Source organism: Helianthus annuus, chromosome 17 (assembly GCF_002127325.2).
Source record: "Helianthus annuus cultivar XRQ/B chromosome 17, HanXRQr2.0-SUNRISE, whole genome shotgun sequence".
In the NCBI taxonomy this organism is placed as follows: Eukaryota; Viridiplantae; Streptophyta; class Magnoliopsida; order Asterales; family Asteraceae; genus Helianthus; species Helianthus annuus.
This window is the reverse complement of record NC_035449.2, coordinates 29,758,253-29,830,341: the sequence shown is the minus strand read 5'-3', so window position 1 is coordinate 29,830,341 and position 72,089 is coordinate 29,758,253. Positions and strand designations below refer to the sequence as shown.

Below are 72,089 nucleotides of genomic sequence, written 5' to 3'. Positions count from 1 at the left end.
TAAAGAATTCGGATTCTAAACGTTTGAAAGAAATATAGATAATTATATTTATAATATATGACTCCCGAATATTAAACGTTTGAAAAGTGAATCCCAAATTCCGAAGTTTGGAATAAATATAACATTATATTCATTGTATAAAAGTATTCGGAAATATCGGTGTTCGAAATAAAATAAATGATTATATTTATTTGTAAAAGTGTATCGGGTTTCGATCTTTCTAAACGTCGGAAATAAATATAAAAACTATATTTAGTTCGTAAGAAAGTTTACAGTCGACGTGTAAAATTAATATAAGCGATTATATTCATTTTATAAAATACACGAAGTAAAGATGTTTGAAATAGATATAAACTATATTTATCTAAATAAGTGTCGGGTTTCGTTAAGTTGTAACTCGCGTGTTGTCGAAATATTATAATTTAAAATTTTAAGCTATAAAACGACACTAAAGTACATATGCTTTCATATTAAGTTTTATAAGAAACTAGAGTTTCGATCGGTGCCGTTTTTAAGATATAAACTCGTTTTGTAATTCGGGTTTTAACGAAAATCGGGCAGAGTTCCCTCTAATTTTTTAATAACCCGACAATAGAAGTTGTCGTATAATTTCAAAATTCAACAATTTTTCAATAATATAAACAGTCTGAAGGGGTATGGTCCCAAAAAGTCGCGCAAACCTCAGATCAGGTTGCGCGTGAGACCATACTCCTTAACACAACAACTTGTTAACAACAACCTCGCGCGACCTACATCGCACTACGATTATCCCGCGCGAAGGAATGCACACAACAAACCCAGATATCAGCACTTAGCATAAAACAATGGAAGAAATGAGCCACTCGGTAGGGAAGCGCGCGGCTACCTACAGTGGTACATAAGGTACAAGTGGCAGTAAAAGGAGCCAATTAGCGTCTAGCAGGCTCTGGTCAATCGTGCGCCACGATTGCCTGACGAGAAGTACACAAGGACGCTTACGTGGCACCAATCAGAGGACGGAGACAACTGTCCCACGATCTCCACTCGTCTGCTGATGACAGAAGGACAACAAGGCCGACAATAATGACACGTGGCTCCAATCAAGGTGCGCCAGCACCGACGAGCATCTAGAAGCCACTAAGCGGTCGACGCCAGTGAGACAAAGAGCATATCCGTTTTGTTGTCCGCTTCTGGCCCAAGGCCCATCAGCCCATAACCCCTCACACCTCTCCGGCTATAAATAGAGACCTTATTCCACAGGTTAAACATTCTATTCCCTTGGCTCTCACTCTTTACACTTAATTACTCTCAAAGCAGTCGCTTATTCTCACGCCGGAGCCTGGTTAAGAGGGAAACCCCCACATTCCCCTCTTAACGAGTAACGGTGTTCTGTTTTGCAGGTTAGATCACCAAGTCGGAGCTTAAATATCTTTAAGAAGATTAACCAACATGAAAGGAACATAAACCAATCTAATTAACTCTCTAATTAGATCACTGTTTCTTCATTGGCGCCCACCGATTTTTTCTATAACCACCCTCATCTTCTTTTATTTGAGCTTTTGACATCTTTTCCTTCCTTCGACTATGACTGGTCAAGGAATCATCCCAGAGTTCGGTTTCGGAACCAACTCTAACACGGCGTTGGGTGAAGGAGTCCAAACCTTCCAAGCCCAACAAATCGAAGAAATCGGCGAAGTTGAAATCAACAATACTGGGGGTCCGCGCGGGAGCTTTACCCGCATCACCCAAGTGGTCACCCCAGGGAACAACGGTGAGGGACCGTCGAACACAGCGCCACCTCAAAATGTATCTGCATTACTTGGCTTACCAGAGGGCGAAACCCCAGCCTCATGGTATGCCAAGAACATCGCCACTATCAATGCAGCATACCAATCGCTCATCGCGCAGCAGGTAGTTTTGACGGCAGAACCGTCCTTGGTCACCCCTCAGAGTCAGGGGGTGCGCCAAATGCCACCACCAGCCAATATACAAGGCAGAACCAACAGGCCTCCCCCTACAAGACGTCTAAGCGTACAAGACACGCGCGATACAAGAGGGGAAACGGATAGTTACTATGAATATCCGTCGAACCTTCAACGAGGCCCTGTTCACAGCCGGCTCACGCCGCGCAACATGAACAATGAATGGGAAGAAACCGACCCATACGATCCCACATGGGAAGGTGACGAAGAATCATCAGTCTTTAATCGTTTACCAAAAAACCACGAGTACTACAAGCCAAGGCAACACATTGGCTACACAGAAGAAGCTGAACGAGATTTCCGCCTGGCATACAGACCAGCGGAAGCTGCGGAACACTCCAAGTTTATCCCGAAAATTGCACTCGCACCGCTCTCACGAGAGAAGCTACCCCCAACTGTTGGGAAATTCAATGGGTTGACTGACCCAGACGATCACGTCAGAACATTCACGAGTGTGGGCTGCATGGGAGGTTGGAACATGCCCATGTGGTGCCACCTGTTCATTCAAACTCTTATCGGAGCGGCTCGCGCCTGGTTTGACAGCCTTCCGCCCGGGAAGATTAAGTCATGGACAGATTTCAAGACGCAATTCTTAAGCTACTTTAGCCAACAGCGTCGCTACCAACGTGACACAGCCGAAGTAGAAGATATTTGGAGAAGAGATGGTGAAGGTCTGGAGGACTTCATCACGCGTTTTAACAAAGAGTGTCTGGAAATAGGCGGCGTCAGTGAGCAACTCATGCGCTGTCACTTCAAAAAGGCTATACGATGCGATAGTCTCATTAGAACCATCACAGGCAAAGATGGTATGCCGAAGGAGTGGGATAAACTGATGGAAGCCGCAAAAATCGTCGCGCAAACTGAGGAGTCCCTTGCTGGTGGAAAGGGCTACTACCCAGAAGATCGATTTTCAGGAGGATGTACGCGCGACAACAACAACAAGCGCAACAAATACAAGAGTCATGACTGGAAGTCTGAGAGACCAAGAGGCCGTGACGACAGGCCATGTTACAGAGAAGATGCGCGAGAAACGATTGACCGAATCGGTTACAAGAAGGCAGTCAGAGACGACAATCGTGACAAACACTGGACTCCGCTCACAAAAACTCCAAAGGAGGTATTGATGACGGAGAATGTCGATTTCAAGGCGCCAAGGCCAATGACAAACAAGAAAGGGCAAGACCCTAACTTGTACTGCGATTTTCACAAATATTCAGGGCACCTGACCGACGACTGTTACAGCTTGCGCCAAGAAATCGAGAGAGCGCTCAAAAGCGGCAAGCTAAGCCATTTAGTGAAGAATGTACGCAAGGAAACCCGTCAACTCCAGCGCCATGATGAAGGGAACCACAAAAAGGTCCGACGACTAGAGACTCACATGGTCAACGGACCCAGGTACAGCGCGAAAGAGAAAGGCAAACGCCCTTATGAACCTTCTTGGCAAGAGCAGCAAGTCATATTTCCAGTAGTGCGCGGCGGACCTCGCGCCACACGTCCTGTGGTCATCACCGGCATAATCGGGCATTATGAAACTGACTACATATTCATAGACCCGGGAAGTACTGCCGACATTATTTACGAACAGTGTTTCAATCAGTTGGATGAGGAGGATAAAGCGCGACTCGAACCTGTCGATTATCCTTTGTCTGGATTTTGCAACGAGATGGTTTTTCCTCTCGGACAGATCAGTTTCCCCGTCACGCTCTCTGACGGGAAACACTCAAGAACAACAAATGTGAACTTTATGGTAATGCCAGTGAAATCGAGGCATGATGTGCTTCTTGGGAGGGAAACACAAGGCGAGATAAACATGGTGACGTCAACGCCTCATTCTGCGATAGGTTTCCCAACCAAAACAGGAGTAGCAATCATATACGCCAGGAAAGAAGTAATGTCAACTGAAGAGCTGCGCCCAACAAAGGCGGCGAAGGTCTCCACGACCGAGCCGGAGAAATGGGTTTTAAACCGAAAATACCCTGAGCAGACTGTGACAATTGGCCACGCCATTTCGTCAGACATCAGAACACGTCTAAAGCAACTGCTGTTTCGAAACATGGATATATTTGCCTGGACACCGGCAGACATGACCGGTGTCCCGCGCAACATCACCGAGCATTGCTTAAACACGTACCCATCTGTCGAGCCAAAGGTCCAAAGAAGGCGCAGCCTAGGGGCAGACAAGACAAAAGCAATGAACGAGCAGGTATGTGAGCTGCTCAAAGCCGGGATCCTGCGAGAGGTAAGATATCAGAGTTGGGTGGCGAACCCCGTGATGGTCGAAAAATCAAATGGCGGATGGCGCATGTGCGTAGACTACACTGATCTCAACAAGGCGTGCCCAAAGGATTGCTATTCCTTGCCTGAGATCGATAAAAAAATAGATTCTCTCGCGCCATACCGATGGAAGTGCTTTTTGGATTGCTATAAAGGATACCATCAAGTGCAGATGAAGCTAGAAGATGAAGACAAGACAGCATTCAGAACAGATCTTGGAATCTTCTGCTACACAAAGATGCCTTTTGGTCTGAAGAACGCAGGCGCGACATATCAACGCTTGATGGACAAAACCTTCGCAGGTGACATCGGAAAGCATATTGAGGTTTATATCGATGATCTAGTGGTGAAAAGTCCCGAGGAGGACCAAATGTTAAAAGACATTGAAAAAACGTTCAACTCATTGCGCAGCGTAAATATGAAGCTAAATCCAGCCAAGTGTTCCTTTGGCATGGAAGAAGGGAAGTTTCTGGGCTTCATTGTCACAAACGGCGGTTTCAAGGTGAATCCAGAGAAGGTACAAGCTATAGAACGAATGCCCTCACCGAGAAACATCAAGGAAATGCAACGACTAGCCGGCCGGCTGGCCGCGCTAAATCGTTTTCTCTCCAATCACGCCGCAAAGTCGTATCCCTTCATTAGCACGTTGCGCAATTGCGTAAAGAAGCAAGAGTTCAAATGGACCCCGGAAGCCGAAACAGCTTTTCAACAAATGAAAGCGTGTCTGATCGAACTCCCTACCCTGACGGCACCATTTGAAAAAGAGCCCCTTGTGCTGTACTTGTCCTCCTCGGATAAGGCAGTAGGGTCAGTATTGTTGGTAGACAGGAACGGAGTGCAAACCCCGATCTATTACGTCAGCAGGGTACTCACAGACCCAGAAACAAGATATTCCACAATGGAAAAGCTGGTTCTTGCGCTATTACACGCCTCCCGAAGGCTGCGCCGATACTTCACAGGCCATGTGATAACTGTGCTTACAAATTTCCACATTGGCACTATACTACAGAAGCCTGAGACATCAGGCAGGTTGGCGAAATGGGCCATTGAACTGGGCGGCCATAACATCTTGTACAGGCCGCGCCCGGCCATTAAGGGGCAGGTCCTCGCCGACTTCATCACAGAAGTGCCGGCCGATAAAATCAAGGAGTGCGAGCTGGTAGAGACTCCCGAGGAAGATACAACAGATGAAACTTGGATGCTTTACACCGACGGGGCATCAAATGAAGATGGCGCTGGAGCGGGATTGCGCCTGGTGAGCCCAGAGAATCACGAGTTTACTTACGCCATTAAGTTGGACTTCAAAAACACCAACAACGAGGCTGAGTACGAAGCATTTCTGGCAGGCTTACGCCTCGCCATCAAGATGGGAGCAAAAAACTTGCGCGCACATGTTGACTCACTCCTGATCGCCAGTCAAGTAAATGGCATATACGACGCGAAGGGAGAAGTCATGGCTTTATATCTGGAACAAGCGAAAGAATTGCTCCAACAATTCAAATCCCACAAAGTTATACATATCAATCGCTCAGAAAACAAGCCCGCAGATGCCCTGAGCAAACTCGCCTCGACTTCCTTTCAACATCTCGCCAAGGATGTGAGGATAGAGGTACTCAAGAACCCGTCAGTATTGCTACGACAGGTGAATGTGATCGAAACAGGGCAAACATCGTGGATGACCCCGATCATCCAATACCTGCAAGAGGGGCTGCTCCCCGAAAACAAAGCGGAAGCAAGGAAGATCCAAAACAAAGCCCTGCAATACGAAATGAACGGCGGTATCTTGTACCGAAAATCCTTCCTAGGGCCACTACTGCGCTGTGTGGACCCCCAGGATGCGAATTATCTGATAAGGGAAATCCACGAAGGGATTTGCGGCATCCACTCCGGACCACGGATGGTTGTCGCGAAGATCATGAGCGCCGGTTACTACTGGCCTGGTATGCATGTTGACGCAATGAAGGAGATCCGCAAATGCGACTCTCGCCAGAGGCACTCTCCAAAAACGCTGCGCCCTAAAAATGATCTTATCCCCGTATCCACCGCATGGCCCTTTCAGCAATGGAGAATTGACATGGTGGGACCCTTCCCGGATGCTCCCGGCGCCGTAAAGTTCATCATAGTAGCGGTCGACTACTTCACAAAGTGGGTAGAAGCCAAAGCCCTTGCATCCACCACAGCTATGATTGTGCGCAAATTCATATGGGAGCACATCATATGCAGATTTGGCCTCCCGCTCAAGATCGTGACTGACAATGGCACCAACTTTGCTTCGGACGATCTTAAGAAATGGATGAAGGAGATGAACATCGAACACACTTTCACATCCGTTGCGCACCCACAAGGCAACGGACAAGTGGAAAGTGTGAACAAATGCATCGTCGAAGGGATAAAGGCCAGATTAGGAACAAGGCGGCGCGGATGGGTTGATGAGCTCCCAAGCATTTTATGGGCTCATCGGACCATGCCAAAGACGAGTACCGGCGAGACCCCTTTCAGCCTGGTCTATGGCTCAGAAGCGGTCATTCCGGCAGAGATTGGCCTGCCCTCGCCACGCATGACAACGATCAACGCAGTTGACAATGAAGCGGAAAGGCGCCTAGACTTGGACCTGTTAGAAGAAAGACGCGAAATCGCGAGAATCAGAGAGGCCAAATACAAAACCCAGCTGGAAAGGTACTATAACACAAGGGTTCGCATTTGTACCTTCAACCCAGGGGAATACGTCTTTCGCGACAATGAAGCATCAAATGCGGAACGACCAGGGAAATTGGCACCTAAATGGGAAGGCCCATATCTGATTCATGAGGTCCTGGGCAAAGGGGCCTACAGATTGCGCACCCTAGATGGTCACTTCTTACCAAGAACTTGGAATGCGCAACAATTGCGCAAATGTTACATGTAATCTATTTCGGCCTTGCGCCATCTTTCAATTCAATACGCCGGCTACAAGCCATTAGCAATTATGTACGAAGGCCTAAGCGCCCTTTTCTGACTTGAATGACAACATACGACATGTTTCTCTATTACATTTTTTCGTTACAAATGCATGCTAAACTTTTGATTAGCGCGAAAACACTCCAGCATTTCAGGGTTGTTCAAACCACCTCCAAGGTCCTCCGCGAACAAAGCGCGAGACCGGGTGGATACCTTAGATACTTAAAAAACGCTTCCATTTATTCGAGCTAATTTAACATAAAGTTTTTATAGCAATGCAATAATTGCAACGGAAAAAACCAAAATGTTTCATTTCATTTAAAACTTGCGCAAATGCGCAGCATTGTACATAGTGTGAAGAAATTACAAAGGCACAAATGCCTATCAACCACCTATTCAACAAACTATCATCATCGTTGCCGTCATCTTCACCATCATCATCGTTGCCATCATCATCACCATCACCGCCATCATCACCAGCTGGCTCTTCGTCGGACAACTCAACGGTAACTGGTGGATCGAGGACCGCCTTAAGACGCTGGCACCAGTCGTCTTTCTTCAACGATTCGACAACCAACTCCATAATAGGCAAGGAAAGGTTGTCATAGGAGTTTTCAGCACTTGCCAGTGCAGCATCAGCATGTTCCGTCACTGAGCAATGACTTATGTCAAATTCCTGCCCAAGCATTTGCTCAACGTGATCGGCACACTCCAGATAGCCTCCCCGATGACCCACCGCACGCGCCGCATCTGTCAGAGCCGCTACGGCGCGGTCTAGCTCGCTCGCATTCAGGATGGAGTTGGCAACCTTCAACAAAAGAAAAAACGTTAAATATAACCCTTAACAAGATCAAAGCTTAAAAAGTACTCACCAGCACTACGCCGCGCGTGCGCATCCATTCAGCCTCCGAGACAAGCGTATCAACGATGCCTTGGGCCTCGGAGTAGTTTGTCTGGGCCACATTAAGCGCAGCAGTGCTGACAGCACGCGCCTCCTCAGCATCAGCAGCCTTGACCTTCTCAGCCTCAAGGTCAATCTCCAAAGACTCGCATCTGTCGATTTGCTCATTCAAGCGACGTTTGAGTTCCGCAATCTCAACGTCCTTGGCTTGGAGATCGTTGTCCTTGCTGGACAATTGCACCTTGGCTTCAGTCAGATCAACCTGAAAATTGGCAAATGCCTTGAGAATTGACTTAAGAAATTTCATAAACAACAAAGGGAAGAGCGAAAGTCAATAGAACTAACCTCCATCTGCTGCTTGGCAGCTTTTTCACCCTGCGCTTCCTCCACCTTTGAGGTCAAGTCTGCAACTTTAGCCTCAAGATCAACGATCTTCTGTCGTAGCGCATAAGCACGATCGTTGTCTTGGGCGCATATACGCTTAAACTCGGCCTTCTCCTTGGCCAGTTGCTCCTCAACATTGTGGAGTTTTTTCTGCAGCCCCTCGCGGCCCCACTCTTCAGCCTTCTTGTCAGCCTCAAACTTGGCTCTCTCCTCACCAAACGCGGTTTTAGATTTTTCGAATTCAGCAATACGTTTCAGCATACGCTCGCGATAAGCCTCCCAGTCGGCGCGCTCCCTAACCATCGTTCGCCATTCGCGAACTATTTGATGGTTGGAAGCACGAGCGTTGGCCTCACCAAGGATATAAGTACGATACAACATTTCGTGAGGTTTCGCCCTTTGCCGATGGACTTCAGCAGGTGTAAAGGAGTTCAGGAACCACTCGCGCGCAGGGCTGAACTCGATGAAAGTATCTTTCTGTTTTAAACTCCAGGGGGCTTGATGAGGAGCGTCCCCACGCTCTTCTTCAGTGTAAGTCTTGTAGTAAATATCCCCAACGGTGTCCTTCGCACCTATCACATTGGGGTTATAACCCCCAGCTCCACCAGAGCTCGCGCCGCTTGAGGAGAAGCGGCTGGAACCCTTGGAAGTAATAACAGGACCGGTGTTGGTTGGTTTGGTGACCTCAGGACCTGGAGATTTAAGAGGCTGATCCATAGCCTTTTTCGCCGATAGCTCCTTCTCCAAGGCCTGCTTCCTCGCCACTTCAGCCAACCTATCCTGCTCCGCCCTCTGCTTCCTCTCCTCCTCCTCTTTTTTCTTTCTCTCCTCCTCTATCTTCTTCCTCTCTTCTTCTTTCTTTCTCTTCTCCTCCGCAACTCTCTTCTTCTCCTCCTCTCTCTTCCGGTCCTCCTCCACCTTTCGCTGCGCCTCAGCAGCCTTCGCGGCATCCTGAGCCGCAGTGTCAGTGGACTTGACGGTAATCTTGGGCCTCTTTACCCCAGCCTCACTGAACGTGACACCCTTCTCAGGGGTCTTCTTCTTGATTTCTGAAAAATAAAGCAAGTGCATTTGAGTAAAGAGAAAAGTATTAAGAAGAGCAGCGAAGAACTTACCAGGAGAAAATTTGTATAACGAGCGCAGCTTGCTCGTTTTCCCAACAACGGGAATCACAGCAGATGTAGGGGCGGAAGCCACACCAGTCGTGGCTTCGCTCCTACCCCTCTTTCGCCCAATAAGCTGGGCACCAGCATCTTCTTCTTCAGCTTCCTCATCTTCAGGGAAAGATGGAGTCGCGCCAGCTTCAGGGTTACGAGAACCCGCGCTCCCAGAACTCTTCGACCCACCAGCAACAGTCTTCCCCTTAGCTGCATGTGATAAACCTTCATATGAGTCACTGATTATCACATAGTCGTCTAAATCACGTTGACGAAGGCGAAGAGTACCTTTGACAGCAGCAGATGTTGCGCGACTAGGGCCAGTGCCCTTACTGGTCACCTCAGGCTCCACCTTCTTTTTCTTCTTCACCGGTTTCTTCTTCTTCTCCTCGGGGTCAATCCCCAGGTCGCGCAACACACCTGCAAAGATTTCAGACCAAGAGCTTAGCTCGCCGTTGGAAGAACCTACGGACTCCTCGCTGGAAAGATAGAAAGTCTCTTTCCCAGCGAGAGTCACAGAGCGCAATGGTCGAGGTTTAGGGTATTGCGCACCTTCAGTAGCAGTCGGCGGTGAAGCGAAAGCATCAGCAGCAGGAAACATGAAGTTTCCTTTAATCTGGTCATACCAGCTCTCCTCGTCATCGCGCAATGGGCGACCGCCCATGGAACCACCAAAGGTAGAGAAGGCAGCTTGGTAGAGTTGCGCTTCTACAAACGGAGATAAGTAAGTGACAATTACAGAAATCCTACTCAGAAAAAGAATAAAGAAGACACTAACCTTGATCGCCGATCTTCAAAACCGGAACCTCCCTGCTGCTAGGTGACCACTGGTCACTCATCTTAGCAGCAACCAACACATTTTCTCCAAACACCCGATTCGGGGTTGGGGTTAGCTGCTGGTACCACCGAGCAGTTTTTGGGATGGGAAGATCTTCCTTCGGTATGACCTCGGTCCAGTCCCTAAAGGGCATGGCAATCGGCAAGATTTCTTCCCTGATGAAGAAGAACTTGGGCTTCCAGTCGTGGAAACTCTTAGGGGGATTCAACAAGATCTTCTTTGCCGAACCCCGGCTTGCAAACGAGAAGAACCCCATCGTTCTCTGCAACTGGTAGAAAGCACGAAACTTATCTACAGATGGCTCAATGCCATGAGAATGGCACAAGAACTCGAAGTGCCTCACCCTCACCATCCCGGGTGGGCTCATCTGCGATATATGAAAGTTGTAGTGGTGAAGGATACTGCCCATGAAGTTGGTCGCCGGCAGTCGGAAATTGCCCTGAAGGAAGAAGTCTTCGTATAAAGTGATGTAACCGGGTGGTGCATCAGCCGCGGTCTGGCCCTGAGCCGGATACCGGGCATCCCACTCCGGTGGGAATCGGAAACTACGAACGATTTGTTCAAAAAGCCCTAAATCCCATCTGAGGACAGGAACTGGTCCTTCCTCACTAACAGGAGCCTCTTGGTGTTCTTCACTCATCTTTGAAGAAGGATCTGGAAAAAAGGCTTGAAGAAAGTTTGAAGATTTAAAGAAATCTTGAAGAGACGAAGAACACTTCGAAGATTCAAAGAGTTTTTGAGAGAAAAGTGGAGAAGCAACGAAGAGAAGTGAGAATCTCTCACCTTCTCTTCGGATATATATACCCATCGCATTTAATGCGATGGGTAACCGTGTCGCATTCGCCGCTAGGCTAACCAACAGGAGGTTGCCACGTCAAGCGGAAAACCAGGGGTGACGGTTACCACGCGCGCGTGGGCCTCACTCTCCTGACATGAAGTGCAACCGCCGCAGGCGGCATGATGACACCCGTGCCAGGGGTCAACTCAAACGTCGCCCTCAGCGACTTATCTCACCAACCTGTCAGAAGTTCAAATTTCGAAGTTTCCCGCCATAAAACGTGCAAGTAACTTCATGCAGAAGTCACATGAGTCGCGCCAGATATACGTAAACTACTATAACCTCGCGCGCCTAAAAGGCCAAACAAGAAATCACTCGACACCTGCCTAGTACCTGCGCATTGAAAACGACAGTTTTCAACGCCCGCCATACAAGTCAGGATCAAAAGAACCATTTCCCCTTCTCTTATTTTTTATTAAGTCCAGAGCTCCAACCACTTGCGTTGCGCATGGTGCAGCACTGGACTGGGGGGACTTGAAGGGGTATGGTCCCAAAAAGTCGCGCAAACCTCAGATCAGGTTGCGCGTGAGACCATACTCCTTAACACAACAACTTGTTAACAACAACCTCGCGCGACCTACATCGCACTACGATTATCCCGCGCGAAGGAATGCACACAACAAACCCAGATATCAGCACTTAGCATAAAACAATGGAAGAAATGAGCCACTCGGTAGGGAAGCGCGCGGCTACCTACAGTGGTACATAAGGTACAAGTGGCAGTAAAAGGAGCCAATTAGCGTCTAGCAGGCTCTGGTCAATCGTGCGCCACGATTGCCTGACGAGAAGTACACAAGGACGCTTACGTGGCACCAATCAGAGGACGGAGACAACTGTCCCACGATCTCCACTCGTCTGCTGATGACAGAAGGACAACAAGGCCGACAATAATGACACGTGGCTCCAATCAAGGTGCGCCAGCACCGACGAGCATCTAGAAGCCACTAAGCGGTCAACGCCAGTGAGACAAAGAGCATATCCGTTTTGTTGTCCGCTTCTGGCCCAAGGCCCATCAGCCCATAACCCCTCACACCTCTCCGGCTATAAATAGAGACCTTATTCCACAGGTTAAACATTCTATTCCCTTGGCTCTCACTCTTTACACTTAATTACTCTCAAAGCAGTCGCTTATTCTCACGCCGGAGCCTGGTTAAGAGGGAAACCCCCACATTCCCCTCTTAACGAGTAACGGTGTTCTGTTTTGCAGGTTAGATCACCAAGTCGGAGCTTAAATATCTTTAAGAAGATTAACCAACATGAAAGGAACATAAACCAATCTAATTAACTCTCTAATTAGATCACTGTTTCTTCACAGTCTATATAAAGTTTTCGTCAAAGTATATCGAAATGCAAACTAATACTTAGTCGAGTAGGGTCGAGCTCGGTCGCGTAAACTAAATAAAATCTAACGTAGACTAACTCGCTACGCTAACAACTTTACCGGGTCTTTCGTTGACTCCTGTTGACCGCCCATTGACTGGGGTTTGACCAGTTGACTTTCGTTGACCATCTTTGACTAAACCAAGCATAACCCGAAACACCACCAAATCTGAAGCTGAGCCGAGTTCACCTCTTGAACCGAAACGAGACTTGACCCGACACTTGAATGACCTTGAACTGAAATCCAGTGTGCTCTGACACCGAACCAAAACTCGAACCGGCTGAGCCACGAAATCTGAACCGAAACAGATCATCATCTTCAGCTTAACATCACCGTCATCATCAATCATCTTCAACCCTCGGTAAACAAAACGACATCATCTTCACAAAAAAAAAAAAAAAAAAAGAGAGAGAGAATAAAAGATATAAACAGAGGGGAGAGGTTTACCGAAAGGATCATCGGAAAACTTGGTCCGAAATGCTACAACCGCCGCCTCTCACGGCGGCGCCACCACCTCCACCGTCGTCATCATCATCCTCGATCCACATTGCCACCACCGCCGCAGGGGCGTCGACTCTGGTCGTCGAAATCAGAGATCGAGAGAGAGGGAATAGGGGTGTCGGCCATGGGAGGGTGTCGCTGGGTTGTGTTTGCGTGTCGGATAATGGTAACAAGCAGGTGGCCGGAGCTCGACCGGAGCTTTTTCGTTGGTTGGTTCGCAGAAGAGAAGGAACACGAAAAGCAGACATGATATCTATGTTGTGTTTGAGTAGAGGAGTTAGAAAAATTAGGGTTTCTTCAACTTGTAGGAGAAAGAGAGCAGATTGTGTGCGTGTTTTGGTTTTGTGGTTTTCAAATAAAAGATAAGGTTATAACTACAAATATATACTAGGGTTTTTGGGTAGTGGGCTTTGGGCTTGGGCCCAAGGCCCACAAGCCCAATCCCCGTGTTTATGTGACCCGTAATTCCCACGAGACCCGTTATCAAAACCCGAATTCACCGTAACATTGTGACTAAAATTTTAGATTTAAAACATGTAAAATAGTGCCGGTAGATGCCGTTTGCGCGTTCGCTCGTCGTTAACGGTAAAATCACGAAAAATTGCGTCGTTCGCCGTTTCAATCCGTTTTTTGATTCGATTTAAACTACGAACACTAAAATTTAATTACGAAGCTAAATATATCGTAAAACTTCGTTTTTGAAAGTAATACACGCGTCTGATGCTTCCGTTTCATCGTTGATTGCCGGTGCGTTACTGTTTCCGCGTTTTCGTTTACGTTTGCGTTTTGTGACATTCGAAAGCATGAAAATTTAACAAAACGAAATCTATAGGTTTAAATTATATGTATAAATTTCATATTTGTCGATGCTGTCAGTATTTTGTACGGTGTCAGTTCGTTTTCGTTTAACGCTTAGAAGATTTCCCGAAAATCATCATATACGTACTGTAAAGTCAGTTAAGCGTTCATAGGCATTCCAAGAGCCTAATTAAGTTAATTTATGCCTTAAACACTACTTATTATCGCCTTAAACGTTTGTTAATCGTGTAATTAAAAGCCGTTAATTACCGGTTGTCACAGTCCGGACCTCACTCAAGAGGCCGGACCATAACAAAAGGAACGTACATCTTAAGGGCCGTCCTCCTTACCACAATAATGGACGCACATCCAAAAGCTACTCTGCCGAATGACGTCATCAAAGTCAACTAGTATAAATACCTCCACCAAGTACACTACAAGTACGATTTTCTGAACCTTCGTCCTTACTCCCTCTCTCTACTTTCTCCCTCTAGCAAATACTTATCCTCACGCCGGGGCCCTTACACCCTCTCTCTACTTTCTCCCTCTAGCAAATACTTATCCTCACGCCGGGAGTGGTCGCAGAGTGGCTCTTTCACCTCTGCGACGAACCTAACGGTTTGTTTAGTGTGCATGTTCAGATCTCCAAGTTGTTCAAAGGCCTAATCGTGGTTACTTAGAGTCCGGCCACTTTTTGAATATTTAGTTTGTATAGTGGTAGAGAGTCGCCTATTATATTTTTGGGTTAGTATGACATCATTCAAGTTTTGACGAGCATATACTAAAAAACTTCTCCCGATATATTTTTATTTTATCTATAATATAGAAACATGAGAGTGCAACTTTAGGCTTCCAACTTTTTTCATTGACAACTACCGAATTGGAGCTTTCAACTTTGGTTGGAACAGTCCTTTAATTTGTATTTTTAAAAGCTCTTTCTATAAAAACATCCATATAATTATTAGGAAAAGAAATTATGATTGACCCGATACAAATATCAATATCAATATCTTGACAAGGCTATCATTAAACATACCAATTAACTAACGAAATAATAACCACAAAAGGTTTTCCCTTGTAAACTAGTTAATGTTGGGATTCTATAAGCGTATGAGTACGGACGAATTCGTTTGATTGTATTTTAGGGCATCTCAAAACTCTACGCATAACCTTTGATTAACATATTGAAGCAAAATTGCTTTAAAGATACAAAGCACACGACTTGAAGAATAGTATTAGACTATGATTTAGACATTAATTTACATCCCAAAAACATCAACTATTTATTTAAAGGGAATATGTCACAGAATAGTAACCAGATTTCAAAAGTGTTCTGATTAGGTCACTCGTATCGTTTTTGTCTCAATTAGATAACTTAACATTCAAATTGAGCCATGTCTTTTTTTCCATGTGTCAAAAGAAAAATGGAGCATAAGATGCTAGGGTCGGATTATTATAATATAAGAAATTATATTTATTAAAAATAAAAACACTTTCATTACATTAAAAATTAAAAAAACAAGTTAAAATCCACGTTATTGCTCGATGTTACCATCAAATAAAAGAGAAAAAAGAAACAAAAATCCACATCACCACGGTTACCTATGAATCGGATGAAAAAACCCTTAATTTTAATAAAAAAATGGATGTTGAGTGACCTGATTGAAACACTTTTGAAACTTGAGTGACCTAATTGGAACACTTTTAAAACTTGGTTACTATTCTACAAAGTTACCCCTTATTTAAATATCTGAAAAGAGCAACGGTAAATATCAACTTATCAAGTTAAATGGCTACATAGGTTTCCAATGCTTATTTTTCAATTAGATCATAAGAACAACCAAGAATGGTAATTTTTCTCAATTGGAGTGTAGGTAAGTTGATCTGAGTTATAATAATGATAGGGTATGATTAAAGTTTGATTGAAAACGAAATGAGCAAAAAAAAAAAAAAAAAAAAAAAAATCACACCGTATTTAGATGGTTCAATCTATAATCATTTTACTACGAAATAAGTTATAATTGCAGTAGTATAGTTTTTACTAATGATAATGGTAATATGTTGTAATTATTTATAAAATAAGAGAATAACTATTAACTGACATTGTTTAACAAGTTCTAGCAAACACAAGATTACAACACAGGTTGACAATTTCCTACATTACACCCTACTTATCATAACACAAACAAGGAAAGAGTTTAAAGATTCTTACCTCATACAAGAAGAAATGGCATTCATTTCTACTCTTCATTTCCAGCTTCCACATCATCATCCACATCGTTATCATTGTCGTTATCATCATCATCATCGTCAGTCATGTTTTCATCTTCTTGAAATATCCATTGCTCGAGTTCATCAACTTCCTCGTAATCATGCATGTAGATATCATCCAAGTTATCCCATTTATCAGTTCCGAGCTCTTCCCCACGAGTCATCAAGTTCAAAAACGGTCTATTTATCGCTAATGAGTCAACTAACTCATGATGTAGAGAAGCTGCTACTCCCAACCACCTCAACCCAGGGAAATACGGTTTCTTTAACCATTGAAAAGCAAGTTTAGAGATCCCACCACAGTTGTATAAATCCAATGATCTCAAACTACTACCATGCCACCTGTCACCATCAGCCATCGTCATTGACGCTAACGCCATCACCGACGTGTCACCGATAAGAGGGCATTGTCTCATTCGAAGATCAACAAGCGGAATTCGATTCTTTGCAAGAAAAAGCACACCGCCATTTGTGAGATTAGGTAGATTAGACAAATCCAATTCTCTTAGTTCTCGATTTGACCCACCGTTAAAAATAGAAGAAACACACTTGCATGTTAACCTCTTACACCCCCTAATGGATAACTTTACAAGACTGCTTTCCGCACCCCTCTGTAAATATGACAAACCCAAATCGGTTACATCGGTTCCATCTAACAGCAAAGTCCTCAGTTTTGGAAGTTTGCTAACAGCTTGAAGTGCTTTATCACCGATATTTCTCGAATCTCTAAAATCAAGCACGGTGAGATCCATATTTAGTGCTAATTGTAGGACAGCGGAGTTTGTTAACAGGTTGCAGCATCTTAAGCTTACAAAAGTTAAAGCAAGTGAAGTAGCATACATGTCATGGAATACGAGATCGGTCATTCGGGTCCCGTTAAAAATGTTCAATTTATATAAGTTAGTGCAGGCATGAAGAAGAGTTTTGAAACCAGTATCTGTGACCTGGCAAAATCCGGCAAGACATATGCTTTCCATATTTGTACATCGGTCAGCCATAAAAAGAATGCCCTGATCCGTAACTCTTCTGAAGAACGTTGGATTAAACTCTTGGCTACGAATAAGGGAAAGGTGTTTTAATCTTCCATGTTGGTTAATCAACTGAAGACCTTCGTCTGTAAGGTCAAATGCAAGCCCGGGTTCAATGACGGGCTGATCTCGAAGGTCTAAATGGGTTAAATGGATGAGTGTGTTTGAGATTATGTTGACCATGGTGTTGGAAATGTAGTCTACTGAAAGGCAAAGTTTGTGAATATTTGGAAATACATGTGGCAGGATGTGATTGGGTGATTGATTTGGTGCTACGGTTGGGCTAAGCAGCTCTATGACCATTAGTTGGGTTATGTACCCGATTTGAAGATAAATGAGTTTAGTAGAAGCCAATGTCCAGACACGAGCAAAATCGGGGCGACGGAATATTGAGGCATCAAACATTAAGACAAGTTCCTGAGTAACAAAATAAGGTTTTAAAAAAATTATTAAATTAAAGGGTAGTGAATAAGTGTCAGTATTCACAAATTCTGATGAACTCGTTAATAATATATAAAACGACAAGTAAAACTCTCTTGTGTTCTCTTCTACTTATAAAATCAAGTACGCATGCATAAATAGATATAGGGAGCCTGTCTGTATATAGTGTGTCCCGATGAAGTAATCCTACATTATATACACCACCAGTATCTGTTGTGACGATGCTAACTTACACGCTATGGGAAACGTTTACCGCATAAAAAGATGAAACGCGAGTTGACTAAACTATCCTTATTATCTACACTTGTTTAGCTTCAATTTTTCCCCTAACAGATAATTTGTGACGTGTCAGTGCTCAACAAAAGGTTTTCTTTCTTTTTTTGAAACATAATTATCATATAGGATTTTTCAAAATTAAAAGCTAGAAATGGTCAATTTAGAATTATTTTTCTGATTCCATTATAAGCAGCAATTACTTAAAAGACAAATCTGCATATGATGCTCTGCAGCTCTACTCTATGCTCTAGTGGTTATGTAGTTGATGTCAGTGTGTGGTGCAACGGAGAGGCCACCACATGGCTTTATCAACACAGATTATCACCTTCTAGTGCTGTGTCACACAAGGTACTAGCAAGTAGTAGTTTAAACACCAAACACTACCTCTAATGAAAAAAAAGAAAAAAGAGACCCCTTATTAACTTAGTAAAAAGCAAACACTTATTAAGGCCCGTTATGTTATCACGAAATGCAACCATTCTAACAAGTAATGAGTAATGAAACCTTACTTCCAATTGAGTGCAACCCCGGAGTAACTCCTCAAGGTCACAGACATCATGTATATGTGCTCGATTATCAGCTACAGAACTCACATAGAGAGACCTGGAGAAATGTAATTAATGCTGCTAATTAATTGTGTATACTTAACAGATTCATCATTACACATGTTCGGATTCTCGAGGATCTAGCATATGGTATAAAAATGAAAGCTTAGAGACTGTGAAACCAAAAGCATAAGAAAACAGGTAATTGTCAGCCTGCCCTGTGCACGAATATAATAGATTAATTTCATTAAAAGGTGCCACAATAAAAGTCAGGCTCGTAAAGAAGCGACATAGCAATTAGCTAGTAACACATCTAATCACCTAACAGCGCAGTTAACCTTATGATAAAAGATATAATTCCATCAGTAACATATTTTTCTCATTTTAAACTCTCTCTCCAGAAACACTTATGGAACCATACTCCAAGTAACAGTAGAGGTGGAAATTACTTTAAAAGCCAAACAGATTAATTTTACAGTTCTAAATTAATTTTGGATTTTTTTACAAACTGATCTATTAAAAATAAATTATACAAAGTTCATTTGTCAACTGAAAAATGAAAACAAGTTTACTGATCCTCCTTAAAAGTTAGAACTTCTCTTTCTGTCATGGATTAACCTCTTTAGGACCCCGTTTTCATATTTAAACTAGAAATCAACAGAAACAAGCCATAATAGAAAGTCAAAATTTCTAACATCAACAAAGTGGAAAACCTAATCACTACCTATTCAGGTTACATGTAAAGGAATCAACCAAAAATGAGAGGACCAATAGTTCAATACCGAACCATTGGCCCGAAAACACGCCTAACCAAATTCTTCTAGAATTTTCACAAAAAATGTCTCAAACAATATTTATCCTCTTCCACAAAGGAAAGATATAACACAATTATAGATACTTGAACATGCCTAAAAACATGTAACCTTGAATGCAAAAACCCTAATTTCTATACAATCAGAATTATCTACACACAAAAGACAAGCCATAATATCATAACAAAATAGACAACAACCTTAGGTCTTTGCACCGTGCTCCAACTTCAGAAAGCAGCTTCCCGCTAAACTTATAACAATTCCGTAGCGTCAGTTCAACCAATCCAGGCTGAAGAATACAATCAATCGAAGATTCATTCAACCTCCTGCAATCAAGCTTCAAACTCCGCAACGAAGCGTTCGGTAACAACAATCGCCGTAACCGATCAATCGGAGCAGCAATTTCCTGTACAGTCACATTAATAACAACATTAATGCTGTAAATTCCTTTTATATAGACGGTTAACAGCAGTTATTTCACAAATTAATGCAACTGAAGATGCATTGAAGTATTGAATCGTCGAAACGTATAAATTGATTACCAGAAGGTGAAAATTAGGGATGAATTTGAAGATGTCTTGAGCGCATATGCGAAAACTTTTGCAAGTTAGAGTTATGGCGCAGATCGAAGAGACATCGAGTTTTGTCATGATTGTGGCGAGGACTTCTGAGGACAGGCGGTCGAGAGTCATTTCTCCGGTGATTTCGTCGGCCGGTGGTGAATTGTGGTTGAATTTGTGCCTCCGATTTGAGGATTCCGCCATTTTCTCCGGCTGGTTCGGCGGAGAATCAGGTGGTTTAGGGCGGTAACTGCATCAATTTGAGATCTGAAAAATGGATTTGTGTAACTTTGAGAAAGGAAGCGGATATGTTGCGTCTTTGTTTGGATTTTGGATCAAAGACTTTGGTTGTTTTCGTTTGTAGTGCATTGATTTCGTGTTAATTTACATCAATTTTTGTTACGAAGTTAAATTGTTTATTATAAGAAAATATCTAGTGTTAATATTATATGATTAAATTTACTAAAGTTTAAATAAATAATATTGTGTGATTATGATTTAGTTGATATATAAATTTAATGGGAAAGAGATGTCGGTCTCCGATATTGTCCAAGAGGTGAAGGTTTTAGGCTTTTTGTGGTATCGAAATAGGTCTAAGAATAGGAACTTAGATTGGAGCGATTGATGCTCTTTCGAAATTCGAAATTATGTAAGTTGTCTCGTTGTGGTTTGTTGTTTCAGCCTCTCTCGTCGTTGAGGGTTGGTTTGTGAATAAAAGTATACTTTCAAAAAAAAAATTGATTTTGTTATGAATTATGAATTATATATTATGTCGCCAGTAGATGAACTCTTTGTCAAACTTATGGATAAATGTATTGTACTCTACTGCTTGTATACCAAATAGTTAAAGTTGTCTACCATAGTTACGTTTTTTGTAGTCTAAATACCACCTTAATGTATATGAGAACATGTATCTTTGTATACACTTTCATATTTATAGATTTCTCTACTTCCTTTTACAATCTTATTTAAGTATTTAAGTTATAACATTCATTTTATCTTTTGTGCATATTTATACATTTCTCTACTTCCTTTAACAATCTCTTTTAAGTATTTAAGTTATAACTTTCATCTTATCTTGTGTTGATTGTTGTTATATTATAGCACGTAAATGTTACTAGTACAAGTGCTCTTATATGTTAATCAGTAAAGCACAAAGACATCCATCATAGTAATATATATCTTGTTATTATTATTTCTAATAATGCTAAACATCATAAAATCGAATTTATAGCTCTTAGCATTCATGAGAAAATATATATCATTGACGATAGATGTCAAAAGGCATCTCAAATCAATGGGTGTTTTAGAAACAATATAAGAGGCGTATGAATGCTCCGAGCAAGAAAAGGCGAAGGCGAAAGTTGATGTCTTCTACACAAACACATCGATGAGATGTATACTCGAATTGTGATGATCCATACATTTTGTGGAAAGATTTACAAAACAGATTTGATCATCAAAGGAAAGTTTGTATAACATCTTACATATATAGTAGTGCATCTGTAAGAAGCATGTTACTTAAGTGTTTGTGGAAGCAAGAACATGCGCATTGAAGATGGTCTTGTAATTCTATATTTTTTTTAGTAAAGACCCACCAATAGTTAGGTCTAGATAAATTTCAATGTGTTAAAGATATCGAACAAAGTATGAGAGCATCACAACCTAAAGGTAACATACTTTACGCCAACTCTTCCAAAAACACTAACGGACACCCCCCCCCCCCACCCCACCCCCAAACATAATTCCTCTTCGCTGTCTAGGAAGGTTCTTGCGCACGAACCTTTTTCTTGAAACCAATGATATTTGTAGTTAAACTACCACAAGAGTGCCACATCAACCCCTCACGAACCACAATTGCACTCTCATCATACATATGGTATATTTCATATTTTATGTAGAATGTTAAAATTTTATGTTTTGTTTTTTCAAATGACAAATTTCTTTTATTCTCTATTGTCTATGAGAATTGAACCCAAGACCTCCCCCTCCCAAACCCAGGTGTTTAAAGGTTTTACTTTTGTCAATAAACCACTATCACATTAGTTGTTAAAATATTATAGGACCTCTTGATCATCTAGGACATACCCCGAGACCTACAAACAAAGGTAGTTATAACAACCTCCATATCATATTACTAAAATCATCCAAATAAAGTTTAGACAAAATGACTTTAAAACCCATTAAATGATTTACGAACTCGAATCAAAGATATAAGGGTGAAGGGGGTGCACACCTAATAGGTGAGTGCCCTCTCTTACGCCAAACCAATCCCCGTGTGCCACGTCAACTCCCCTCTTAAACTCCCCTAACACCCCCATTTGATGGCGCCACTCCCCTCTTAACTCCCCTTATTTTTTTATTCAAAAAAAAAAAACAAAGAAAATCTATGACTGGATGGATCCAAGGCTGGCCCACCAAACTTCCCCCCTCCTCCATCGGTGAGTCCATGCCCATCTTCACCCCCGATTCGGGACCCCGCGGGGATGGCGGCGGTGTTCCCGATCGGGGAAATGGTTCACCGATCACCTCACCGATTGCGCCCCGTTCACCCTAACTTCACAAATGTTTTTCTTTTTGTTTCAAAAGAAAATACAAGAATTTATATCCAAAAGAGGTTTAATAACAATCTGATCTTGTTTTACTTGTTTGTTCATCAGCATTCATTACAATATAATCAAGGGAAATTGGCCTGTAATAATCTCACCTAGACCTTATTGGCCATTAATAATCCCACCTCAGAATATTCCCCCCACCAGTCCCACATTTCACCTATTTTTCCTACAATGGTCCCCCGTTAAAAAACCTTAACGGAGTTAAGTGTTTTTCCAAATTACAAACAGATTTTTTAGGGCTTTTGATTAGAACGACGATACGAGTCCATTGATGTAAAACTTGCCTTGAAACGATGCTCCAAACGATGAAAACGACGCTTCAATTCGGGTGTTTAAATTTCTAATTAACCAAAATCAAGTCAACTGGAGCACCGTTTCGAGGCAAGTTTTATATCAATGGACTCGTATCGTCGTTCTGATCAAAAGCCCTAAAAAATCTGTTTGTAATTTGGAAAAAAGCTTAACTCCGTTAAGTTTTTTTAACGGGGGACCATTGTAGGAAAAATAGGTGAAAGGTGGGACTGGTGGGGGGAATATTCTGAGGTGGGATTATTAATGGCCAATAAGGTCTAGGTGGGATTATTACAGGTCAATTCCCCTATAATCAAACCCCTGGTAAACCATCACAGATTACTTTCATCCAGCATGATGATCAAGAATCCATGGTTCTAGTATTCTTGTAAAATTTCCAGAAATCATTTGAACCTTAAACATCCAAACATTTCCCAGTTTCAACATCATCTTTAGCAAGTTCCATAACTAAATCTACATGCAATAATTCATTGACAAAACTATTTTTCTTTCAGGATAACCTTCTTGAGCTTTTCAACTACACTCAAAAGTGTGGAATTCCCTTCACAGGCTTCACTCAATACTATAAGCCTCCTTGCAATTTCCGAATCCTGTAGTGACCCGTCTTCTGCTTGGTCAAGTTTCTGATAACTTGCTGGCTTCTCATATTGTATAAGTTTCACCATCATCGCCTATCATAACAAGCATATAACATTATAACTTATAAACATGGGTATAAGAAAATGAAGGCTGTAAAAAAAACATGAATGCGATTAACGTGTTCTATAGACCAGACCGATTCTAGTTCAAAACTTTGTGTGCGTGTGTCCATTGTGCATATGATGTATCTTAAAAACTCTGTAAAGCAAAATAAAAGAACTTGGATATAGAAAACATACCTCATGGTCTGCTTTTCGGGAGTAATCACGAAGGATTGATTTGGCCAATTTATTTCGTAATGAATTTTTGTCGCCAGAATGATTACCAAATATGAAATACGATAAATGGTGGATGACCAATGTGAATGCAACTGACTTTCTAGTTGGCGATCTGTCGAGAGAACCAGAAACCCATGATTTTACATATGCTTCCAGAATCATTTCATCATCCTGAAAATTAACAAATCTCCCAATCAGTAAACAGGAACAAGAGTTTTAACTTCTTAGAAATCAACTCAGTAACAAAATTTAAATAGTTTGCTTTCGAACGTTGATTCAAGGGCATGAAATTGAAAATGGACCAAGAATCAGTTAAAAAAGATAAAGGAAAATCAGTTAGATTCCAAACCTCAATTTCCGAATTCGTAAATTAGAGGTAGCCAATTTGGACCCATTTACTTATAAATGGGCAATTCCAGTTATGTTTGTTAATCTTTACCAAGTCAAATGCGTAGAATTATTTTATTAAAAAAAGCCTACAAGAAAATAGGTCAAAATCATATAGGTCCGAATATTTCTTACTTCCAGAGGTTCAAGATATCCTTCCGCTCGAGCTAAGCATTTTTCCAGCGGTGGCAAAAGCTCAAGAGCCCTAATATTTGATAACGCATTCCAAACAGCAAGTCGAACTGGAGCTCCAACGCAACGATGCAAATACATCGAAATTTGCCTACCAAATAACAAATCGCCATACGATGCACCAGCAAAATTCTCCACTAAAGTTTCTACAAATGTGGAGTAACTGTCGTGTATCTCCTTGTCAAACTTCAAAAAGTCAACACTATTATTCCATCCAACTTCCAACAGATTTTTATCAAGAATCTTCCCATAAAACTCCTGTAAATTACTGTAAATATCTCTAGTCTTCTCGTCTTGAAGAATATCCATCCCAGGAAATAAGCTTACAGATAAAGCATGCAGTTTCCAAATGACCGGCACGCGCTGAATTGAGTAGGAATTAGAAGAAACGTGACTGGATATTGCTTCAAGACCTAAAATAAAGAAAAGCCCACTTTTGGGAATTTCCAGGAAGTTAGGTTTGACCGGAAGGTTGACCAATTTGGTATAGTCAACGGTTGAGATTGGACTGAGAAACCAATGATTAGGAAGTGGTAGCCTTTGATGAGCCCATTCTGTTACCAAAGAAGTGTTTGCCGATGTGTCAACGTCTTCTTGAATGGTATTGAGAGAAAACTTGCTCTTTTTTGAGGTTCCATGTTGACCATCTATAGTTTTGACTTTTGATTTCGACATCTTTACATGCAACCATCTGTTCTTAAAATGAGAAATTAGATTCTCACTAAAGTTTACGTACTCTGCTTCTGTATACCGCCACACACATGTAAAAGACCGACGAATTCCAAAATCAAGATACATGAGATTTTGTGGTTGTAACAAGATATCTAGCACTTTTTCCATTAAAAATCCATCCATGGGACCCACAAGTAAACATAACCCAAAAGCACAATTTAATCTTTCCATTGTCACGTTTATTTCTTCATCAGTGGGGTTTTCTTTTTCTTTATCGGGCTCAACCAGAAAGATCTCAAGCAACTGAAGAACCAATCTTGCATCCATTTGGGCCACCAAAACGTTTAACGAACAAAATCCACCACCAGCAGCCCCCCATCCAACACCGACACCTGGTGCGGGACCACCTCTACCAAACATCTCAATAGATTGCACGAGTTGACCTGAAGAAGAAGTCAACTTCATGAAAGTTGTCAGTAACATTGTCATTTCAGATATAGAACACTTGAGTATGCCATCAGTAAGAATCTTATCAGCGTTTTCCAAACTCTGGTGGTCGATCGATGAACTGGCGGCCTCAGTTTTGGCTAGCTTAATCAGTTTATCAACAGTAATAACAGTCTCTAACAACCCGTTAAGGCAACAGACAGAGGCTAATGATGTTTCTTGATCACTATGATGTCTATATTGACACAGAGACTCAAGAAATGAGCCAGCATGATTATTATCATTATCACTTCTGTTAAAGCTCAAAATCCGATTCTTGATTATGTGTAATCCAATCTTTGGGATAATATCAGGTAGCCATGGAAGATTCCCACTTAAAATAGAGTTATCATCTGGAATCACACTTTTGAGAACACCAGAAAGAAAGCGCAAAACTGTGGATATTACCCATAAAACGGAAGTCAAAGTCAATCCTTCGTTTTTTTCTCGTCCGGACAACAACAATAAGCTAGATAAATAAGGATCGGTTTCCAATGATACCCACTTAAGTGCTAGATCTATCATGGGGCCAACATGTGTCCAACGCCAAGTCTCTGTGTCATTCATGGGATCGTCTGTTGACCGATCAACCTTCTGTGAGTAAGCGTAAAAATTTGGGAGTGTTCTGGTCAAAGCCTCGAGGACCAGATATGATTCCTTAGTGATGGCAGTGAATTCTTGAATTATATTATTTTCGATTAATTTTTCAAATGTGGGAATGTCTAACATGACGCAAAGAGCTGGGAACAGGTCTGAAAAGTAAGATACGCAATACCCGTATTGAATGCAGACCTTCCAAAACCGTAACTGTTCGACCAGTAAAGCTGATAAAAGTTTGAACTTTTCTGTTTCAAGATTCATCCAGTGATTAAGAGAAAATGCACAACGGTACAAATGCCACATCAGCTTCTGGAAAACCCCATCGTTTACAAACTGTGTACATCTTTTTCTATCTGATTGAGCCAGTACCTTTTTCAAGATAACACAATTTAAAAACATTGTTGGGTTTATAGCTAGTTCAAATTATTTAGATGAAGATTGTGTAGATGGGTGCATACCTTCATTAAGATAACAGTTTTGATCTTTGAAAAGTCAACTCCGGTTTGGTCTTTCGTAGTGAACCTACGGACGACAACTTGAACTAGCCTCTCACACTTCATGATTGCATCTGCACATGTAGGGGAATGTCTTGCTATTGCAACCAGAATTGAAATTAGACGTTCTTCCAAAGCTGCCGATGGATCAGACTAAGAACATGCAGAGCAATGTGTCAGTCATATAACATTTGACCAAAAAGTCAAACTAGTTAGTATAATCACTTACCTCCAACAGATAACGAATTCTTGGAAGGATTCCCATTCTAACTAAGCCTGCTGCAATATCTTGTGTTGCAACCACCATGTCATCTTTTATTGTGTGTTGTTCATCTTCAGCATCTTCATCTTTGATAATCTTATCAAAAGGAAATATATTCAAGGGTTTAGTGTTGTATTTCCAAAAGCCACCATGAAGAAAACCAACATCAATGTTTGGTCGACTTCTAAATATGGGAGCTGTACAGACTGTCTTCTCAAAGATTCCTGTTTTCTGGGATTAAAAAGTGTATCTTGTGAGTAATTATGACCAAGAAAGACAAAAGATAAGCTGAGTTGAGTAAGCAACTACACCTCAGAGATATCAAATAACCGTTCGTTGAAGTCATAGCTCAGGACACACTGAATGACTCTTACACAAGCGAGAACCACAGAATTATGGTTATCATCAAGACACATCCTATGAGTCAAAAAACATAGGTTAAACATGCAATATATTATTCTCTATGAAAATAAGAAAATGAGAATCTGAAAGTAATAAAAAATGAATTTCACTTTCAATATAATGACAACGAACAATAATCTACTAATTCAAACAAACATATCAATCACCAACTCAAAACTATGAAACGTTCTTTATACAATTATGTTAGACGGTATAACAAATGACAAAAATATCTATTTTTGGATCGAAATATATAAGGTCATGGGTTGAATCCTTCGAAGAAATCTTGAACTTACCTGAGTGATAAAGCAAGTTCAGGTTCTGGGCCTAATGCAAAAGCCCAAAGAGCCTCCCAGTCAACAATTTTGTTATGATTACCAACTTTCAACGTTGACCCTGCCGGGTTTTTGATAATATTATCTTGTGCTTTATGGAGAACAGATGACAGAATATGCAAAGCAAGAGACCTTTGTCCAGGAACCTAATATACAAATCAACACGAGACCAAGTAAGAATATTATGTTGGAAAATCAGTTTTTGATCACACACACAAACACGAGATTGAACGAACTTGTTTGACTCTTTTATTATTTATCAATGAAAGCACACCAAATTACAATAACCCTAGCCATATATTTATACTAAACTAAACCCAAAGTCCCAAACCTACTATGACAGTATGACTCAAACACAAATTAAATAATTATTAAACCCAAACTAGATAAATATATCCCATAAATAAAATACTAATAATTATCTAGATCTAACAACTAAATAATAATATATAAACCAAACTTTATCTTTAACCCTTTTGAATTATCTTTAACCCACTTCAACTCCTATTAGGATTAACCCTTTATATTATGGGTTCATATAAAGCACAAGATAATATTATCAAATAAACAGCTTTTCAAATACAAATACTGCACAAGTATTTTGCAAGTATTTGAGAAACAACTTATAACTACATTAAAGTTTATTATGGTAGGGCACACAGAAAAACATTAAAAGATAATATAATAGAAATACCCGTATAATTTTATAATTTCAAAAGTAGTCTGCTTGACGGTATCAGTGAAAAGATTGAAACAATTTTTAGTGCGTGTGTTAAAAGAGAGAGTAAAATGAATAAATAACCAACCACACTTCTAGTGAGAGCAAGTGCTTCTTTGATGGTGTAACCGAGAGCACCAGGGTCACCCTCAGTTCGAAGGAAGTCACGTTCAGAAGCATTTTCAACACTATAACTACCCACGGCTGATGAATTACCTGGAACAATCTTAGTTGTATAAATATTAAATATATTTTGACGATAAACAATAACCTCATAAGAAAAAGCGAAAATAGCATAGGTACCCGGCACGTGACCATAATCATTTATAACATCTCCATTTAAAGAAAATCGTAAATCCCTAACAGACTCAACATTTGTGCTCCACGCATCCCACAAACTGGTAGCAGGTGACTTAATTTCTGGCACGTCTTTATTCTCTAACCCTTTCTGTATTTGATCCGGGCTTGTTATTATCATGCTATGAGCATTATCAGTCGTTGATTCTTTCTTATTATCTTCATTAAATGCTTCAGCCATGGAGCCAATAGCAGCAGAGCTGATAAAACTTTTCTTTTTCAATTTATTTTGCCCCCTTTTTTGTAATATCTTTATTAATTCAGGACTCATCTTCTTCATTATCTCAGCCTGAGCCTCTGCAATCTCATCAGTCGACATATTTTCCAACCGAGCACGATTCTCAGCATCAATCTCACTCTCAACACTTGTAGAAGCCTGTTCAATACCTGCAGCCACATGAACAGGCTTGGAAGTTATGTTCTTCGACTTGATGGTTGACGGTACACCATTGCCAAAATCACTTTGAACATCATCAACACCAACATCCCCTATTTTATCCTCATGGCTCTTCACTACTTCCAATTTCATGTTCTTCGATCCTTTTTCGATATCACGCGATTTTGCATTACCACCAGATTTGTGTTCTTTCTTGTTTTGAAAACCAACACTGTCATCATCATCCGCAAGCTCTTTCGACCGCCTAAAATCCAAACCTTTTTTCTGTTTCCTTTTTATAGGCTTAGCCTCAGCTGCAACCGAAACAAAGTTCGTAAAATCCTCATCTTCTCCATCATCTTCTTCATCATCTTTATCACGGGTGCTCAAACCACTATTTCTCGGAGCCCAATGCTTTCAAACACCAAACAAACATAAGCATCAGAGAACCATAAGCAATGCTAGTGGCTAAACATCAAAAGATTCCTCAAATTAAAATCGATAAAATAATCGCGTTAACATAGTCTATGTAGTTAATATCCCGATATATCAACCAATATATCAGTGATATATCGGTTATCGGTCTCTTCCCAAGATATCGGTACAAAATATCAGTCAGAATATCGGTACCGGTAATATCAGCGATATTGACCGATATTGGACCAAGATTTGACCAATATATCACTGATTTTCCCGATATCAGTACCTTTCTTCTTAGTTCTACTATCCGTCTTTTTTCTTATTGTTGCTATTAGTGTTTTAAGTCTTAATTGTTAGTTGTTATTGTTAAATGTTAGTGTTTTAAGTCTTAGTAAGTTCCTACTTACTACAATTGTTAATGTTTTGCAAGTTGCAAAAGGTTAATTTGTTAATGGTAGGAGAGTATACTGAATTGTTAGTGTTAAATTGCTATATATATAAATTTAGCATGATATTAAAATTACCGATATCCCACCTATATCCTACCGCGATAACCGATATCTTAAATATTGGTCCTTGACCGATATCCGATATATTACCGCATTAACTACTTAGAACATAGTGTTCATTGCAAGTCTATACACAGTCAATAACACATCAAAATTACTTTAATTGCTTATAAACATAAATTCAAAAACAAAACATTTTTTTTATCAATTTCAACTTAAATATCAAAATAGATATTACAAAATTAACTGTGAGAATAAAAGCGAGAAGCAATAATAATCTTACGGGTCCGTGAGAGCGGTGTCGAGCAACCGGAAACGGAACAACAGTGACCTGAGGCTGTGAAACCGGCTGATTGAAACTTTTTTCAACTATAGCACCCAATACGCTTGACGCAACGTCGAGTTGCGGGCCAAAGGTCGTTTTCTTCGGTCTAGAAGACGAATTGTCACCGTTTCTGTCTGCTTTCTTCATGTTTTTGTTAGAACAGAGTGGTTATGATGTGTTATTGGGGGTAGGTTTGAGGTTTTAGTAGGTGATTGTGGAGAAGATGATCGGCGGGGGCGAAGAGGAGGACTGAAGTTGGGGTCGAGGGTTTTGACTAAAGAGAGAATACAAGGTTCTTTTATACCTTTTCTTTTAGTTAATTACAGATATTGTACCTATACTTGTTTCTAGCTTACACTTTTTTCCCTTGAGTAAATATTTTTGCCTTGTTCCTTCTAAATCACCGTTAGACTCGTCATCAGAAGAAGTGGTTGGCAGTTTTTCTTATAACCACCCTCCAACACTAGAATAAGTTATCTCTTTTAGAAATATAAGTGAGAGTAATGAGAATGGAATGAATTTATAGTTGGGATGGTGAGTAAGAACTGGACGAGACGTTACTTTCAAAGTATCCCTTTTGTCCCTACTCTGTTGACCATAGGTGACAGCAGAAGAGAGTGTGCATTTGTGGAAAGTCATTGACTAGACATCGATGTTGGGACGTCCTTGTGGTCTCTTATGCGATGACTGTTAGTGGAGGTCAGGAGGACCAGGAATCAACGAAACGTCATTGGTTAGATGTCGCTATCGACTATCCTTTTTGTCACTCCTACGATAGCTGCTAGTGTAGATCAAGGAGGCAGTGATCCACAAAACCTCGTTGGTCAGACGTCACTTTTAGGATGTCATTTTTCTCTCCTCTATTCTGGTGTATCTAACGTGACGGGTGGTTCCTGCAGGTCATTTGTCTTTGGCAGTTACTTGGATTGTGGGTCGAGTTCGGGTTGTTCCGGACCCGTAGAGGATCAATTGAGCTATTTTTTATTACTCTAACACAACTTGAGCTTCTTTTTAGGATGGTTTTCTGTAAACTTTTTTAATAACCTATTATATATCGGATGTTTAGCGTTTTTTTATTCTTGTGTTAACTCTATATAATTTTTTAGTTCTGTTTTTAATTTTAATTTTAGTGCAAGCTAAAAATAAGATAGATACGTTCAAACTTATTCAATAAAGAACAAATTGCCAGTTTTGGTTCCTATTTAACACATAAAGTCACACACCAACCCAACACCATTGAAATATTATTGAACCTAATACAAATTGTTTAAAGACATGTGAAGTCATAATCAACCAACATCAACATACAATTGAAAAGAAAATACAAGACGAACCGAGCTGGCTAGTTTAACTTCGAACCTGAGCCCGACTTGAAACTGGCCCGGCATGCTCAATAAGCAACCCTAATATCCACCAAACACAAAACTTCATCAGCCCTCCTAATCTCCACCAATCAACCTTCAGCAATGTCTTTCTAAATCTAGTCATTTACCATTACAGACCCAGCCGGTACCACGGAGACATAGAACTCCCCATTGCAGAATACAAACTTCATCTTAAGGTTACTTAGTAGTATCGAACTGTCAATTAACTTACCCTACAAGAACATACCCTTAATAAAAGTACGCCGTTAATCTACTACTCTTAATACTAACAAGATAGCATATGATGAGAACATCAAATAGTGGTGCAAAGTAAACCAACATGCACAGACACTAAAAAAACACTTGTCTTATATGTCATTAATTTAATGACGCTCTGGAGCATTAGCGGATACTTTCCCGGCAGCATATGTCCACGGCATACCCAGGTCAGCAGCCTTAAAATGACTGTCATTCTTTATGAGGCCCGGTGGAGATAAACAGCGTGTTGGAGTGGCAAATGGAGATGAAAAGGGTGAATGTTGGATTGAAAACGGACTAGGGGCCATCCGCTTTTGAATGGGAAGGCCGCCTCTGTTGAAAATTGACACGGATTCTGAAGCAACACACCGTTTGGTAGCATCATCTACAAAGATGACATCATCAATTCTTGCCATTATGTTAAACGCCAAGCTCTCCATCACCCTTGAGTAGCTTTCAAGAATCGCCTGCCCAACATCCTACAACCAACATCATCAAAAGAGAGAAATTGCATCAGGGATATGTCAACCAACTCAATACAGGTGGCATAATTGGGTGCAGAAAATGCATTTAAATATAAATAGTCTAGTTAGGCCTGTAAACGAACCGAACGTTCATGAACTGTTCGTAATCTTGGCGGGAAGTTCGTTTACGTTCGTTCATTTGTGTACATTTATGTTCGTGAACGTCCGTTAATTAAACGAACGAACATGACCACACGTGTTGTTCGTTCATTTATGTTCGTGAACGTCCGTTTATGTCCGTTCATTTGTGTACATTTATTTCTGTTCGTTTATGTTTGTTAATATTTTAATTTAATAAATACATATGTGGTTATATTTATATTTATATAAATATATAAACATAGAAGTGGTTTTTTAACTACTTATATACTACATATAACTAATCGATAATTGGGCTTTCCAGTAATAAAAATTGGCTTTCCAATATAACTTATCGTAATTAATCAATAACTTATATAAAAGAGCTACTTTATGTCCATTTGTGTTGTTTTATGTTTGTTAAATTATGTATGTTTCTTTATGTTTGCTTACGTTCATCAGCTGTTCGTTTAGGTTTTAAATGCACGAACATACCCATTTTAATGAACGAACACGAACAAAAAAAAATGTGTTCGATTATATGTTCGTGTTTGTGTTCAGTTAAAGTTAAATGAACAAACACGAACATGCATCTGTTCGTGTTCGTTCGGTTCGTTTACAGGCCTAAGTCTAGTAAACATACCTTGTTATGTTGAATTTTGCTCATATCCAATGAAGTTTGTGGAAGACCAGGAAAACGAAGTCTCAAGCTACATAACAAGGTCTCTGCTCTTTGTGATAAGCAACTGTTCTTATCACCATCAGAGACTAAGCCTTTGACCTTGGAACTCAACGATGAATGCTTACTTTTTGGATGCTTTTTATGCTCTTTTATCCTCCATGCATGGACTGCTGCTTCAATCCTATTGACTACTTCCAGAGTACGGTGTTCTGATGACAAATCTAGGCAATCGAGAAGACATTCTGGGGAGAACTTTTCTGCAGTTATGTAACGGTACATGATTTCACCTAAACACTCTTTTCCATTCTGCATTAGTATTGGATGAAGGATTAGAAAAGGATGGCAAATCCAGTTCTCGCACTACATAGATGTAATGAACAATATGGAAAAATATTTACTCAAAACAGTTTTGACTTGTACTAATATTTAATCTAACTTATAATAAACGATTCCAATTAATGTCACGTGTCACTCCTTCAACCTCACAATTTATACTTTTATTTTAAATTTTTTTTTAATCCTTATCCCTGCTATTATAATAAATTTAATTTAAATATGTTAATAACCAGATTAGGATGCACTATTTGTTTAATATTATTAGATAAATACAATGTATTTTATTAAATATCATCGTACAATACAAAAATACAATAATTGTTCTTTTACTAAACCATCCTTATATTAACACTAATCAGAAAAAAACAATAATTAGATAATAATGTTATTACACTTTTTATTATATTATTACACTTTTTAACCGTGGATAAGGATTATATAGGAACTTTATGATTTATAGCTTTTTCGATCTTTAACGCGTGTAATACACGGGTTTGTAACACCTATAAATTAAAATATTATCCGATCTAAGTTTTTTTTATATTTAACCTGTGTAATATATGGGTTTGTAAGCTAGTATTAGACAGAATTATATATTATGTTATATTAGAGGGTTTTATGTGTAAAATTATTATCTATTTATAGTCTTGTTATCTTTCATTGTAAACACATATTTATTCAATACAATCACAAGTTTTATAGCTAGTGACCAGAATATAAATATCTTTTACAGCCTCACAGCACTAATTTTCAGAATTTTAACCAATAGGTATCTAAGAAATCTACTATCTTGATATTGTATACCCATTCAAACAGATCTGTATGACTTATAAGTTATAACTCACTAGAAGGCAAAATTTGGGAAAAAATTAACAACTTGAAACCATACCTTGGGCAATGTTTCCAAGTAAGCGTTTGGAATCTCCATTTCAGCAAGTACGTTGCTATTTATCGCTAATGCTGCCTTGAGTATCTGATTGGTGCAGTCTCTGTACTGCTGCAGCTTCTTTCTATCATCCTCTGATAACCCTTTTGTAGGAACCTTAGGATAAGGTAACCACCACTTGTCTTCCTGCCTAACTGAAGGTCTTCCAGATGAAACATTTGATGAATACGCATCACAACTCTCACCTTGAGCTAAAACGATCCCACGATCAACATAACAGAACTCCTTATCGCAAAATCCATCTAGCATACTAATTAACATAGCGTCAAGCTTCTTCAAAGCAGGAAGATTCATCTGCATATCTGACCGTGGATGCGGGACCATTACTTCATAAGTGCCTCCACCTGGAAACTGTTGTATGGAAGGCACAAGATCTACGATGGAATCACCTACGGATAAAAGCCATTCCATTTCCCTTTGCCACATTACCTTCTTCTGCAGCGCCAACGGCTCCAACCTCCACAGTTCTCCAAACACAGAGGCTAACATTTTTCAATCACAAACAAATTCCGATCAGAAAAAGATAGCATGTTAGCACAGCATGCATTTGACCATATACATGTAGGTAACAAAACGTTTTAGCACGGTAGAACCGAAAATTTACGAACCGGATAAATTTGTTATCGCGTTTGAGATCGCTAGGGCTGAACAAACTCCTTTCCCTCCTCCAGACATGTCTTCACCAAGAAGAAGCTTAGCAAATCGTTCCTTCATCATGTCAATCTCTGCAAATGAACACAACATTCACATAGTTTTCGAGTCTAATCATGCCCTAAATAGGAGTAAATACGAATAATTGATGTAGAAATTCATCTCAAGCTATACATAACCCCTAATCACTAATTAAACCAATGTATATTAATCAGTGTTCAATTTAATTGTCCCGAAAAGGCATAGAACATCAACACATTTATTCATTTCTATATATACACAAAAACTAGCATCATGTATTCATATAAACATACAGAAAGAGATAAATACAAACCAGATATATCAGCATCAGGTTGTTTTTTATTCTGCTTCTTTTCCCAAACCATCACGTCATCATCCTTCCCGCCAAACAGCGGGAAGGTGAACGGAAACACGCAACCGGTGACGGAAACAGAACGGCGACCGGAGATACTGGTGGAGCTTTCAGACTCGCTGACGTCAGCACTGAGACTGTAGCTCTGATCGCAACATCTGTCACTACTACTACTCCTGCTGTCGTTTTCTCCTTTTGAAGAAGATTCACTCTCAGCCATATCATAGATTCCAGATCGATTGATTGAGTAATAGATCGTGTAACTTAATTGGAGCACATTTTCCGGAAAATTAGGGATGTGAGTTGTAAATCATGTGATTTGAGATTGGTTAATTTGAAACAGGTGAAAGATTTGTGAGATTATAGATCGGAGTTGGTGGTTTGATGTGTTGTTGGTGGTAGATGTGGATGCAGTGGTGGTGGTTGTGGCGGAGAATGGTGAAGGTGAAAGTTGTAAAGATGATGTGAAGTGGAAAGCTGTAAAAGTAGAAAGAACGGGTGGTAACGCTGACAGCAACATGTTATGTTCAGAATTACCATTACTGAAAGCTTCATGTGGTGCCCCTGGGTTATGTATGAACGACGTAATAGACCTCAATGTTACATTATAAGCATGTTTACCTCTAGAGTTAAATATTTGGTTGGTCCTGTAGTTTGTAAATATTGCAGATTTGGTTCTAGTGGTTCAATAATTACACAGTTGCTCCCGATTGTTTGAAAAATGTTACACGATGTAAGACCCTTTACTTAATTTATACGATTTTCATAAAGATTTCGTCTATAATAGTGTATTTACGATTATACATACACTTGAAAATACGAGTTTGTTAAAACCTTTTTAAGATTTACAACTTCTCAATATCATATAGTGATATCGTCATTTAAAACGTGACGAAGAAACATAACGCGGAAGCTTGATTCTTAATCGTGTTCGATTCTTCCTTGAGCTTGATCGTCATCCGGTACTGTATCGTATACCTACATTTCATAAAGACATGAAATGAGTTAGTCATCTGGCGTTAAAACATGTCCAAACAAGTTCGCGAGTCGAAACGAGCAACAACTATAAGCTTTATCAGCCTTTGTTGACTTTAACACCCGTCGCGTGCCGCGACGGGATTTGATGTAAATGGTCGCGTGGCGCGACGCCTGTTGCGGGCCGCGACACCAATTGGGGTTCTCCGTCACGTGACGCAAGGACCCTATTTCGACAGAAAGTTTTGTTTTCAAACCTGCACATTCCCAGCCAAGTTAATCTTTACAGTAACGAACATAACTCGCTCATTTTTAATCTGTTTTATGTCACGTTTCTTCCTACGTGATCGTAATTTGATTCTCCATTACATGGAGTTAAAATCCGACATTCGGATTAATAAAATTCTTGATTTTTAAGCCCCCGGCTTATTATTTTTCTACAAAATAAAGACCCGTTCATGATTTTTATCAAACAAACTTGTTTGTCGCATTCAATTTCTCAAGAACATATTATTATAATTGTTTCCTATTATACAAGGTTCAATTCACGGGTTTTTACACATCCTTAACCCGTTTTTGCTTATAATCTTATTTTGACCCGTTAAGGGTAATTAAGCACTTTTAAGCTTAAATTGCGCTCATTCCTTGTTTGCATCATAATTCCACATTTCCATATTGATTAGTCTTCCACCACAACTATAATTGTGGTGGATTTAATATGATAGACTATTTATTCCGAGTTCTACCCCTCGGATATGTCATTTACGACAAAGACGCATTTTAAAACATTTGACTCACAAGGATCATGCCTTTCACTTTTATACTTATCGTAAGGATTTACTTGATCGGAATGCTTATTTCTAAACAACCCGTAAGGGTCGCTTGTTTGATTTATCGATCAAGGGCGTTTTGGTCCATTTTAGCCTTTCATTTACGATGAAGGACTTTTAAAGGCATGTTTGACTAAAATCCCACTTTTTAACTATGATCATGTTTGAAAAGTCATTATGTTTTCATAACACAATGACTATAATTTGAATCATTCGGTTTACCTAGTAAAGTAACCAAATGTCTATTTTTGACTTTGTCTAACTCTCATAGAACCTCAGGTTCTAAATGAGGAGTTGACCTATTATACATACCTGGCTTGGATCAACATATTAACCCGTTTAGTATTTCCTCAATTAAGTTGCTAGTTAATAACAACGCATATTCCACATGCTATTTATTCCTGTAATCATTATACTTGACAAACAATGATTAGTCGTTATCGTCAAATGGTGACATCTTCACCTTTTGACCCGTTTGGTCTAAATGACCATTTTATCCTTGTGAGATGATATTAATTGTCATCTCATCTATGTAACCCGTTCTGGTTTAGACCGTACGGTCACATTACTTATAACTCGTTTCTTAAATCTTTTGACCTATCATGGCTTACGCCGTGAAGTGTTTTTCGAAAACTAACGTTTATCGTCAACGCGTGCCCAAATTACTGTTTTGCCCTTATTATTCATTTTGGCTTACTCTATAAGGTAACCATTAAAATTCGTTTTTGTATTCGTCATAGTATGACCGAATAATCAATTTACTCCTTTTTAACCATCGATATGGCTTCTTATCATTTTCGCTTATCTTGTTCCGTACGACTACACGTTGAAACATCACTTTTCAAATGTTTAATTATCCTTTTCATAATCAATACGATAAAGGAATATTTTACACATTTAAAAGGAGTGTAGGCTTTACTTACCTAGCATCCAAATATGGCTTTTCCTTCATACTCGATTTGTTTGATCTGCTTCCTTCACAAGCTTCCACCTAGCTTGTCAAACGTCAAACTATCATTGTAATTTGTAAGATGGTTAGATTAGTCATAATCAATCACGACTATTCCATCTTACGGTTTTTATGTCGAAATTATCGTTCGATCATATCATTGGTCAATTTGACTTTTTAAAGTCAACTGCCTATTAACGTAAGTAATTACACGATGTAGCTTAACTACTCGTTTAATTACTTGGTCAATTATCCGATAAGCATCATTCTTATGCTATCGTTTTAACCACTTACTAACTAAGTTCTTGTAATCGTAATTCATTCAATTAACACATGATGATATCAAACATCCTTTCAATATGAATATATCATCATTTTCATTTTTATCATACAAACCCCATTTTATAGCAAGTATGATCATGTACTCAAACACACAATTTATTCAAGTATTTCCTTATTACTATCATGTATGATGATTCTAAACATAATTATATCATTAATTTCATCATATGATTAAAACCCACTTATCCTAGTGTGGTAAATCATCTAAACATTCAATTCATAGCATCATATGTATAATTTTCACTAAGGGTTTTGTTCCTAAGCAAGTATACATCACTAATTCAGCCATAGCTTCTATAATTCATACATAATTCGCGATTATGATGTTCCTTCAAATTTCACAACTTCACAAATCATCAAAATTTTACATACCTTATGATCCCCTAGCTTGGGTGATCATTAATTCATGTTCAGTTGTGAATTTGAGCTTTGTTTAGACCTTCAATTTAATGATTTTTTATAGAACTAGGGTTTTGCTCCATGGGAGCTTCCCCTTAAACGTCCAGACATACACACACTTAATGTGTGTGTGTGTTATTTTGTTTAAAGTTTTTATAATTAAACTTTCAAGTTATCCAACTTTGGCCCCTTTTGTTTGGTTAGTTATTAAGTAGGCCACAACCTATTTATTTCTAACAATATTCTCACTTATTAACTAGGTTAAACATTCCTAGTTAATTTATGAGTTCGGGGAGATTACGACTAAGTTTATTTTAAGTCCCGTTAACTGAGCCTTTTATAAACTTTATTTCCTCAAAAGTATTTATTCACTTTTTATTTCATATTAGGTTTATGTATTTAAATCCTAATGTTTACTGGGTTAATTTTACCACTAACGGTACTTCACCCGTCTTTTAGTATTAACGTGGTTTGATTACCAAACCCGTTTTTGGGGTGTTACACACGAGTGGCCCGATGTTTGCATTTTCGTAACATGGATGGTCCTTAGTAGCTAACCTTGTTAAAATTTTCAATTAAATTCATATAAAATGTCCATTTTACCCTTATATTATAAATAATAATAACTAAAAATACATATTTCATTCTGTAATTAAAAACAGAAATAACACCTTCTTCTCCTTATACCCAACGCCACCACCAGAACACCATTAACCATCGCTACCACCTCCACACTCCAAAACACCATTAACCACTGCTGCCACCTCCAAACTCCATTCCTCCGCATCGTCGTCCTAGATTCTCTAATACCAATCGCCGCCAACGATCTCAACCCCAAAATTGCCGCTATGATTGTCTCGGAGCACAAGGAAACCGACCGGAACTTCTGCACCAAAAGCGACCATTTTCAACTATTATACAACTTCTCTAATATCTTTGGATTAGTTATTGCTTTGCATCCGAAATTGTGTTTTAAACAAATGGTGTGCCGAAAACCCTATTTTGACGTATGAAGATAACGTGTTGCTACGTATAGTTGTAAAAAGATTGGCTAGTCCTTTTGTTGGTGAGTTTCTTGTTGAAGATGTTCCACTGGAAAGTAAAGAGTTTAGATGTAGGGTGAGGTTTTAAAGAATGCCTAATTTTAATTCAATCACAGGTGTGGGTGTGCGGTGGTTGAGGGGAGACGGTGGTGGTTGAGGGGAGACGGTGGTGGTCTGTGGATGATGGTGGAGGGAAGACGGCGGTGGTTGGTGTATGGTGGTGGAGGGGAGACAGTGGTGATGGGTGTATGATGGTGGAGGGGAGATAGTGGTTGGTGTTCAGTGGTGGTTTGGGGTAGAAGAAGAAGTGGTGGTTATGGGTGGTGGAGTGGGGAAGAAGAAGGGTAGGATGGGACCACTTATTTTTATTTGTTTTTTTTTTTAATTTTCAGGGCTAAACTAGACATTTCACACATACTTAACTGAGATATTTAACTTAGGTTAGTGATAAGGATCACCCGTGTTTAAAAATTGCAACTACTAGGACTAAGTCTGCAAAATGGCAAACCAGAGGGACCAACCAGGCATTTAACTCTTACCTCTATAAAAATAACTTATTATCTCAAAAATCTTTTAGACCCTCTCTAGCTAGTCTCTTATTTTCTATAAAAAAAATGGACCCAAATAACCCGAAAAACTACAGGTCGTGGTCATGTTGTCTCTGTCTCCATAGGATCCAAACCAACAATACTATCACAACCATAAATGTCACCGTAAGGTTTTTGGAACTACCAAGCTCAGTCGCAACCCGACACCAAACTACACCCCAAACCCGAGACACAACCCAAACCGTCCAAACTCAACCGTAAACGCATAAAGAAAGTCGGATTAGTTAAAAAAGTAGTATTATATAATGTTCTTAATTATTATCATGCGATGTTATAACTATAATAATGTATTTTTTTATTTTGTTTACAGACCGTTAAAATAAAATTACTATTTGTATTTAAAAATAATATAACGTGGCTATAAAAACTGTATATGTGTTTAGGAAATTGTATAGGTATTGAGACAGTGGTTACTGGTTAGTGCTTCTTTTTCCATCTCTTTGCTATTTTATCTATAGCTATTATAGTTAACTTATCACTGTATATTAGCGATAGTTTGCAACTTTCATATTGGTATTTGTGTATGCTTGTTTGCTCTGATTCTCATGGTTGTAAAAGTCTCGCCTAGGCTTCGAGTACTGTTCGCCCAGGCCAATTACTCCCCGAGTAATTTTCGTCTAGGCGAAGTACTCCCGAATTCGACTAGGGAGCGCCTAACGACTTTTGCAACAGTGCTAATTCGTAGTTAAATTTTATGTTTACAGTACACGCAAAAACAAGGGTTTGGAAATAGGGCCTTTACCGGATAAGCTCTCTATCCCATTTAGATAAAGTTAAGGTTTGCCTAATTACACCTTCCTCATACCATATCGATAGCTCATGATATGAGTGAGATTATATTGGTGAAGTTTGTTATACTTAATTGGCATCACATGTAAACTTACATGGGTTAATTCATGATTCAACTTTGAAGGATGAAACCCAATAAATTGTGTCACCGTCCCAAAAGATATATCATGCATGTAACACCCTGCGTTTTGAATCTTTTATTAATTGACAAGTCTAGTCCCTGTAATACTTAATGTTGCCAATTTGAGCCTTAAACTATGTGAAACTTTGCTCGATGTGATACTTTGTGAAACTTGACTCTTGATACTTGACTCTTATGATATTTGAATCTTGTGATACTTTGAATCTTGACTCTTTTAATACTTGGAAACCTGACTCTTGAAACTTAACACTTATTAAACTTTGATACTTAGTTGAACTAGAAACTTGATACTTATTGAACGAGAAACTTTGATTCTTTACTTGAACGAGAGACTTTGATACTTTATTAGTACTTGTTAGACGAGAAAACTTGATACTTAGTAAACGCGAAACTAGCTTAGACGCAGACTCGAAACTTGGAAACTTTTGTGTTAATTATATAGTTATGCCATTGTAGTGGATACTCACAATAATACGCAACGCAACGCTTAATCTAGCTCGCAAAACGAACCAAAGTCGGAAAACTAGCAAATGGTCTCGGCTGTCCGAATGGACATCCGATCGGATGACCATCCGAGTGGATGACCATTCGACCGAATAGCCATCTGATCCCCTTGCACACTGCATCGCCTTACTTGTCACTGTCACCTATAAATACCACACTTGTGCGCTCATTTCACACTCTTGCCTCTGTCATCCGACAACACACACTCCCAAGTCCTTTCAAGCACATTTCACTCGATTCAAGGCAAACTTGTAAGTATTTCTCCTAGATTCTCGTACAACCTCCATAATTTAACACTTCTATACATGATTCTTCATCAAAATCACCGAACACTTTGACATTTTCATGAAAACCAACTGATTTGGGGTTTCTTGAAGGGTTTCCGCTCAGTTGTTGTACGAAATGTTGAGGAACAACATTTAATCAAGAACGACCCTAGATCTCAGACACTTTTACTCGATTTTCGCACCGTTCAACACACTGTTCCCCCCCGCGTCAGCTCTTAGAGGACTTATGCTCTGTTCCCCGCACGCAGGCTGATCCAGCGCTCCCTTCGATCCAATCTATTCAATGTTTGGTTATTAGCACCCGCTATGAGTATACTCGATCCCTTTTTGTTTTAAAAACCTTTGGGATGCAACATGTATTCTATAAACAAGACACTTGACACTTGAAACTTATTTGAAACATACTCTATCCTCGTTAAACATGAAACTTGAAACTTGATACTTGAGACTTTTATGTTATGTGAACGTTTAATCCTTGTGTGTAGTTCCGCCTTAACAGTGGTAGTGCTATAGGGGTAATGCACCTCCCCGTTAGTCTTTGGGGTATTGTTAGGAGGAGACATTTAACCTCCTGTTAGTCTTTGGGAAAGACATTTAACGCATTGGAAACTTGGGCTATCACTTGGACTGCGTAAACTAGCATGGTGAAACTTGTTGTATGTTTATATGATGGATATGAGTTTTTGTAAACTATTATGCTACGTATTCAAACTTGTATGCTCGCCAACATTTTTGTTGATAGTATTTTAATACATGTTGCAGGTTGATAGTAGCTGGGATTCGAGGAAACAAGCTAGGATGATGCTTAGAAACTCATCTAGTTAAATCATATGAATTTTGAACGATATTTGAATCTGGATGTAATTTGATACTTTATGTGGTCGTTGATCGTGTTGACTTTTAGACAATGTTATAAATTTAAATAAATATATATTGAAACTATTAGTGTTATGGAAACTCTTGAGCAATCTGATTCGCTTAGTGCCGCGCCCCGATGTTTCCGCCATCGGTTGAGGTGTGACAATGCAATCCCCAAAAAATGTTAAATAGAGAATTGCATACACATAGTATTACAAATACATAACCCTTAAACCATAATGCATTTGGATCAAAGCAACAATATACTCACGACATAAGAGAATAGAGATGATGATAAATGAACACAATTAAATAGAATACACATACTCACTACTGATTGATGACGAACACGACAATGACCCCAACCAAAGAATACACACTCAAAACGACGACGGTGATGTTCAATATTTTGTAATAACGATTTTTGATGAACATGACTAAAGAATTGGCGATGCTGATATCAGGTGCACTCACACGTACACTAACACCTAAGGGTATCAGGTGAGCCATCACTTTTTCATATGTGAAAATTGTCACCTTAGCGCCACATTAATTTTCATACCTCATTGATGTGCATGAAGTGTGTTATATTTTAGATGTATATTTTAAGCCCTTTTTACACTTTTTAGCCAAGTTTTAAATTTATAAACACGATATTCACTAACACTAAACACACATATGGGCAAGTGCACCCATCGTGGACGTAGCATAGTGTTGGTAAGATACCGAGGTCGTCCAAGGACACAAGAGCTTTTAGTACCGGTTTATCCTCAACGTCTAATCAAATCAAAAAGTTAGAAAAAGATTTTTAAACTAGAAAAATAAAACTAACTAAAATGCTGAAAAGTAAAATAAAAGTAAAAGCAGATAGATAAGATGAATCACTTGGATCCGACTCGTGTGTAGTGTAACCTTTGATTATTTTCGCACTTTTGCACTTGTTTAAGAGATTATCTTAGTTATTGTATTAGGCCCCTCTTTTGAAGGCGACGTTACCCTCAACCCAGTAATTTGAGTCAGCAAGGATACAATCCTAAAGGGTCGGATTATTGAAAGATAATTAATTAAGTTATTAATGCATAATGTGGTAGGCCCCTCTTTTGAAGGCGACGTTACCATCGGCTAAGTAGTCTGAGTCAGCAGAAATACAGTCCTAAGTAGCGGGTTCAAGTTTTAATAGTAGTTTAACTTATGAGAGGGTCAAAGAGTTTGGACCCCCGCCATCCAATACCGTTGGGTATTGAAGGAGGTCCTACTAAATTTGACCCAAGTCTTTTGCAGGATCTATACACTGAACAATGGCAAGACTTTTACCAAACCGTTCCCTTAACCCCTGACCAGGTAGCCAACATACCTCCATATAGACCGTGGAGATATGAATGGCGAAAATCTTTTATTTTATATAGACAGTAAAATAATGCCAAGACACCACGAACAAACGATAAGGAAGAATCACCTTCAACATAAGAAACTAGTTATCAAAGTCATTAATACATAACCAAATAAAAAGTGCAAAAGATTAAAAATAAAAAGTATTAAACTAAACACTTGTCTTCACCAAGTGATGTAAGAGACTTAGGCAAACATGGCCATTGATTGTCAAGAACTCTTACGATCAATCTTGGATCCCGAGACGACTCACACACTCTATGATGGACAATGGATGATTGTGGTGGATGATCGTGTTGTGATGGTGGTGGGTGGTGGGTGAAGTGTGTGAGAGGTGGTGTGCCAAGGGATGAGTTGCAAGAGCTCCATGCACTCCTATTTATAGGCTGAACAGAAGCTCGGGCATGGCTCCGTGTCCATTGGGCACGACCCCGTGTCCATCCTCCCCTCTTTCTTCATTAAATTCAGTTTGTCTGCATTAGTTGACCACGCCCCCGTGTCCGCTGAGCACGACCCCGTGTACAGAAGCACATCTGTACTATCAAGATTTGCCTGGATTTCGCGAATCTTATAGTTGACCACGGCCCCGTGTCCGCTGAGCACGGCCCCGTGGTGGGCGATGGAAGCTTCTACCACTTTGTCTTTTCTGTTGACACCTGGGCACGCCCCCGTGCTCATTGAGCACAGGGCGTGTTCAGCCATCTGTTTCCTTGTTTTGCTTGGGAAGATGCTGTCGGGGGGTCGGGCATGCCACATTTGTTCCTTTTCTTGTATTTGTGTTAGATTTAGTTGCCCTTTTGCTTCTTTTGTTCATTTGAGCTCATTTAATCCTGAAAATACAAAAGGAAGACAAAAGCACACTTTTTCCAACATTAGTACTAAAAAAGGGTTAATTTTATGCCACAATTGATGTAATTTATATGTTGCATTTTATGCACATCACTCATCACACAGTGAAGGAAATGGTTTAACACTTCTTTTTTTCCCTAATCCACCTCCTCCATTGTTTCACACGGTTTTCACACCGTGTGAGAAAAGCAACGACATTGACGAACGCCCAAATGGCATGGTGTTCCACGCATGGAAACTGGTCAACCTCGGCATCACACTCGAGAAATCATGGGCGGGCTAGATGGTAAAATAACATTGAGTTGATTTTTCTTTTTCAATGAAATATTGGATTTTTGTTGTTCTTATCGTGTTTTGACTTGTTTGGATATAACTGGTCCGAAACCTATTATATAAAAATTATAGGATCAAGAATTGTACCGATTGAGGTCTATCGGGTAGATCCAGGTTAATTCCCCTAGTCATAGAATGAGATTTCTTTTCACAACACATAATATGAGATTTCTTTTCACTACACATAACTCAAAAAGGAACTCATCGACAAAAACATATCTAGTACCGATTTATCCTCAATCACATCCTTTGTATTCACACAGTCATTTTCCTAAATTATACAACTTTCTTGTGAAAACCAAAAGCACACTTACATCAAGTGAGAAAACTTACTTCATTGGCACATCAAGTGACAAAACTTACTTCATTGGCATGTTCTAAATGAAAAATTTATATGATACTAACAACCAAGCTATCCTTTACATATACTTTTGTTATTTATCATTAAACTTAAATATCCAATGGATATCTGTCTTATATAATAATAACGTATACCAAAAACACGCACCCCGTATTCTTTCCCATAAAACGTTACAGGCACGACCACCAAAACCCCATTGAAGCAAAAGTTCCGCGTCTCGTACAATTCAAACACCCCTTTCCAACACCACCAGACAGACACCCTTCCTTAACAATGCATGCGAAATCCGACTCCGATTTAACTAGCGTCGAAGCTCTAACCCCACCCCGCTCACCCCGCCGGCCACTCTACTACGTCCAGAGCCCATCTAACCACGATGCCAACGACAAAATGTCCTACGGCTCCAGCCCATTCGGCTCACCCATTCACCATTCCCGTGAGTCCTCCACTTCCCGCACTTTTTCAGCTTCCATTAAACACGCCGTTGTTCGGGCTAACGGTGTACGGCCTCTGTCTCCCTGGAAACGCCTTGAGTATGGTACTGATATGGATGATGAGGATGATGAAGTTGACGGTGACGGTGACGGTCGTCTTCCGTTTAAGTTTTACGTTATGTGGTTTGTAGTGTCGTTTATCCTCTTGTTTACCGTTTTCTCTTTGATTTTGTGGGCTGCTAGTGTTCCGTACAAGCCTAAGGTTGTGGTTAAGGTTAGTATCTTCTTAATCTCCTCGAACTACTACATGTTAATGTTTTGATGTTGAACCTCTTGCTTGCTTCAGTTAAAAAAAATAGCAATGGGTTGGGCTGGGTTGGGTTGACTCAGTTATGAAAGGAGTGAACTTTAGAGTCGACTCAGTGATGTGACTCGTGATGGATCATTTACTTTCTGTCAAGAGTTGCAGCTTTAATCAGAATTTTTGAATTTAAAATATATTAATTAATGGTGATGTGCTTTTTTTGAGCAGAGTATGATGTTTGACAACTTTAATGTCCAATCCGGGATGGATGCAACGGGAGTACCAACGGATATGTTGACTTTGAATACAACAGTCAAAATATTTTACAGGAATCCGGCTACGTTTTTTGGTGTTCATGTCACCGTTACTCCTATTCAGATTCATTATTTTCAACTTAAGCTTGCTTCTGGCTACGTAAGTTTATTTATTTATTTAACTCTTCTTGTTATGTTTGTTACTTTACCCAAAAAATCACAAACATAGCCTAAAAAGCGAGAATAATTTCACTGTCAGTCATGAGATTAGTAAATTTTTTTGCTTAGGTAAGATTAGTATCATTTTGGTTAAGTGTCTACTTTTACCCTAAATGTTTTCATTTTATAGTGTCACATATTTTGAATTGTGATTAATGGAAAAGTGTGATACACGAGTGAAGTTGGACACACGATTCTTAGTTACATATCTAATGACTAAATACGCGATTTGTTCCAGGCATGGCTATACACGTGTAATCGTCCAAAAATGTTTTTTTTTTTTTTTTTTTTTTGTGATTTTCTCTAATTTATACGTTCGATGTTGAAAACATTGGGGTAACATTAGGTTATCTGGTTTTAAATGACTGAATACATGTAGTTTTTCTGCTATATCTTAAAAGATTATTATTTTTTTAACAAATTTGATAGGTTTGTATATGCATTGGCACTTGGCAGTTTTAAGTTCTTATAAGAAGTTGTATATAAATAATATATATAATGTAAGAGTTAATTACATAGTTAGTTCCTGTGGTTTGCATAAAATAACATATTTAGGTACTAATAGTTTAAAATCACCTTCTAGGGTATTAACTTTTCATTTTGTAACGTTTGGAGGTATTAACTTCTAGGGTATTAACATAATTAGTCCATGTGGTTTGCACAGAATAACATACTTAGGTACTAATAGAATGTGATTTTAAGCCTACAGATATCGTTAATACCTCCAAACGTTAAAAAATAAAAAGTTAATACCCTAGAATGTGATTTTAAACTATTAGTATCTAAGTATGTTATTTTGTGCAAACTACAGGGACTAACTACGTAATTAACTCTATAATGTAATTGCTATTGAATACAATAATCGGCTAAGTTTACGTGCACCCCACGATTTTATCTATGAAACAAGTGAAGTGCACATCGCATACCCGATTATTGGATGTATAAAATATCAATTTATACCCATTTTCACATCAAATATCTTAATGGTATACCCTGTGTTTATATATTTTGTTTTTTACTATATTACAACTGGAACTTGTACCTTTTTCCAACACTAGAAGCTTTAGTATTAAATTAGTAGTACTTGTTATCTGTGTAACTTTAGTTGTATAATTCTTTTGTATTTGTTTTGATGACACCAACTACTATACAACCTTTAGCTTATTTGTGCATCTTGTTGTTGATGACTCCATATGGAACTTAAGCTTTTACCCTGAACTAGAATCTTGATTACTGTATAAACCCTTGTAAATTTTACTTTTTCGACTGCACGTTCTTCCCTCGTGTGTTCTTGATGACTTTGGTCCCAACTTTAAGCTTATATATGAAGCCAGTTGAATTTGGATAGAAAACAAACATAAAAAAACAAAGTTATATTTGCAATTATAAAAATATTAGTGTTTCATAAAAAGCACAAAAGAGGACAAGAAAAGCGTTCATTTCAATCACATCTATTGTAATGGGTATCCTGTGGTCAACATTGTTGGATTTTTTAAGAATGTATGCTTTGGGATGTGTGTGTAGTACCACTGATTATGGGGCTTAATGTTTTAATGCTTTCTTATATAGCATTGTAATTGCATCAAAGGATAAGGGTGAACGGGGCACTCTCGGTAACCCCTTTCGGTGACCCAAGTCATCTAGCGGGAATACCTCTATCATCAACGAGGGGAGTTACATAGGAGAGTAAGATCGGTGAGAGCTTACCGAATGAAGGAGGGAAAGAGATGGTAGGCCACCCTTTTTTCAACCAATCAAAACATTTTCTTTTTTTTTTTTTTTTGAATAAAAAAACAAGGGGAGTTAAGAGGGGAGTGGCGCCACAAATTGAGGGTGTGAGGGGAGTTTAAGAGGGGAGTTGACGTGGCATAACGTAATTGGATGTGCGTAAGAGAGGGGACTCCCCTAAGAGGGGAGTGCCCCTCTCACCCTAACAAAATATAAGTTTAGATTATTTAATAAAAAATACTATTAAAAAGTTAAGAAACGCTTTTAGGGTACATGGTTTCCTTCACGTCGAGAAAATGCTATTTTGTTATGGGATTGAAGAAAATTGTGTGAAGAACTATGGAGGAAATTGGGATGGAGGGGCTCGAGAGAGCGGGAAATAACGAACATCAGGCCATGTATAGTCGAGCGCTATAAGGGGGTGAAAAGGGGCTATTGTGCCCCATGGTGCCCGGAACACCGCCCCCCACTCGGCGTTAGAGGGTGGGGGGTTATGATTCAAGCCGTGATACATATAGCGGCGCTACACATTGGTTGCTCTCTCTCACACATATATATACATACATATATATCTATAATTTCTCTCTCTCTCACACACACATATATATACATACATATATATCTATAATTTCTCTCTCTCTCACACACACATATATATACATACATGTTATATAACTCCCCTTTTCATTACACACTCAAATTATATAACCCTTATCTTTTACATATTTCACCACTTATCACATAACCCTTTATAGGGCTTGACCACTACATAATAACAACAATAACAAAACATATTTTAAACCATCACTAGTGCTCTAGTGGTGGTCACGGGTATTTAAGTTCCACCTATGATGGGTCCGGGTGAGTTTTCCCTTCCAGGTCTCAAGTTCGAGTCTGGGTGATAGGGGTTTCTCATTGAGGGTTTAAATTGGGGATCTATTATGCGAGGGGGCTCTCTAGCGCGGACCCAGTTAAGACAACGTATGCTAGACCACCCGACATTCGTGAATAATTCACACCTTAATATGTATATATAGGGGATGGTTCAAATGAAAACCACTTTTATTGTGAAAACTCGAAAACTAACTAAAAAAAGCCTAAAAAACACACAATTTTTTTTTCAATTTTTTTTTATAAAAATCGCTAGTTTTTATATATAAAAAAAACTATTTTTCAAAAAAAAAAAAATTTGTGTAGTGCACATGTGTAATAATACACATGTGTAGTACACATACACATGTGCAGTATTACACATGTGCACTACACAAATTTTTTTTTTTTTTGTTTGAAAGTTTTTTTTTATATTAAAAAACCTGCGAAATTTGATTTGCAAAATAAAAATTAAAAAAAAAATTTTTTGTATGTTTTTTTGGCTTTTTTTAATTAATTTTCAAGTTTTCACAATAACTGGTGCTTTTTATTTGAACCTTCCCCTATATATATATATATATATATATATATATATATATATATATATATATATTTTGGTAGAATAAACATACTTTTAGCCCCATGCAAATATAAAAGCTAGCATCGTGTTTAGAATATTAAGGGGCTGTTTGGCAAGCCTCTTAATGAATCATTAAGAGGTTGGACCTCTTATTCGGACAGAGGTTAGCTGTTTGGTTGTGCCTCTTAATGGCAAACCTCTTAATGATTCAGTGCTGAATCATTCAGCAACTAGAACATGCTGAATGAAAAAAAAGACAAGTGTTACCCCCATTCACCCTCCCTCATCCCTTTACCTCTCTCTCGATCAGAATTCCCGGCGACCGGAGCCGTGATTCCGGCTCCCCTTTCTTCTGTCCGGCTAGACACCCACATGTACGGCGACCACCACCATGTACGGCGGCGGTGCGGCGGCGGTGCGGCGGTGCACCCACATGTATCCCCCTTCGATACCAACAAACTTACACAGAGATGATGATGATGATGGCGACAATTGAGGCGATTGACGATGATGGCGGTGGCGGAGAACTCAGCTCTGGCGATTGACGATGATGGCGGTGGCGGAGATGATGTTGATGATGATGATGGCGGTGGCGGAGATGATGTTGATTGACGATGATGGCGGTGGCGGAGAACTCAGATCGGTAGGGAGAGAAAGGGGAAGGGGGTGTGTGTGTGTGGGGGGGGTGGTGATGAATACTGATGAATGATGATGATGATAGGGTTTTATATAAAAAATTCTATAATGGGTTTATTTTGTGGGTAGGGGTAAAAATGTCATTTTACACTGTCATTCAGATATGGAACCAAACAGCACTTTACTGGTTCAGCACTTACCCATTCAGACCCTCTTACCCATTCAGACCTCTTATTCATTCAGCACTTAATCATTCAGAAGTTGCCAAACAGCCCGTAAGTAATGTTCTATTGGGTATGGAAGGAATCTCTTATCCAGAGCAATGATGCTACTGTATGATGGTAACATGTACCTTGTGCTATGAAACAGTACATTGCTCTGGATTTGGAAGTTTGAGCCCTGGAGAAAGAACTAGGCTAGTGACCTGAAAGACATTTTATAGTATTTACACTGTACCTCATGGGCCCCACCTTGAAAGTGAAATGTGAAAAAAGACCCTGTAATCACTTTGTCACATGAATTTCTTGGATGCGCAATTTGGTAATTTCCCATGAAAAATAAAAAAAATCTTTTAAGAGCATTCAGAATGGATCTCTTATTTTATATTTATGTGAGTGTTTATGAGTGAAGGGGAGAGAAAATATATGAGAATGTTACTCTTCCTCTATAAATATATATGAAACACTATTCACCTCTTATAAATTTTTAATATTTTTAAAGGTGGTTGTGAGTGGAAAATAGAGAAAAAGTAATAATATAGGTATAGTGAAAATTTTATGTAATTGAAAGGAGAGAAAAATAGTAATTTTTAATGTAATTATATTATATGTATAAGGAATTCAATGGGAATGCTCTAACATTATTGAATTATGGGATATCTTGTCCCACGATCCACATCACTAGAATAAGTTTTAAACTACTAAAAAGTCAAAATTAATCCATGTTTAAGGCTTTCACGTTGACTTAAAATGTGTTTCTTTATTTGATTATTAATTAAAACAGGTGAAGAAGTTTTACCAATCAAGAAAGAGCCAAAGAGTGATTGTAGCCCAAGTTTTGGGGTATCAAACGCCACTATATGGCGGAGTGTCGCCTTTCAATGCCGCCATAGGCCACCCGAAGAACGTAATAGTTCCTGTTAATCTGACATTCGTGATGAGGTCGAGAGCATACATTTTAGGGAGGCTGGTGAAACCCAAATTCTACAAAAATGTCTTGTGTCAAGTCACATTACGAGGTAACCAAATTGGTAAGCATGTGAACTTGACTGATTCTTGCATCTATCTTGATTAATTTGTAGAAACATTTGTATCTTGTTGTCTTCTAACATTGGTACATAATTGAATTGTCAAGTCATATGACTGGTGATATTTGTCAGAGCTTTCTTAAGAAATTCAAGTTTAATTCTAATTTGTTTAGAGTGTTCTTTGTACTGTGGTTTTTATAGTTAGTTCTCCAATATATATTTTCTTTAAACGGCCAATCAACAAAGAAAATACTCTTTAGTTCTCCACTATCTTGTTAAATTTGAACCCAAAGGATATAGTTAATTGAGGGGCGGGCAATAAATGTTACTCATTACACATAAAATCTACAAGAAAATGAAAATTTGTCCTTTTAACCCTTGTTTGTCCAAATGATCCAAGTTGTCAACAGGAAAATAGCATGCACCGCCTTTTTTCTTTTCTTCGGCCAGCTTTGCTCCTCAAGTGCATTGAATATTTCCCCTAATGTCTCCTGCTGAATAATTGTCGGTGCCTTAACCCATGAGCCGATTTGTTCCCATACTCCTTCAGCCTCTCTACATTTAACAAGAACATGGTCTGGTGATTCTTCTTCACGATCACACATTCTGCATATATCCGATGATATCGGTACCCCTTTTTCTCTTAACTGAGTTGTCGCCGATATCCTCCCTTTTAGAGCTCTCCATACGAACATACTACATTTCTGTGCTGCCCAATTGTTCCAAAAATAATTGTCCGCTACTTCATTTAAGTTTATGTTCCTTTCCAACGTAGTCCGAACACTTTTAACCGAGAAACCTTGATCTTTGGCACCACTCCACACCCACCTATCACTTCCTTCCATCAACCGAAACTGATTTAGTATACCCAATAATTCATCAGCTTGTTGTCTTTCATCTTCTGTTATAGGAATTCTCGACCAAGCCCAATCCCATATAATACCCCCATTAAGTCAGTCGTCTGTAACATTCTTCTATTTTAGCTCTTTTATTTTTTACGATATCATAAAGTAAAGGAAACCTTTCTCTCAATGAAACTTCACCAATCCACACATTAATCCAGAACATCGTTTTATCCCCGACACCTACTTTACTTATGAGATTTTTTTCGATTATCACTCCCCTCTTAAGCATGTCTTTTCTAACTTCCACAATAGTTTTCCAGACTCCCGTGTAATCGGTTTTCAGTGGGACCGCTGTAATTCTTCTCTTGTTTTTATAGATTGTACCTATTACTTTTGCCCATAACTGTTGCGGTTCCATTTTTAACCGCCACCACCATTTAACCAATAACGCTAGGTTTAAGTCCCTAATACTTCCTATGCCCAGGCCCCCAAACTTTTTAGATGCTACATTTTTTTTTTCATTTAATCCATCTCATCTTTCTGTTCGTGTTATTCCCCCACCCCCCCCCCCCCCCCCAGAAATTTCCTCCTTATTCCTTCTAAAACTTTTATTACTGCAACCGGACATTTATACAAAGAAAGATAGTAATTAGGTAGAGTACCGAGTACCGATTTCACCAAAATTGCCCTTCCTGCAAAAGATAACAACTTTGCTCTCCAATTTGATAATCTCCTGTTGAATGTATCTATTACTTCCTTCCAATTTTGCACCCGGTTCATATTTGCTCCTACTTTCAACCCCAGATATATAAATGAAAATTTTCCCGGTTTGAACCCAAAGCTATTCGCCTTAGAGACAATCTTTTCCTCGTCGACCCCTACTCCAAAAATTTGACTTTTCTTTGGATTAACTTTTAAGCCGGACACTAAGTAATAGCATCTTAGTATCCGTCTCAGATTTTTTATGTTTATTCTCCCACGAAAACCTACAGATAAAGGTATTACAATCGTATATTTTGCTTGCAACTTTAGAAATTCAAGAATTTCCAAAACAAAGCCAGGTTGAAAAGCACAAACCTTTCATGCCACTTAGCATGTAATTAATAAGCGAGCCACTTCCACCTTACTTGTTCCTTGCGCTAGAAACTCTTGATGTCATAATGAAGAGGGCTATAGAATGGGGAGAAGAAATTATTAAAAACCTTAACCGGATTCTAGATGTTTCTTTTTGTGTTCCGGGCTTAAGGTAAATTTGGTCAAAAGCTATTTGTTTGGTGTAGGCATCGAAGAAGAAACGGTGAAAACAATGGCGAAGTGCATAAAATGTAGGATTGGTATGTTCCCTGTTCATTTTTTGGGGATGCCAATCGAGGCAAACGTGAACCAAATAAAAAATTGGAAACCAATTATCAATAAGTTTAATTCACATTTATCGGGTGGAAGGCAAGAAATTTGTCATTTGCGGGTAGAATATTACTTGCAAAAATTATTTCTGGGGGCTCTCCCAAACTATTTCATATCCATTTTCAAGGCTCTAAAAAAAGTTATCGGTATGCTCGAATCGATAAGAAGGAATTTTGTTTGGGAAAGTAAAGGGGAAGGAGTAAAATAAAATGGATCGCCTGGAAAAAACTAGTCAAACCAAAGAAGTATGTAAGGATAGGACTAGGAGTGGGAGACATTAGTAGTGCAAACCTATCTATACTAATATAATGGAGATGGAAGTTTAAAACGGATTCAGATACTCTATGAACCAAGATAATAAAAGTTATTCATTGGGGTAAGAGGTCTACACAAAGTGTTCTAGTTAAGAAGTGTTGATTAGTTCTATACAAACATAATGGGAAACATATACAAATACATATAATAGCAGACAAGCTAGCAGAGAATCCAGTCAGAGACGCAGCCATTGACTTCGTCATAGTTGTCAGGATTATCTGGTTCCTCCTTAGGGTGTAAGTTCTTGATGAGTTGATGGTAATACCGAACTCTAGGGTTGGAGTTCGTATGGAGAGAGAGAGATGTTGAGGAGGACGAATTTAGTGATGTTATGGGAGTCCATGTTGTGTAACCTGTAACTTCTCTAATTATCTAATTTTATATACACCCAAGAGGAAACCCAATTAGTTAATAAGGGTAATATAGTCCATCAACAATTACCAACTAATTATATAATAAGTTTAATATATTTTGATCTAGATATTATACAAATGATTATATGGCTACAAAATTAAATACCACATCATTAATATATTTAATCTTAAAAGAAGAAGTGTACATGATTATGGAAGGACATAGTATCGGTGGATAAAGATGTCGAACACCTGGGAATTTCAGTAAATAAAAGTATCATTGGGTAGGTGGGATCCGGTGAAAAGATTATGTTTTCGTTGGACACTTGGCTAGGGAGGGAACCACTTAGAGAGAGATATCGAATACGGTACGATATTGCAAAGAATAAGAGGACCTCGGTAGTAGATAGTATAAGTAAGGAAGGGAGTGAAATACAATGGGTGGGGGCATGGAAGCGAAGTCCGTCAACTCAAGATGAACTGGATCAATGCAACATGTTGATAAAGGAGTTGAGAGAATATAAGCTTGCAAACGGGAAGGACTCGTGCGTATGGGAGGGCGAAAATGAGTTCTCGGTTGCAAACATTATGGAGAAAATAGCTCAAGGTCCAAACAAGACATAGGGGAAGATTAGAAGTTTTGGAGCTAGTGGGTACCGGCCAAGGTTGTACTATTTGGGTGGCGAGCAAGTCTGGAGAGAATCCCGGCTAAAATAACGTTACCTAGAAGAGGCGTAATGGTGGCGGATGATAAATGCACGAGATGCGGGTTAACGCCAGAAACTACAAACCTTATCCTCTCGTCATGTTTATGGTCTAGGGCGATATGGTGGTAGACGTTAGTGCGGTTGAAGCTTCCAAACCCATATCAAGTGGCGACTCCGATTTAGATGCTTGGACAGGTCAATACGATGGCAGGGTCAAAAGAGTGGAAGAAAATTGCCATAGCAATCGTCCTTACTACACTATGGCAGATTTGGAAGGCAAGAAACAAGATGGAATTCAAGCAAAGGATTATTCCGATTCACAAAATGGTAGAAGATATCAAACCGAGTTCGTTTTAATGGATTAGGAGTAGATCGAAGTACAAAATGTTGGAGTGGGATATATGGTGTGATTTTAAAATTAAAGATGTAATATTATAATTTTGTTTCCTTTAAGTAGCCCACTACATTAATATAGCCTTAAAAACATAGATTGATGGACATTTATCTTTAAAGTGGTTAATTTGGGCTTCCTGGGCCTGTGTAACTTTTCCTTAGCATAGGTTGATGATCAGTTGATGGATAATTTTAGTCTTGCACGGCTGGTTTCTCATCAACAGCCAATGTATTATTATATGCATTTTTGTCTTATAAATAGGATTCTCTTTTGTATGTCTTTTTTGCCTTTTTAACATCCAAATTTCATGATTTCGGCTTTTTAGCACTCTCATAATTTCTGCGATTTCCATTTTTCATGGTGTAATTTTGCCTTGTTTTAATCTTTAACCCATATTTAATGATTTTGCGTTTAGACATCTCTAATTCTTATAAAATTTCATATCCGTAACCTGATTTCTTAGGACCCACTCTCTCGGAGTCACAAAATTTTAATTTTTTATATATACTAGTTAATTTTCCGCCCGTGCGTTGCGGCGGGGACCCAGTGACTGCAAAACACGTGTCAACAACGGCAAGCAAATACCGAATATCAAAACATAAATAAAAATGACGTGATAAGGATAGTCACTCCATCCTAAAAAAAGCGATTTTAAATAACCTAATATATAATAATTGGACCCACACGTCTTACACGTTGGAAATCGGGTTATTTTCAGTTCAGTTATTACGGTGCTAACACGTTAAAATATGGATGAGCACGGTACCGGTAACGGCACCAAAAGTACCGATCCGGAAAATCTTGAAATTAGGTACCGGCACCGAAAATACTTGGTACAATACGGTATGGTATTTGAAGGTAAAGATCAATAAATACAGGTATGGTGCTAGACCGGTGTCGAATCGAAAGTAACGATTCTGAAAACACCAAAAGGTGGATACCAAATTAGTACCGAAAATGATTTGGTATAGTAAATTTGGTACCGATACGATACCGGTTTGATTACAGGATTTGATACGATTTGCTCATCAATAATCTAAATATCCAAAAAATATATATGCTACAATTCATTCATTACAAAAAAGACAAAAAAGAATGCAAACTAAGTTGTTGTGTATATAAAATCTCATTAAAACGAAATACATTTTATTTACTGTATGTATGAAAAGTAAATTAAACGGTGCAATTACTTGCATTGCTACATTGGTACAGGATTTGATGAGTTCTTACCAGCCGGTACCGAAAATACCGTTACCGAAATCCCCAAAAGTGGGTACAGGTACCGAATATACCTGGTACGGTACGGTACGGTTCGTTACCGGTCGATACTGGTACGACACCGATATTTGAGGGTAAAAACCGGTGAATACCGGTGCCGAACCGGTACCGAAAGTACACCCGGTTTGATAAATTTAATACCGGTACCGATACCGATACCCGAAAATATGTTATATTATATGTTACTGTTCATTCAGTTCAACTTTTAATTTTAAATATATAGGGTAATTCTATGTAGGGCAAGGATAAATCGAAAACCCACTCCAGTTGACTAAACCCAAGAAACTCTATAAAATCCATTGATTATCATGGATGGATGGCTAGGATGAGAGATGTGATCTCTGTTACTTTTTTAGATTATTAAACACATATAGTACATCCAAAGGGTATAATGGGAACAATTGTTGTAGTTGTAAACACGTGACCTGCAACAAACCCATCAAATCTATTCTCTTTCTTCATTTTCTCTTCTCTTTCTTCATTTTCTCTCATCTTTCATCATTTTGGATATTAAAAAATACATTGACTGTATGTTACATCTTTTTGGCTATTAAAAAAATTGTAAGAGTCTTTTTCTTGCAATTCCATCAAAAAACGTAAACATAAAAACATGAAAAGTAACATAGAAATGTTATACAAAAAAATATAACATGTAAAACGTTACATAAATATGAAAACATACCATGTGTAACAATAACAAAAACCACTTTATGTAACACATTGTTTCTGTAAACATCTGTAACAAATAACACTATGTTTCTATACAACAAAAGAACCCACTTTTTACATGATCAAAAAATGTAACATGCACAATGTGTAACAACAACAAAACCCACTTTTTACATGATCAAAAAATGTAACATGCACCTTCACCACTATCTTCAACCACCTACAAAAACCCTTTTCTCCTTCACTATGGCGGCAGCGGTTCTGTCAACAAAAAAAACTTCAAATAATAACAATAAAATGTAACAATAAAAACAGAGTATAAAACTTTCATGGATCTGAACCCAGCAAACATGAACTATCAACATGGATGTTACACAAAAATTGTAACACCACCGTGACCAATTTACTTTCTGTTACATAAAAATGTTAAGACCCAGTTGTTACACTCTATGAATTCCCCTGATTTTTGTAAACTAGCATTAGTCGTGACCAATTTACTTTTTGTTACATAAAAATGAAAAGACCCATTTGTTACACTCTATGAATCCCCATCACTTTTGCAAATTAGTATATTTCATGTAACAAAAATTCACTTTATTTTTATTATACACAACCCACCTTGCAAAAATAAAATAAAATAAATCCCCAAGAGCTACACATTACAGGTATTTTATCACATATTTGAACATAAATTACCAAAGATCTATCCAATCAATGGATTTTGAAATAGCAATAGCAGTTCAAACATTTCATTTCCAGAAAAACATTTCATGCCGTAAACTAAATGAAAAATGATGAGAATTATGAGTCATGTCATCTGTACCTTGAGGCGAAGTGCAGTGAAGAGAATCTGAACTCGAACTTCACCGGTTTGAGGCGGCGCAACCTTCACATCTTCAATGACTAGCGGCTTGTTAGGCTCATACGCCACCGCAGCTGCATCGGAAATTACAATCGGATTAAACTTCATGGGGTTTGAAAAGAAACATGATGGATCCAGATCCAGATGACGGGTCCAGATCTAGATCTTGACGGGTTTAAAAGATACATGATGCATCCAGATCTAGATTTAGATGGCGTCTATATGGATCTGATGCTCATTTGTTCCTCCGATTTCATTTGTGATTTTGTTTTATCTATATTGGAACAAGAGAGAGAGATTAGGGAAAGTGTGGTAGAGAGGATAGATGAATGAGGAAGATGAGATCTGGTGAGTTTTTTTATAAATTGGAGAGAGAAAATGTATTCAGTCAATAGGGTAAATGACGAAATTACCATTGGCTTCATCTTTATAATAAAGTGATGTGGCTAAATCCTAGCCACATATGTGGGTTTCTTGGGTTTAGTCAACTGGAGTGGGTTTTATCCTTATAATTAGCCATTCTATGTATATGTATCTGTTTATATAAAACACTATAATTAATCATAAAAGTTCAATTTGGTTGTAATTAACTTTTTATTTAGTTGAGGCCCACTAGACCATTAAAATCCATTTTTAATTAAACCCAAGTACCCAACTATCCTTTAGGCCCAAAAATTTTTATAAACTGAACATTTAAACCCAATTAAATAAAACAAAACCTGGCGGCAAATAAAAGAGAAAAACTAGTTAGGACCCCACCTTTTTTTACTCGCACAAGATTCTCAATTTTTAGGGATTCTATGGGACGACGCTATTTTATATATTAAGTTGCTTTCGAGTCATTTCCCGTTTAATTATGTTTGCTTAAACACATTACAGGGGTAGTTGAACAAAATCTCATGTTTATTGTTTTGTTTGTTATTTTCCGAATAATAATTACATTTGTTTCAACCAAATAAGTAAAACAATAATATTACATTGTCTACATAATCACATAGAATGACAATTGCGTGTTAAATAACCTGACTAAGAAAATGAACCTCTTAGATCTAATGAACACATGAACACTTATCACCAATCACAAAAGCTAATAACGTCTTCTCAAAGTCCTTAGAGAAACCTCGTTCGAAAATATTGACTAAATAATTCATGAGCATCGAGTCGCAAGGTAGAGTGATGGGCCCGTCTCTCGGCAACCCAAACTCGCCTTCCGAGATCCTCAAAAGCTCCAAGAATACAATGTTGTTAAGATAGTGCAATGGCATCACAAAACGAATCTTGTCAGTAGCATAAACAACAAAATGACCTTTGTAAGTCCGCGCTTCATTTATTTTACTAGAACCACTTCTCAAAGCCTCAATGCGCCATTTTTGCACCATTTTCATTATTTTCTTAGGCGTCATAATGAAGAATATTGCTCACGGGTTCTCTATATCTATCAAAGTGTTGAAAACACGCAAACTGCCTACACAAAGATAGGCGTATTAGGTTGCAATATTATATATATTATGGAATTCTAGTATTTATAGTGCCAATGGGTTAAGAGTGGTCTACTTACATAGGTTTGGTAGCAAACATCATGTGATTAGTTATATAACATTCAAATGGCCCTTATACCCCCGAATACAAGGGCATTATTTTATGTTGCACACAAGCCACATAATGTGAAAGCACTTTATTTCCGTTTGAAACTAGTCTTGGGACCATTTTTTAGAACTAGTTGGTTGGGATGCATTTAGTCTCGTTACGCTTCTACAATATGTGAACACTTGTTGATTGAGGAGAATTTTGGTTTGAAACTTGAGTACGTGCAAGAAGAAAGTTTTAGACTATGATATCCATATATTTTTTAATAAAACATTTACTTACTTAAATATACAAAATATAGTTATGAAGCTACAATATCAAACATAAATTTTACTGGCAAATACATCATCTGATAAGAGAAGAAAAACCAAAACATGGATCAAAATCTTCAATACAAAGATTTATATATAAATAGCCCAAAACAAATTTTATTTATTTTATATTCAAAATATCTTTGAAACTATATTTGGGGATTGGTAAAGAACACAAGACAAGATTAAAACATGTTGCTCTATTTCTTTTACAAGAACAATCAAACACCAGTAAATCCCAAAAAAAAGAAATTTTTTAGCATGAGGAGGTGAGATGTATTCCAATTAATATTACAAGGCATTATCTCATTCAGTCTAAAAAATGCTTTTATATATATATATATATATATATATATATATATATATATATCTAATAATCAATACATGGATATCCCTTATCTTTATTTTAATAAACGATTCCAAATAATGTTACTTAACAACGCAAAATCTCTTCTTCCAATTTTTGTTGTTGTTGTTATTATTATTATATATAAATATTTTTCCAATTTGATATTATATATGTGTATATAATAATAATAATAATAATAATAATAATAATAATAATAATAATAATAATAATAAATTTTCACCCCAAAATTGGTTAAACTTCCTAATAACATTAAATGTTAAATATATTAAACTTAATTTTAATCTTTTTTCCAATTTCATAACTTACAATTTATTTTTAAAACACTTACAAGCTTATCATAATTATTTTAATTTTTAGTTGTACTATTTTAGAGTCGTATATAGTACAATGACTCAAAAGAGAAGTGTAAACTTAGGAAATTATATTTGGATGACTGAAAATGTAATTTTGCTTTTGTGTTTCACATTTTATGTACTAAAAGGTTTCACTGATAATGATTATATACAAATTTATGATTTATATTTTCTTAGACATTTAACTCGTGTAATACACAAGTTTATAAGCTAGTTGCTAATAGACACTTACAAAGTTAATTTTACAGTATTTACTAATTCAATATACAAGAACAACGATCAAGATTAAAGAGTTGCAAGAGAAAAACATGACTTTGTGACATTCTATACACTTATAAACATTATCTGTATTGAGGATCATTGTTATTGCGATGTATCGATGATCGCTCTAAAGACTAAAGACTACTATGGAAATATGGTGATCATTATCAAGATTATATAGACGAATGGGCAAGCACTATTCTGTTAGTCAGAAATTGTAACAACAACATCTAGACTCTAGTTAATATTTTTGAACGACTAATAGAATCAATCCTAAGTACTTTCGGGGCACCACTAGACCAAACAGAGTACTTCGAGAGTAATCCGAGTCCATCACCAATTTCAGGGAAAACCCGATAATCCACCCGCCCGTAGATACGACAGTAAAATTACTGTTTGGCTCTAGTTAGTTCCATGTATGTTTTTAGAGTAAAACTCTATATTTGAGTACAACTAGTTTTTTTTTTTTTTTTATCGTCGCGCGTTGCGCGAGTGCAAGGATGGGTTTCTGCCTTTGCCCATTTCAGTATTAAAAGGTGATGCACAACATTCAAAAGGTGCTTAAAGAGTGGCCGCATCACATATGTTGGTATCAAAAGATGTCTTCGCACATGAGGTCTTACATGAAATACTATATTACCAGCGCAACGCTGGGGTGTCACACCCCAACCGATGGCGGAATCATCGGGGCATGGCACTGAGCGAAACAGATTGTCCAGAAGTTTCAACAACAACTATCATTACTATCTAGTTTAAATAATACGTCCCATACCGTATCTTAAATAGTAAAACAAATTATTACAGATAACATCTAGTCAAATATTCCATTCCGACAACTCAGATTCAAATGTAAAAATAAAAATTGTTTATCTATGTCTAGAGACTCGTCCTGCAAGATCTACAGACAACTATGCTCTAGACTCTTATTCTAGCTTCACCTTCCTAGCAGCTAAGCATCTTAAACACCTGTCACATACGTTAAAATAAAGTCAGTACATATAATGCAAAGGTGAGCATACAAGTTTGATATAGCATATAGAGTTCGAAAAAGTTTACGCATAACCAGCACGTACACAGAGGAAAATGAAGCATGTTAATTATCGACATGGATCTATCGATACCAATGACTGCGGGTTGACTGTCCGAGACAGTTCGCAATACATGATTACCACCGTAATTCATGCAAGTAATTGTCCTTAACAACCCCCGTGTGAACGGGAGCTGAGTCCAAACTATAGTACTACGTCGTTAAGGCAGGTAGACAACATTCCACGTGTAAACATAACAACAAGCATTCATTTAGTCACGTAATACATGCAGAACGATTAGCGTTTAAAGTAATTGAGTAGTGTGTTCTTTTGTGATTTAGATAAGTAACGTATGTAACACCCAAAAGTGCTAAAGCAAAAAGGGTTCGAGTATACTCACAGCAATTGATGAATTGAAGGGAGCGCTTGAGAGTAGGGTTAGCCTGAATAGCTTGATAGTACAACGCTGAGTAACGCGTGAAATGGAAACATGTGTTGATGGGTCGAACAGCCTGGTCGATCGGACGGTAGGTTCGATCGGACGAGTTGTTCGTTCGGTTTGACAGTCCGTTCGGACAGCCTGTTCGGTCGGCCGGTAGGTCCGATCGGTTGGGCTGTTCGTGTCACGACCCCCGACCCACCCTGGACGGAATCGGGAGCCGCGAGCAGTCCAGTGGTACCCGTGGTATCTGATTTATGCGGCAGCGGAAGTCTTTTATTACAGGATCTTTTCACCGTAAAATACTCGTTTAATATATTATACAAAGTTTTAGGGATAAATTCCCATAATTTACAATCAGTTGATTTCACACAGAAATCATTATTTTCCAAAACATGTTTTATTTATTTATTCACAATGAGCCACTTCTCTGAGCTTGTAGTGCTTTACTGCACTTTTCCTGGATCACACAGATCACCTGAAACATGTTTGAAAAAGGTTTTGTCAGCGGGGAAATACTGAGTGAATCATTCTGTTTTCTAAAACGACCCGTTAGTTATAAATTACAGTATTAAGGGGAATTACAATGTTTCTGATATCAAACCAACTACCCACAGTATTTGTCACTCGACCAACCATTGACTAGCCCATTTGTCCAATGGTGTCTGTGACTGTGGTCAGATCACCCCTTGGCCACCCGTTTGTCCAAGTGTGACGGGAAATAAGTAATGTATACAAAACCCCACATACCGGCTGTAATATGGTGATTACATAGACTTAATCCCTGTAATTATAACCTTTGAAAATAACTTGGAGTTTTGTAAACTTACTCACAAACTGTGAGAAAACAGTTTAAAAAGAAGAATGACTCACATTGCAGATTAACGAGCAATAGATAAGCCTACTGATTAGCCTCGATTAACCTAAATTAACACAATGCACACACAGGCAGGTTAGTAACTAATACAGCAGTTACGTCAATTCACGAGATTAAACCCTCACAACGATTAATCAGTGCGATACTCGATAATTCAATCGGATTCACAACGAATAGCAGAGCATAGTCCGAATTCGAACAACACTCTAATATTCAAGTCGAAATCACGACGAATAATCAAAGTACAAGCTCAATTGAGCAGCACCCGGATTATTGTTGGATAGTTATAATCGATCGGACGTTGAATCGTAATAGCGATCGAGTTATTACCCTGATTGTGGCAGCACCTCATGATTAGTGTGTGTGTGTTGGATGTTTCTGTAATAACTCAGTCTACGTAACTCGAATTTTCGTCGTTCCAAAGACAGATTTCAAGTTCCAAGGCCTAGTATTTATAGGTGAAATTGGACTCCCCCGCGTGTCGCGGAAGAAGTCGTGACCCCTGTCGCGACTCGCCTGGGGTGCACATCTAGCCTAGAGTAGCCTTGTCGTGGGTATAGGTCTGCTGAGCTGCCAGTTCGTTAATATTCAGTTTGTACACGCGTTTTAGAGATAATTATCAATTTAGGGTTTAATCCCCTTGAGTTTTAGGGGCCCTAATCCTGATTCTGATTATTCTGAAAATATTAGGGTTAGTGCAAAATTACTTGGGTGTCTCAATTAGGGTTTTCTTATTGACTAATTATTGTCCTAATTATTGATTTTAGTGGCAGTTGTTACATCCTCCCCACCTTGAGAAAAATCTCGTCCTCGAGATTTACTGAAATAGATGAGGGTACTTTCGCTTCATTTCCGATTCCAGTTCCCAAGTGTACTCTGGTCCTCTCTTAGATTCCCATTTGACTTTTACTAGCACTAGTCGTTTGTGCTTGAGAAACTTGATCTTCCGGTCTTCTATTTGTAGGGGTTTCTCTACGAATTTCAGCTTTTCATTTACCTCTATATCTTGAAGAGGTACTACTAGGGATTCGTTTGATAAACATTTCTTGAGATTGGATACATGAAATACATCATGTACTCCAGCTAACTCTTCTGGTAGTTGTAAACGATAAGCTACTGGTCCTATTCGTTGAATCACGGGGAATGGTCCAACGTACCTTGGACTTAGCTTTCCTTTCTTTCCGAATCGTACTACTCCTTTCCAAGGAGAGACTTTTAAAAGTACTTTATCTCCTACTTGGAATTCGAGTGGCTTGCGACGATTGTCTGCATAGCTTTTCTGACGATCTCGAGCCGTTTTCAATCTTTCCTTGATCTGAGTTATCTTGTCAGTAGTTTCTTGTACAATTTCAGGTCCTGATAATTGACTTTTCTCCGATTTCTGCCCAACATACTGGAGTTCTGCACTTACGTCTGTACAGTGCTTCGAATGGTGCAGCTTCGATGCTTGAATGATAACTATTGTTATAGGAGAATTCAATTAATGGCAAATGGCTATCCCAATTACCACCAAAGTCAATTACACATGCTCGGAGCATGTCTTCTAGAGTTTGTATTGTCCTTTCACTCTGTCCGTCTGTTTGTGGATGATAAGCAGTACTTAGATTTAGTCGAGTTCCCATTGCTTTCTGAAAACTTGTCCAGAAATGAGAAGTAAAACGACTATCTCTATCTGATATAATAGAGAGTGGGACTCCATGTAGGGATACTACTTCGTCCACGTACAGTTGTGCTAACCTTTCCATGCTAAAGGTTTCTTTCATTGGTAGGAAATGAGCTGACTTGGTTAATCGGTCTACGATTACCCAAATCGCATCATTACCTTTTCTGGTTCTGGGTAACTTGGTAACAAAATCCATTGTTATGAGTTCCCATTTCCATACAGGCATTTCTAACTGTTGTAGTAGTCCTGAAGGTTTCTGGTGTTCAGCTTTAACTTGTGAACAAGTTAAGCACTTGGATACGTATTCGGCTATATCCTTTTTCATTCCTATCCACCAGAAATTCTTCCTTAAATCTTGATACATTTTATTGTTTCCTGGGTGCATGGTATACCTAGATTTATGAGCTTCTTCTAAAATCTTATTTCTTAACTCTCCTCGCTTAGGTACCCAAATTCGTTTCTTATGGAATTTCCAAATTCCATCATTTCCTTGTTCTAGTTCTTTTAGGTAACCTTTCATTCCTTCAGCATTATCTTGGATTGCTGTTTTCTGAACTTCTTTGATTTGTGCCATTAAATCTACTTGTAGATTTATCCTCAGAGCACGGACTCGTTTCTGTTTCTCATGGTACTTACGACTTAAGGCATCTGCAACTACATTTGCCTTTCCTTCGTGATATTGGATATCACAGTCGTAATCGCTTAGCATCTCCATCCATCTTCTTTGCCTCATGTTTAACTCTTTTTGCCCAAATATATATCTTAAACTCTTATGATCTGTATAAACAGTAAACTTACTTCCATACAGATAATGTCTCCATATCTTAAGGGCAAAAATTATGGCTCCTAATTCTAGATCATGAGTCGTATAATTTTCTTCGTGCTTTTTCAATTGTCTAGAAGCATACGCAATTACCTTCTTGCATTGCATTAACACACATCCATAGCCTAATTTTGAAGCATCACAATATACTTCAAAATCTTCTGTTCCTTCTGGTAAAGCTAAGATTGGTGCATTCGTCAATCTATGCTTTAAAATCTTAAAGGCTTCTTCTTGTCTAGGTCCCCATTCAAACTTAGCAGCTTTACAGGTTAACTTAGTTAATGGTACGGCTATCTTAGAAAAATCTTTGATAAATCGTCTATAGTATCCAGCTAAGCCTAGAAAACTTCTTATCTCCATAGCTGTTTGTGGGACTTTCCACTTTGTAATTGCTTCTATCTTAGCAGGATCTACATGGATACCTTCATGATTTACCACATGACCTAAGAATTGTACTTCTTGTAGCCAAAATTCACATTTCGAGAATTTGGCATAAAGCTTTTCTTTTCTTAACAAGGTTAAGAGAACGTGTAAGTGTTCACAATGTTCTTTTTGGCTTTTGGAATAAATAAGTATGTCGTCGATGAAAACGATCACAAATTTATCCAAGTATGGTTTACAGATTCGATTCATCATGTCCATGAATGCTGCTGGGGCATTTGTTAAACCAAAGGGCATGACTGTAAACTCATAATGACCATACCTAGTTCTGAAGGCAGTTTTAGGTATGTCTTCTTCTTGTACCTTCAACTGATGATATCCAGATCTTAAATCTATCTTAGAGAAATACCTAGCTCCTTGCAATTGATCAAAAAAATCATCAATCCTAGGTAGTGGGTATCGATTCTTAATCGTAACCTTATTCAATTCTCTATAATCGATACACATTCTCATCGATCCATCTTTCTTTTTTACAAACAGTACTGGTGCACCCCAAGGGGATGAACTCGGTTGTATGAATCCTTTGCTTAATAATTCATCTAATTGCTTTTTCAATTCTAGCATTTCGGTAGGTGCTAATCTATATGGTGCTTTGGCTATTGGTGCAGTACCTGGAATTAAATGAATTCTAAACTCTACTTCTCTATCAGGTGGTAACCCAGGTAATTCTTCTGGAAAAACGTCTGGGTATTCTGAGACTATTGGAATATCCTGAAGTTCCTTATCTTTAGTGTTAATGTTTACTGAAATCATATACACCATTTCCTGCTTTCTCGAATAGCTTGCCAATTTCATTACTGAGATAAATTTCAGTGGCTTTCGAGGTTTATCTCCAGTGATTAAAATTACTTCTCCTGTAGGGGTTTGAATTTCTACTGCATTTTTGTCACATAGGATTCGTGCATGGTTGGCTATTAACCAATCCATTCCTAATACTACATCGAATCCGGCTAAATTCATTGGTAACAGATTTGCAGAAAACTTATGGCCTAATAGTTCTATTTTTCCTTCTTGCCAGATTTTATCTATGTTTACAGAATTTCCTTCTGCGGTTTCAACTGTGAAAATTTGCCTAAGAGTGGTTAACGGTAACTTAAGAGCTTGACAAAATGAAGTATTAATAAAACTTTGGTTCGCACCAGAGTCAAATAATACTTTTGCAAATACGTCATGTACTAGGAACGTACCAGCTATCACATCTGGAATGAGTTCGGCCTCTTGAGTGGTCAGCTGGAATGCACGCGCATTTTTCTTGGTTGCTCCTTCAGCGGGTTTAGCTTTGTTGTCTACTGGTTTAGCTAGCTTAGGACATTCGGGTTGAAAATGTCCCCTTTCTCTGCAGTTATAACAAATTCTTGTTTTCTTCCTGCAGTCTTCTTCACGATGTCCTTTTGCCTTGCAAAAATTGCAAACTATATTTCATTGTCCATAATGCTTCTTTTTGCAATTTCTGCAGAAAGGAGGTGATGAGGATTGCCCTGTTCCTCTTTTCTTGATATTACCCATACGAAACCCTTGGGTAATCTTCTGAGCTATTTCTTTCTTACGATCTTCCTCTCTTGTGCGTACCAATTCATCCGTTAGGGTGTTAGCTAATTCTACCGCATCGTCAATGGTACGAGGTCTCGCAGCTTTAATGATGTTTCGGATTTCACTAATTAACTCCCAGATGTAACGGGAAATGAGTACCGGTTCTGGCGAAGCCAGTGTTGGCACCACCCTTGCGTATTCAAAGAATGTCGAAGTATAGCCCCGGCAATCTACCCCTGTCATGCGGTGACTTAGGAATTTGTTTGCCATTTGATCTTTTTCATATTCGGGACAAAATTTTCTTTCTACAAGATTCTTAAATTCTTCCCAACTCATTGCATAGGCTATCCTTCTCCCTTTTGCCTGGAGGACCGTGTTCCACCATTCTAGTGCTCCTTCTTTGAACAGATTTGATGCATACATCACTTGATCCTCTTCAGCACATTTGCTTATTGCAATTACTGCCTCGGTTTTCTCTAACCAACGCAGTGTTGCAGTTGCCCCTTCATTACCTGCAAATTCTGCGGGTTTGCAAGCAAGAAATTCTTTGTAAGTGCAACCAGGCGTTGCAGCTTTTATTCTCTTAGGGAGTGGGGCCTGTTGCGGATCATGATCGTCATGATTGCCGCCTCCATTTATGCTGTTACTGCCGTTATCTTCCGGAATACGTTTACTAGGAATTAATTGTGGTTCGGCAGGTTTTTGAATAGCAGCCACAATTTCTGGAATAGCATGGGCTATTCCTTGGGCGATAAAGTGCTCTATATCTTGTCGGGTTATATATTGATCTTCTGGTTCTTGCTCAGATTGATTTACTTCATTAATTGGTTCATTGTTAGCGTTTTCCATCTGCTAATTAGTAGGAATTTATTAGTGTCTAACTTATTAAAAACAATTTAGCACAGATGAATACATAAATTACTACAACATACAAACATAACCAAAATTGTCGATTTCTCGACTTTCATTTTGTTATCGTATATTGTATATGCCTCCGTACACACCATATCTTACAAGGTTTTATTGCCCATTTTACAGAATCAGTTTTACTATATTAGTTATAATACAGAAAACTTTTTCCAGCCCTTCCTATCTTTTGGTCCACTGGCAGTTTCAGTAACGACGCTCCCTCTCGTCGTACTTCCAAGAGATCTGCTCCCCCATTTCCCGGATCCTATTCCCGGTGCCTATCAGTTCTTCACCGAACTGACGTAACTCAACTAAATTTTCATAGCTCATTGGCGGATTAGGGATAGGTTCTGGATCAAACTGTGGGAGAAAACTATAGGGACTATTAACTATATTTTGGAATTGCCAGTCATTAGTCCACCATTCCTCCATTTGGCCTAATGGTCTGGTGTGAACTAGTGGGTCTGGAATAGCCGGTCCTAGGTTTAGTGGGAATTGGGCTGTAGCAGGATAAGAGAAGAGATTATCGTTAATAGGCTCTAAAACATCACAATTATCCAGTAGGCGGTCTATTTCGTCCTGGAACGTGATTTCCTCAGACTGTTTAGAGCTTTCTCCGATCTCTATTCCCTTTTGCTTTAGGTCTATTCCTAATTCCTTTTCTGGTGGTTTTGAACTTTCTCCAGTTTCTATTTCCTTTCCCTTGTTCATGCTCACAGGATTTTCTATTTTAGGAAGTCTCCTAGTGGCTGGTTTCCTACGGCGTACTTTCCTCCACCCTACGTATATTCTTTTCTTTTTAGGTTTGGCTTTTTCCAGCGGTGGAGCTTTGAATTCCACAGGTTATTCTATGTCAGCAATGTAACCAGTAAAGTCGTAAGAGACTTCGATAGGCACTGGATATAAGTTGAGATTCTGGAATGCTTCCGACATCTCATTCATGCTGCATAGTATATATGCAAAATACAAGAATGCAATGTTAAAACTTTGGAACAAAGTTTAACAAACAAACACTGAAGTTTTATTGCATACTAATTTATACAAAGGACAACAAAAATAAACACACTAGGACTTTATTTATTTACTGGATTGTGATTTCTCTTACTAGACCCAACTTATCGGATATTTAGAGATTGGCATTTTCTGCTACAGTAGCTAGCATATAGAGATTTGCCCATTTCTTGTCTATTTTATCTTCCCAAGGTGTACTATTACCCAACTCTTGGACTTCTGGGTTAAACCTAACTCTCTTGGTTCGGGGTTTCTTTTTCTCCTGACTCTTTTTAAGTATCGAATCCCTTTTCTCTGGGGAAAGAGGATTCTCATAGTTTGTCTTGCGGACAAAGATTCCTTCTTCTAGGTTTACTGGGTTTTTTTTAGAAGAAGATGCAATATCTACTTTGTGGTAAATAGCAGACAGCTTTTGTTTACCCATACTGTAATTAACAAATAATCAGTTAATACAACAAATAATCAACGAATGATAACTAGTAGGATTAAGTATTTTGTCAAATACTTAATTCCGTAATAGGCTTAAATCAGTGGCTCGATCAGTGGCTCAATTTAATTATTAATTATTAATTATTAGCTCTGATACCACCTTCTGTCACGACCCCCGACCCACCCTGGACGGAATCGGGAGCCGCGAGCAGTCCAGTGGTACCCGTGGTATCTGATTTATGCGGCAACGGAAGTCTTTTATTACAGGATCTTTTCACCGTAAAATACTTGTTTAATATATTATACAAAGTTTTAGGGATAAATTCCCATAATTTACAATCAGTTGATTTCACACAGAAATCATTATTTTCCAAAACATGTTTTATTTATTTATTCACAATGAGCCACTTCTCTGAGCTTGTAGTGCTTTACTGCACTTTTCCTGGATCACACAGATCACCTGAAACATGTTTGAAAAAGGTTTTGTCAGCGGGGAAATACTGAGTGAATCATTCTTTTTTCTAAAACGACCCGTTAGTTATAAATTACAGTATTAAGGGGAATTACAATGTTTCTGATATCAAACCAACTATCCACAGTATTTGTCACTCGACCAACCATTGACTAGCCCATTTGTCCAATGGTGTCTGTGACTGTGGTCAGATCACCCCTTGGCCACCCGTTTGTCCAAGTGTGACGGGAAATAAGTAATGTATACAAAACCCCACATACCGGCTGTAATATGGTGATTACATAGACTTAATCCCTGTAATTATAACCTTTGAAAATAACTTGGAGTTTTGTAAA

At 38.7% G+C, this 72,089-nt stretch overlaps 4 protein-coding genes across 5 annotated transcripts; 1 reads left to right on the top strand and 3 right to left on the bottom strand.

Annotated features, from left to right (window-relative positions):
• Nucleotides 1–16,029: 16,029 nt before the first annotated feature.
• LOC110926466 (F-box/LRR-repeat protein 10) lies at nucleotides 16,030–20,291 on the bottom strand. 2 transcript variants are annotated; one of them, XM_022170227.2, is made up of 4 exons: nucleotides 19,886–20,291; nucleotides 19,544–19,749; nucleotides 18,496–18,589; nucleotides 16,030–17,686 (listed from the first exon to the last, which is right to left on the bottom strand). In XM_022170227.2, the coding sequence occupies exons 1-4, from the start codon at nucleotides 20,105–20,107 to the stop codon at nucleotides 16,211–16,213; spliced, it is 1,998 nt and encodes a 665-aa protein (XP_022025919.1). In that variant the 5' UTR covers nucleotides 20,108–20,291; the 3' UTR covers nucleotides 16,030–16,210. The 2 variants fall into 2 exon arrangements, with proteins under 2 accessions (XP_022025919.1, XP_022025920.1); XM_022170228.2 differs by lacking the exons at nucleotides 18,496–18,589; nucleotides 19,886–20,291 and having other exon boundaries at nucleotides 19,544–19,681.
• Nucleotides 20,292–23,167: 2,876 nt separating this feature from the next.
• On the bottom strand, nucleotides 23,168–30,572 carry LOC110923432 (transcriptional elongation regulator MINIYO). Its single transcript, XM_022167524.2, has 10 exons — nucleotides 30,241–30,572; nucleotides 28,599–29,442; nucleotides 28,384–28,511; nucleotides 27,539–27,723; nucleotides 27,152–27,257; nucleotides 26,808–27,071; nucleotides 26,543–26,731; nucleotides 24,270–26,453; nucleotides 23,709–23,918; nucleotides 23,168–23,501 (listed from the first exon to the last, which is right to left on the bottom strand). The coding sequence occupies exons 1-10, from the start codon at nucleotides 30,427–30,429 to the stop codon at nucleotides 23,310–23,312; spliced, it is 4,491 nt and encodes a 1,496-aa protein (XP_022023216.1). The 5' UTR covers nucleotides 30,430–30,572; the 3' UTR covers nucleotides 23,168–23,309.
• A 934-nt stretch (nucleotides 30,573–31,506) lies between these two features.
• LOC110926366 (rop guanine nucleotide exchange factor 1) lies at nucleotides 31,507–36,049 on the bottom strand. Its single transcript, XM_022170116.2, has 5 exons — nucleotides 35,456–36,049; nucleotides 35,079–35,195; nucleotides 34,414–34,952; nucleotides 33,150–33,494; nucleotides 31,507–32,383 (listed from the first exon to the last, which is right to left on the bottom strand). The coding sequence occupies exons 1-5, from the start codon at nucleotides 35,712–35,714 to the stop codon at nucleotides 32,030–32,032; spliced, it is 1,614 nt and encodes a 537-aa protein (XP_022025808.1). The 5' UTR covers nucleotides 35,715–36,049; the 3' UTR covers nucleotides 31,507–32,029.
• A 10,236-nt stretch (nucleotides 36,050–46,285) lies between these two features.
• Nucleotides 46,286–52,553, top strand: LOC110923290. The gene is made up of 3 exons (XM_022167428.2): nucleotides 46,286–46,860; nucleotides 47,119–47,304; nucleotides 52,180–52,553. The coding sequence occupies exons 1-3, from the start codon at nucleotides 46,426–46,428 to the stop codon at nucleotides 52,468–52,470; spliced, it is 912 nt and encodes a 303-aa protein (XP_022023120.1). The 5' UTR covers nucleotides 46,286–46,425; the 3' UTR covers nucleotides 52,471–52,553.
• Nucleotides 52,554–72,089: the final 19,536 nt, after the last annotated feature.

Excerpts from the sequence above, each read along its gene's own strand:
- LOC110923432 (XM_022167524.2), bottom strand. The coding sequence starts at position 30,429 with ATGAAGAAAGCAGACAGAAACGGTGACAATTCGTCTTCTAGACCGAAG. Across the intron at positions 27,258-27,538 it reads GAACTTGCTTTATCACTCAG|GATGTGTCTTGATGATAACC; the intron begins GTAAGTTCAAGA and ends TTTGACTCATAG. Across the intron at positions 23,502-23,708 it reads CCCGAAAAGCAGACCATGAG|GCGATGATGGTGAAACTTAT; the intron begins GTATGTTTTCTA and ends TTGTTATGATAG.
- LOC110926366 (XM_022170116.2), bottom strand. The coding sequence starts at position 35,714 with ATGGCTGAGAGTGAATCTTCTTCAAAAGGAGAAAACGACAGCAGGAGT. Across the intron at positions 33,495-34,413 it reads ACTTGGAAACATTGCCCAAG|AATGGAAAAGAGTGTTTAGG; the intron begins GTATGGTTTCAA and ends ATACTAATGCAG. Across the intron at positions 32,384-33,149 it reads GCAAAATTCAACATAACAAG|GATGTTGGGCAGGCGATTCT; the intron begins GTATGTTTACTA and ends TGTTGGTTGTAG.
- LOC110923290 (XM_022167428.2), top strand. The coding sequence starts at position 46,426 with ATGCATGCGAAATCCGACTCCGATTTAACTAGCGTCGAAGCTCTAACC. Across the intron at positions 46,861-47,118 it reads AGCCTAAGGTTGTGGTTAAG|AGTATGATGTTTGACAACTT; the intron begins GTTAGTATCTTC and ends TTTTTTGAGCAG. Across the intron at positions 47,305-52,179 it reads TTAAGCTTGCTTCTGGCTAC|GTGAAGAAGTTTTACCAATC; the intron begins GTAAGTTTATTT and ends TAATTAAAACAG.
- LOC110926466 (XM_022170227.2), bottom strand. The coding sequence starts at position 20,107 with ATGGCGGAATCCTCAAATCGGAGGCACAAATTCAACCACAATTCACCA. Across the intron at positions 19,750-19,885 it reads TCCCTAATTTTCACCTTCTG|GAAATTGCTGCTCCGATTGA; the intron begins GTAATCAATTTA and ends GTGACTGTACAG. Across the intron at positions 18,590-19,543 it reads GCACGGTGCAAAGACCTAAG|GTCTCTCTATGTGAGTTCTG; the intron begins GTTGTTGTCTAT and ends ACATTTCTCCAG.